At 52.7% G+C, this 69,585-nt stretch overlaps 1 protein-coding gene across 1 annotated transcript; it reads left to right on the top strand.

Annotated features, from left to right (window-relative positions):
- Nucleotides 1-10,574: 10,574 nt before the first annotated feature.
- MN1 (MN1 proto-oncogene, transcriptional regulator) lies at nucleotides 10,575-57,708 on the top strand. The gene is made up of 2 exons (XM_027124415.1): nucleotides 10,575-15,545; nucleotides 54,678-57,708. Exons 1-2 carry the CDS (start codon nucleotides 11,792-11,794, stop codon nucleotides 54,857-54,859), a joined length of 3,936 nt encoding a protein of 1,311 aa, XP_026980216.1. The 5' UTR covers nucleotides 10,575-11,791; the 3' UTR covers nucleotides 54,860-57,708.
- The last annotated feature ends 11,877 nt before the right edge of the window (nucleotides 57,709-69,585 follow it).

Raw genomic sequence — 69,585 nt, forward strand, 5'->3', positions numbered from 1 at the left:
TCAAGCGTGCAGTTCAGTGGCATTAAGTACATTCACGATGTTGTGCAGCTATCACCACTGTCCATTTCTAGAACTTTTTCATTATTCCAAACAGAAACTCTGTCCCCATTAAACAATAACTCTCCATTGCCCCCTTCCTCCAGCCCCTGGTAATCTCTGTTCTGCTTTCTGTCTACAAGTTTGCTGATTCTAATTACCTCATGTAAGCAGAATCACACAATATTTGTCCTTTTGTGTCTGGCTTATTTCACTTAGCATAATGTTTTCAAGGTATTTCCATGTTGTAGCATGTACCAGAATTTCACTTCTTTTTTTTTTTTTTTTTTTTTTTTTTGCGGTACGCGGGCCTCTCACCGCTGTGGCCTCTCCCATTGCGGAGCACAGGCTCCGGTTGCGCAGGCTCAGCGGCCATGGCTCACGGGCCCAGCCGCTCCACGGCATGTGGGATCTTCCCGGACCGGGGCACGAACCCATGTCCCCTGCATCAGCATGCGGACTCTTAACCACTGCGCCACCAGGGAAGCCCCCAGAATTTCACTTCTTTCTATGGTTAATATTCCATTGTATGTATATACCACACTCCCTAATGATTTTTAATCTACGGACTGTTCACAGCCTGCACTTTGACAAGCACGGAGTGGACCCTTGCAGGGTGAATAGGAGTTTATTGGGCCTGGAAGGGAAAGTAACAGTGAGACCAGAGAAAAAGGCCACAGCGGGGATGGGGCTGAACAGGGAAAACTGGAATGTAAGGGCCCTTCTTGGCTGGCAAATCTGTTGGGTTTGACCTAATAAGTCTTAGATATGCTGCTCTGGACCTAACCTTGTCACTTTCTCTGTCTGGCCCAGAGAAAGTGTCTCATTTCATTCATTCATTCATTCAGCAAATGCCTCTGGAGTACCTATATGGTACCAGCAAACAGCAGGGACCCAGAAACAGGCAGAGTCCCTGCCCACCGGGTGCCGGCTACTGAGTGGAGTGGACAGAGATTCATTAAAGGATCCCAAGCGGTAATGCTACTTACTGGATGTCACACTCCCTGCTCCTCAGGCTGGGAGAGCATCCCGAAGTCGGCTGATTGGCAGAAGTGGCTGGGAAGATTTCCCGAAGGATGTGGCAGCTAAGCAGAGGGATGGCTGTGCCTTCTTACCTGGGCAAAGGGGGTGTGGGCAGGAAGGAGCTCTCCAGCCTTGGGCACAGTACCTGCAAAGTCCTGTGAAGGGGGAAAGAAAGAAGGACAGAGTAAGAGCCAGTGTGACTCCACTGGGGAGACTGGGGTGGGCACAGTGAGGTCTCCAGGGCTGGGCAGACTGTGGCAAGGAATTTGATCTTTATTCCCAAACGATGGGATCCATTGGCTGTTTTAACGATGTAGGTGGAGCCGGAGGAGGGACAGGTGTGACTGGATTTGATCAGATTTAGATCCTGGCTCTTGTCCAGGTGGGGGAGGGATAGGATTAGTGTGCCCATGCACGTGCATGTGTGTGTGTGTTTGTGTGTGTATGTGCAGGTCCACACACCCCCGGTGAGCGTCCACGTTGGACAAGCACCTCCAGGCCCTCGTCCCTCCACCTGAGACTCCTCCGAAGGAGGGGCGGCCGTGACCAATGGTGGGAGGAGGTCTGGTGCCCGGTAACAGTCTCTCCCTCACGGACCCACATTTGGAGAATCACTGCTCCTCCTGCCCCTGTACTCTCCCGGCTCCCTGTGATTTAAGAGGCATTTTCCTTTGGGGTGATATAGATTCCATAATGCCGCATTCATCTCCCGGGCCTGGTGAAGCCAGCCTGTCTGAGTTATAGCAGATTGCTTTCTGCGCGTTCGAGGGGGGTGGAGGGCAGAGTTTTGCTCTTTTGCTCGCTGGGCCTGGAACATTTGAGCAAACATTCCTGGCTGCTTTGGAAGTTACCAAACCCAGATGAGCTCATCCGAGCCAGAGATCGGGGTGGGGGGGCAGCTGGCGCCTGGAACCCACCCGGAGCTTACCAGGTGGCCCGGTGGCAAAGTCAGAGGCTGCTGGGCCTCAGCTGGGGAGGCGGCAGCCAGGGGAGGGTGGGCCTCGCACAGCTGCGGCCTAGTCTGGAGAACCCAGGGTGGAGTCACCGGAGCGCCGCCCCTCCTCGGAGCTTGCAGCGTGTTGGCATTGCGAGGCCTCTGGATGCAAGCTGGGAGCCTTGGGACCGCACAGCCAGGGTCTGAGAGGGAGCAAAAGTGTGACACTGGCACCTCATCAATCCATCTCAGGGCCGCCCTGTGGGAGCCGGCCCGCCCGGCAGGGGCCTCGCTCTGTGCAGTAGCACTGCTGTTTATTGAGTGTTAACTGTGTGCTAAGTGCTCTCTCTGCTGGATCCCCTCTCCCTGACAACCCTAGGAGCTATCGTTCTCCCCATTGGACAAATGGGGAAACTGAGGCTCTGAGAGGGAAAGCCACTATAAGCCACTATAAGCGGCCGAGCTTGAGGTTGACCCCATTCACTCCTAGGCGGTACTGTCCTCCTGGTTACACGCAAAACAACGTTCAGAAGAAGATCTGTTCGTACTGTCACGGACCAAACAGTGAGAATTTGTGAACTTTTCTAAGGATCTGACTCAAATAAGCACATTACTTACTCTCTCTGGACTCTATTTCCTCGTCAGAGTGGGAAGGGCATTCAAAGCCCGCTGGTCCCGGGTCCGCTTCACAGCCTCAGTGCCAGGTTGGGGGTTGGGTGGGGGGGAGTCTGAGGCTTCCCTGGGGAGTTCTGTTTGATTCCTGCTGGGGCCCTTTGGGTGACAGGTGTGGGCTTTGTTTTCGGAGGAACTCTCCCCACGCTCCTTCCCAAAGCGGTGTGCATTCCTCTACATTCCCTTCTGCAAAATGGGCACACACAAAGGACCCTGTTGTAAGGTTGCTGTGGGAATTAGAAATAACCTTATGGCAAGGACTCAGCATGGAACGCAGCACACCGTCAAGACTGGAGACCACTTCCCTCTTACTGTGAGTCATTGGAGGAGGGGGTGCATTTCCTACACGGGAGTTCACACTTCCAGGAAGCCCTATAGAGGACACCTCCGTGTCCTTATAACCCCTCCACTTACCTCCTAGGGGGAATGCGAGACTGTGACACTTAATCTATCCTCACAAGTGCCCTTTGACAACTGCTTTTCCAGATGAGGAAACTGAGGCACAGGGAAGGGAATGACCTGTTTCAGGTCACAGATCTCAGATCTGTGTGATGCTGTGAGCCACACCAGCCTGCCCCTCGGTGACGGAAAGCAAAGAGGGATGGGACAGTGCTGAGCAAATAGGGACCTACCGGGCCACCCTGGCAGCTGCGGCTGCTGCTGCTGCTGCTACACAGAGCGGGTCCCTTCTGGGAGACAAGTCCTTGGCCCTGGGCACTGCGGGACCAAGTCTGGGTGACCTTCCCCTTGCCTTGGGGGTGATTCTCCCAGCCCCCGTCCCAGCCCCATGAAGACACCGCGTGCAGCAGCCTTCCCCAGCAGGGGAGGGGTGGGGATGGGGGAGCAACAGAGACGTGACTTGAAAAGCTTTGGCTAATGACTGGCTGGTCCAAAGTTTTCCCATCGTGTATGCTTGTTTGGTTCCGTTTATGAAGCTGGTTTGCCAGCTAGATTCTCGGTGGTAATGAGCCCACACTGCTGATTGCTGCAGGGAGAGAAAACGTAGGGGTGGGGGGATCAAGCTAAATAGGTTTGTTGGATAATTATGAACCCTCCCGAACTTCCCATTTTCTGACTAATTGTGTGGTGCGTGATGCTTTATGTATGATGCCTGTTTTTTTTTTTTTTTTTTTTGCTGAATGGGAACTTTTTCAGGGGGAGGCTGGACTGGGCTCTGGAGTCGCCAGGGGCCTCAGTTCCAGCTCGTGGGGCTGGTTTGAGTTATTTTGGGACCAGGGCCTGGGTTCAGTGCACTCCGCTTAGAGAATGGAAAATAGGAGCTCATAGCTGGATGCCATCTGGGGAAGAGAAATCTTCATAGATGGGGAGGTCCGCTGAATCGCCTCAGGATCCTATGGGCTGGGCTTGAGACTGGGCCCTGCCATGGACAAGCCTCGTGGCCTCCAGAAAGTTCCCAAGGATAACGGAGATTCTGTCCTCCTGGAAGTGCTTTCAAGATTAAACGAGGTCTGGGAGAGCTTCTGTGCTCAGATAAGGGGCAGCTCTTATCAAGGTTGCTATTCATACTTCCAGGCAGTGGCCCTGTTTCTGATCCTCCAGGTCACAGCTAGGCATGTTGCCCTGCAGTTTGGATGTCCATGCTGGCTCTGAGCTAGATCCTGGAAAGGGAGTGTGTCTGAGGGAAGGCTAGGTTGTCAGGGAGGGTTTGATGCTGGAAGCAGGCCCCTGTGTGTCTGGTTCCCCGGGAAGTCGAAATGCCTTATGGTGGCCAGAGCTCTCGTCCTGTGCAGGTGACCCTACTCGGCCAGGTGAGCTGGGAAACAGCCACTTCTTGTCCAGCTATTGTTCAAGGGGAAGGTCAGTGGCTCCCTTGTATTGAAACTCTGTGTCAGGCCCCGGGGGCCTCTGGGAAGCAGGGAGGTACAGGAAGAAGCAGAGGAGGGGTATCCCTCCCCAGGCTGGGCACTCCTGGGGCAGAGGAGGGGGCGTTTCTTAGGCCCTTCCCATGCCCCTCCCTAGCCCCAAACTCTGGGACTCAGACCTGGGCCCAAGTTGTTTAGACTGTGGACTGGTTTGCAGGCTGATGGTGGGGTCACACTGGGGCTGGTGTGAGTCCCACTCTGCCTTTCACTTGCTGGATGACCTGGGCCAAATCCCTTCACCTCTCTGTGCTTCAGCTTCCTCCTTTGTAAAATGGGAAAACTAACAAACCCCACCTCACACGGTAGCTATATAATATAATAATAGAATATATAATATACTGTGAGAATATCTATTGTATATGGTACATGTTATAGAGTGTAGGCTGGGTGTTTTCCCACACTTTTAGCCTTCTGGACACCCTGGGACACAGGTATTACTATAGATCCAGAAAATGGAGCTCCAGTCCAGGGCTTGCCCAGGGTCATGTGGTCAGAACTGTGTGTGTGGCGGAACTGGGCTTTGAACCTAGAATGTCTCTCTTGGAAATGCCCCTTGGCCTCCCCCGCTGAGGGTGGGAAGTCCTACTCAGCAGGAAGCAGCATCTGTCATCCCTGAGGCAGGAGGGGACCCTTGTCTGTGCAAGCAGCCCTGGGGTGGGAGAGCCAGCAGGTATTGCCTTGATCTGTGCTGGCTGCTTGGGGACAAACTTGGGACTTTCCCTCTCCCAGGCCTTGTTTTCTGGGAAACCAGTGAAGATGGCTTCTGGGGTTACCTTGAAGGCAAAGAAAAGGGAGATCCTGAGGTCCTTTTGAAACTCGCCTCTGATTATGTCACTTGGCTTTGCTTAAAACCCTTTCATGGCTGGCTCCCCAGAACCATGTCCAAAATGTCCCATCTGCCTTTGTGGTCCTCCTGATCTTGGTTCCTGTTGACCTCTTGGGCTTCAGACCCTGCCCCTCCCTTGTCCTACTCTAAACGAAGTGCTGCCTAAAACTTCCCACACTCCTTCTAATCTGATTCCCCTGCTTGGGAAGTCTTTTGACCCTGGTTGGGTTGTTAAACTCCTATTCTACCTTCAAAACCCACCTCTGGGAACACTTCTCAATTATCCATCTCTCCTAAGACAGTTATTTTATCCCTTATAGTGTGTAATGTAGTCTCTTTTGCATAGAATACGAGGTTTCCTTTGATCTGGCTGGGACTGGATCTTCTACTTTTTCCCCAAGTTCCTAGGCTGAACCCTGACATTCAGTAGGCATTCAATATGTATTTATTCAATGGAGAAGAGACCCCAAAAGATATCAGGCATCATGCATAGAGAGAGGGAGGGGATACTGTTGCCTAGCAACTGGCAGCCTGTGGCTACATGAAGGTCTCATGCCTTCTAACCTCTAGCCAGCTACCATATCCTCTATCCTGGCCATAGCTGGACCTTCCCCAAAGGCTTCAGCCCTGGCTGCTCCCTGAACAGATGCTGAGCCTGCACCCGCTTACGCCAGCACAGTCGGGGGTGAGAGAGTTTGAGGTGACCACCTAAGAGAGTCATTCTTTCTCTCAAAGACTGGCTGGTGAGGCAAGGCTGATTTGTTAAATAAACCCAGTTTCTCTGGCATCCTTGTTCTGCTTTTCACCTCCCTGGATCCAAACACAGAAGAAATAATAATGATACTAATGGTAATAAGAGGCTACCATCTAATGAATGCCCGCCATCTGCCATGCTCTGTGCCACTTTTAAAACCTTGTCTCCTTATGAGCCAATCCTTATGCTCCATATGAACTGGCTATGAGTCCCCTTCCCAGCAGGGGAAACTGAGGCTCAGAAGAGGAAAGTATTTTGTCCAAGGTCACACAGATGAGAAGTGGTGAAGCCAAGATCTGAATCTGGGTGTGCAATGCCAAAGCTCACATGCTTTCCACCGCTGACTCAGGAGAGAGAGGTGTCAGTGGAAGCAGGTTCCCCTCCAGGCCTCCTGGGGACTTTGCCTGCAAGAGAGACTAGGTCTGCTGTGATTCCTGTGAGCTTCCAAGCTCTAAAGGGGATGGGGGTTAGTGGGGAGCGGGCTGAGAACAAAAGTGTTTGTGTGTGTGTGTGCGTGCTCTTGCACACACGTGCATGTGCACTAATTTCTCACACTGGTGTGGTAGAGAGACACCCAGAGAATAGTGCTAATCATCATCACAATAATATTAATGATGATCATAATGGCAGTAGTGATAAAAGTAGCCAACATTTCTTGGCACTTACCACGTTCCCCGTACTGTGCTAATCGCTTTACCTGAACTAGTACATTCAGGTAGAACAGGTGGTGGTTAAGAGCCAGGGGTCAGGGTCTGGCAGATTGGTTTGGAATCCCAGCTCTGCCACTCTTTGACTTTGGGAAAGCCATTTGCCCAGTCTGAGGTTCTATGTCCTCATCTGTAAAACAGGTTCAGAGTCCCAACCTTGAAGGGTTGCTACAAGGATGAAATGGGACCCTGGATGTAAAGCAGGGAGGCTTCAATAGCCAGCAGCCAGTGTGCTGATCTGTCCACTATGGAGGTATGTGTGAGTGTGTCTGTGAGTGCGTGTGCCTGCATTGGTTTTGGGGGCCTGATGGGCAAGGGTGAAGGCTGTGTGCCTACTGAGGAAAGGGTGTTGAGTGTGGGTTGTTTTGTGCTTTTTTGTGGAGTGGGGGGCTCACTAGTTGCAGTCCCCTTTGGGACTGGGGCTCCTGGGGCCATTCGGGGCAGCTCCCCACTTGTCACCAGCTGGGAGCATCCCTCTTCAGCTCTGGGGCCCCAGTCCAGCTGTGTCTCCTCCTTTCCTTGCCCGGGAGACCCCTTCTGACTGGTGCCAGCACACTCAGCGCCCCTCGAGGGAAAGGCCGAAGGAAGGGGAAGAGGAGGGAAAGGCCCCGGGGTTGGAACCCCTGCTGCTCCTGTTGCTCCAGGCTCTGCACCAGCGGGAGGGAACTTTGAATGTGTCTGAGCACTAGGGGGCAATGTGTCTGTTTCAAAGAAGCTGCGGGCCGGTGCAGGCAGAATGCACACACAGGCACACGCAGGGGCGCCCACACCGTGGAGGCGCACACGCCAGCACGTCCACTGGCACAGATGGGCACAGGCAGGGGCACGGCCTCTCACACTCGCAGAGAAAACAGACACACGTGAGCAGAGATGCAGGCACGCAAGGTGTGAGGCAGCCACACACACAGAGGTACAAACACAGAGGCATCCACAGAGAGGAGCATGGGTCTGGGGGGCAGACAGGGACGCTCACGGAGACACCCAGAGACACAGGAACGTGGGCACACACAGGCATGGACACAAACATGCGCAGGTGCCCTGCACCGGCACACACGGGCCAAGACACAAATGCAGGCACAAGCCACACACCCGCACAACATTCTTTAGTGTTAAGGAAAGGTGACCCAGACACACATTCTGAACAGAAACACAGCCGGGCCCAAACACACTCTGCTTTCAGACACTCACACACCTTGTAGACTTAACTCTTGGAAACAGTCCCAGAAAAATACTCCCACACCACCCCTCCCTGGAACGCACAGAATTATTCCACAGGAAACCTGCCCAGGTGTTCAGGGGACCCTCTCCCAGCCCCGTGTGAAGTCATGCCTCAGCCAACAGCACACCCCAACCGGGGTCTCCCCAGACCTGCAGGTCTGCGGGTCATTTTTCCCACCGCCCTGGCCCACCCAGGGCTCCAGACAGGCCCCAACTGTCCCTGTTCTCTCCAGACACACAGAGACATAAAGCCCTTAAACGGTGCCTCCTGAGGCACCCAGAACCCAGAACCCACCACTCTGGACCAGGTATGTGACCAGATGTCATGGGTTTTGCATAGGTCTTTGCCCATGCAGGGTCCTCCTTCTGGCAGCCATTCCTTCTACTGGTCTCCTTCCTGCCCAGGAGGCTCTGGGTCTCCCCAGCTCTGGCCTGGGGCCCCAGGGTGGGGGTGGGGAGGTCACTGGAGGCTTACCCACGCCCTTTATTTCTTTGTGCCGAAATCAGCCAAGCCTCAGTCTTTTCTTCGGCTCTCACTTCCCTGTCACTTTGCTAAGTAATAATTTCCATGTCCAATTCCATTTCTTTTCTAGTTCTGAAACCTCTAAGCTATCAGCAAGAGGATAGTTCACATGAAAACTAATTACACAAAATCAATATTTAATCACAGACCAACAACCTGATCCTGCAGAAAAATCCTTTTAAAACTCCACCTCCCTGTACAAATACTTCTTCCCGGATGCTTATTTATGGACCTAATTTTTGGTGGGGGTAATTTTCATTTTTAATTTCAAAAAGGAAAAAAATATCTGTAGACATCCACAACAGGGAGGTCCCACGAAGGGCCTTGGATCTGAGCTTGCTTCTGCTCTCTGAGTTTTAAAGTTGCAGGTTTTTATTGTTTGCTTTTATTTTTATTCTTATCGAAGGGGGGGTGTTATTTTCTCCCGGAGTCCCTGAAGACCCTGCTTCTTCCTCCCCTCCGTCTAAATTGAGCCCATTTTCCTGGCATTTTCGGTTCTGGAACACCTAGCGTCTGCCTTCCCAGCAGTAACTCTGGGGAGCGATGAATCCGCACGCTCGTCCTGGTAACTTTTTAACTCCCCGCCCCGCGACGGTGAAGTGCAATCTGAGGTTTTAAAATAAAAAGGGCTCAGGGGTTGGTTTTATTATAACGTTTATTTCATTTCAGATTTCATGCGCAATTTAGCAAACGCTAGACAGTCTTGGGCGATAAACACTTTCTTTTGTTGGGGGGAAAAGGCATCTTTATACACCATGCTTAATTTTATTTAGATTTAATAGCGATATCAGGGGCACTTCAAAGAAATTTCCCTTTTCTCCCCTTCTCCTAAGAATGCTGGTCTGCTAGCAAAATCGCCTCGTGCTATTTTATGGCAAGGAAAATTAAAAGCCTGCTCCCCCTTCCTCCCGTACAGACGCTTTAGGGAGGAAAATACACACATGCAGGCACAGAGAATAAATACTTCCTCTACCCTCCATCACCTCTAACTCCCAACTTCTAATTGCAAGATAGATTGCAGACTCAGTGGGGATCAGGAAGATCTAAACATTTTAACTAAGATTATTGGGATAAATATTTCATAAAGAGCAGGGCAGATATTAAATTACTCCTATTGATTTTAGTATCACAACCCAATTCAGTTCTTTGGGCTCTTCAGTTTAATTGATCTCTTAAGGAGGCCAACCTCGCGCCCCAAGAGGGCCTGGGCCTTGACCGGGGTGCCTGAACTAGGGTGCTCCGGCCGGCCAGTGTGGCCCTCTGCGCGCTGGTCTTCTCGGGGCTCCTAACTGCCTGGCCGCTCTGGCGCTGGGCTGCTCCGATATGCCCCCCATAAAGTGGCCCAGTGGTTATGGTTCCTCCGGGCGGAAGCCGGCCATTGAGAACCGGGAACCCTAGACAGTGGGGATAGGAAACAATTGTGCGCGCCCTAGTGAGGGAGGCGATCCCTAACTTCGGGGTTCCCCGTCTGCTTTCACCTCCAGGGAAATCCGAGGTCCGGCTAACTTGGGTGCGACAAGTAATCAGACAGCGGTGGAGAGCCGAGGGTTCGCTCCAGCTGAAGCGCAGTCGACACTCAGCGACTTTCCGCGGTGAGTCCAGGATCTTTGCCTGGCGACCCCATTGTCTGAGCGCCCCGCACCGCTTACCGCCCACCTCCCCGCCCCTTACTCACACCGCAGGTCTCACTTCAGTTGGGGGTGGGGAGTTGGGAACTGTGGTGAATGGGAAGGGGGGTGAACAAAGCCAAGCTCCCGCCATTCTCTGCCTGCGCCCTCTCCAGACCGATGCGCGAGGAGGCCAGGGTGCGCCCGCAGCGCACTGGCACCGGACCCCGAGGCTGACCGGCGCTGGGGACCCCCGAGCTGGCGAAGTGCGGGTTCGTGGTGGGGGCCTCAGCAGTCAGCACCCAGGACCACCTTAAAAGCGGGCCCCGCCCCGGACCCGGAGCTCGGGCTGCGCTGATTGGTGCAAATGTAATGGCTGAAATTGATTGCTGAAATGCAAAACTTGTTGCTGCTTCTCCGGGCTCTGGGCGAGAGGCAGACAGAGAGAGGGGAGCCGAGACCCTCGGAACGCCCCACGCAGAGCCCCCCCGCCAGCCAGGAGAGGGGTGCGCGGACCCCCCAGAGCTGCCCCCGCCTCCCTCCCATTCCGGGCTCCGAGAGCGCAGCCGGAAAGCCTTAGCCTGCTAGCCCAGCGTGGCCCCCAACCAGCGTACGCCCCCCTCCCTGGGTCCGAGGGCGACTTGCGAAGCACCTTGGCGGGGAGGCAGGGAACCCTAGCCTTGGAGCGACCCAACCCCTCGTTTTGCTGCCCGCCCGCGCCTGGAACGGGGCGCGGAGATCCCTGCGAACTCAGAGACCTAACAGCGGAGGACAGAAGCGTCAGGCGGCGGACGTGGCCGCGAAGCGGCGCGCCGGGGTGCAGCGCACCCGCCGCGGAACAGGGGAGCCGCGCCTTCCACCAACCCTCGGTTTCAACCCCGGGCACCCGCCTCCTCCTCAGCCCCGCTGAGCTCTCGGCTCTGGGACCGGCACCGGTGATGCAGAGCGGAGCCTCCAGTCCTCCGACTCCCTGAAGAAGCAGTAGCCGCTTGCTCGGGCCGACGGGGACTGTGCGAGCGGATCCTGCTTGGCTGAGGCTCGGGCTGCGGAGCGCGGGGACTCCGGGGGGAGGGGGGAGGGACCGCTCGGTCTTTGCCCCGGCGCCAGCCACGGCTTTGAAGGGTCTCTCTGCTTGGCCCCTTAGCAACTCCGCCACGGACTCCGGGAGGCTTCAGGCAGCGTCCAGGGGCTCCCCACCCAAACCGATCGGACTTAAGAAGGTGATTGCTCTGCTTTCCCTCCCTCCTTCCCGACTCCTTCCCCCCACTTAACTTTTTGTCTTCAGTCACCCGCAGCTCCGTCCCCTCCCCGCAAACCCACCCGCGGCCGTGCTAACGTCCCAGGGCATGGGCCCCCCAACACGGCTCCTGGAGGCCCCGCGGCGCCGCAAGATGTGAGAGGCCCGCGTCGGGCAGAGCGAGAGCTTCGGGAGAGGAGCTGATAACCCCCAGCCTTCACAAGCCGGGCGAGGTGGCGGTGCGCGCTGCGTCCCTGCGCTGCTGAGCGTCCCGGAGCGCCCAACCCAGGGCCGGAACGAGTAGCTGGCCGGAGGCGCGCCGCGGAGATCAGGCTGTCATGCCCTATTGATCTCCCCGCCCCCCGCCAAGTATGTTTGGGCTGGACCAATTCGAGCCCCAGATCAACAGCAGGAACGCTGGCCAGGGCGAGAGGAACTTTAACGAGGCCGGACTAAGCATGAACGCCCACTTTAAGGCCCCGGCTTTCCACGCGGGGGGACCCCCTGGCCCCGTGGACCCTGCCATGAGCGGGCTGGGCGAATCCCCGATCTTGGGCATGAACATGGAGCCTTATGGCTTTCACGCGCGCGGCCACTCGGAGTTGCACGCGGGGGGGCTGCAGGCGCAGCCGGTGCACGGATTCTTTGGAGGCCAACAGCCGCACCACGGCCACCCGGGAGGCCACCACCCCCACCAGCATCACCCCCACTTCGGGGGCAACTTCGGCGGGTCGGATCCTGGGGCCTCGTGCCTGCACGGGGGTCGTCTGCTCGGCTACGGCGGCGCGGCCGGCGGCCTGGGCAGCCAGCCGCCCTTCGCCGAGGGTTATGATCACCTGGCGGAGAGCCAGGGGCCGGAGAGCTTCGGCCCGCAGCGACCTGGGAACCTCCCGGACTTCCACAGTTCGGGCGCCTCAGGCCACGCCGTGCCTGCCCCATGCTTGCCGCTGGACCAGAGCCCTAACCGAGCCGCCTCCTTCCATGGCCTGCCCGCCTCCAGTGGCTCCGATTCCCACAGTCTGGAGCCCCGGAGGGTGGCGAACCAAGGAGCCGTCGACTCGCTGGAATACAATTACCCGGGCGAGCCGCCCTCGGGACATTTCGACATGTTTTCCCCCTCTGATTCTGAGGGGCAGCTGCCTCATTATGCAGCGGGTCGTCAGGTTCCCGGGGGCTCTTTCCCGGGTGCCTCGGCCATGCCTAGAGCTGCAGGCATGGTGGGCTTGTCCAAAATGCACGCCCAGCAGCAGCAACAGCAGCAGCAGCAGCACGGAGTGTTCTTCGAGAGGTTCGGCGGGACCCGCAAGATGCCCGTGGGTCTGGAGCCTGCAGTAGGCTCCAGGCACCCGTTAATGCAGCCTCCCCAGCAGGCCCCGCCGCCGCCTCCGCAGCAGCCCCCGCAGCAGCCGCCGCCGCCGCCTCCGCAGCAGCAACAGCCGCCGCCGCCGCCGCCGCCGCCGCCGCCTGGGCTTCTGGTCCGGCAAAATTCGTGTCCGCCTGCGCTCCCGCGTCCCCAGCAGGGCGAGGCGGGCACGCCCAGCGGCGGCCTGCAGGACGGGGGCCCCATGCTGCCCAGCCAACACGCGCAGTTCGAGTACCCCATCCACCGGCTGGAGAACCGGAGCATGCACCCTTATTCTGAGCCTGTATTCAACATGCAGCACCCTCCTCCGCAGCAGACGCCCAACCAGCGGCTGCAGCATTTCGACGCACCCCCCTACATGAATGTGGCCAAGAGGCCGCGCTTTGACTTCCCGGGCAGCGCGGGAGTGGATCGCTGCGCTTCGTGGAACGGCAGCATGCACAACGGCGCTCTGGACAACCACCTCTCGCCCTCAGCCTATTCCGGCCTACCCGGCGAGTTCACGCCGCCTGTGCCCGACAGCTTCCCCTCGGGGCCACCCCTGCAGCATCCGGCCCCGGACCACCAGTCCCTGCAGCAGCAGCAGCAGCAGCAACAGCAGCAGCAGCAGCAGCAGCAGCAACAGCAGCAGCAACGCCAAAACGCGGCCCTCATGATCAAGCAGATGGCGTCGCGGAATCAGCAGCAGCGGCTGCGCCAGCCCAACCTGGCCCAGCTAGGCCACCCCGGGGACGTGGGCCAGGGCGGCCTGGTGCACAGCGGCCCAGTGGGCGGCTTGGCCCAGCCGAACTTTGAGCGCGAAAGCGGCGGCGCGGGCGCCGGGCGCCTGGGCACGTTCGAGCAGCAGGCTCAGCACTTGGCGCAGGAGAGTGCATGGTTCCCAGGTCCGCACCCGCCGCCGGGTGACTTGCTGCCCCGCAGGATGGGAGGTTCAGGCCTGCCCGCTGACTGCGGCCCGCACGACCCCGGACTGGCGCCGCCCCCTCCGCCCGGTGGCTCGGGGGTGCTGTTCCGGGGCTCTCTGCAGGAGCCGCTGAGGATGCCCGGAGAGGGCCACGTGCCCGCGCTGCCCTCCCCTGGCCTGCAGTTCGGGGGCAGCCTGGCCAGCCTGGGGCAGCTGCAGTCGCCCGGGGCTGGGGTGGGGCTGCCCAGCGCTCCCTCCGAGCGCCGGCCCCAGCCGCCCGATTTCACAGCGCCAGCGCTCGGGGGCCAGCCTGGCTTCCCGTTCGGCGCAGCGAACCGGCAGGCCACGCCGCACAGCGGCCCAGGCGTGAACTCGCCCCCGAGCGCGGGCGGGGGCGGCGGCAGCACGGGCGGCGGCGGCGGCGGGGGCGCATACCCGCAGCAGCCTGATTTCCAGCCCAGCCAGCGCACCTCGGCCAGTAAGCTGGGCGCGCTCTCGCTGGGCTCCTTCAACAAGCCCAGCTCCAAGGACAACCTGTTCGGCCAGAGTTGCCTGGCTGCACTCTCCACAGCCTGCCAGAACATGATCGCCAGCCTTGGAGCCCCCAACCTCAACGTTACCTTCAACAAGAAGAACCCGCCCGAGGGCAAGAGGAAACTGAGCCAGAACGAGACCGACGGCGCGGCCATGGCCAGCAACCCGGGCTCGGATTACTTCCCAGGAGGGACTGCTCCTGGGGCCGCAGGGCCCGGAGGCCAGTCGGGGACCAGTAGCAGCGGCTCCAAAGCCTCTGGGCCGCCCAATCCGCCCGCCCAGGGAGATGGCACCAGCCTCTCCCCCAACTACACCCTGGAATCAACGTCGGGGAACGACGGCAAGCCGGTTCCCGGGGGCGGCGGCCGGGGACGGGGTCGCAGAAAAAGGGACAGTGGTCACGTGAGCCCCGGGACCTTCTTCGACAAGTACTCGGCAGCGCCGGACAGCGGGGGCGCGCCTGGAGTGAGCCCAGGGCAACAGCAGGCGCCAGGCGCAGCCGTCGGGGGAAGCTCCACAGGCGAGGCGCGCGGGGCGCCTACGCCTCATGAGAAGGCGCTCACGTCGCCTTCGTGGGGGAAGGGGGCCGAGTTGCTCCTGGGGGACCAGCCGGACCTCATGGCGTCCCTGGACGGTGGGGCAAAGTCGGACGGTAGTTCCCCGCACGCGGGCGAGTTCGCCTCGGACGAGGTGAGCACGAGCTACGCCAACGAGGACGAGGTGTCATCCAGCTCCGACAACCCCCCAGCCCTGGCCAAAGCGAGTAGGAGCCCTCTGGTGACAGGCTCGCCCAAACTCCCTCCCCGCGGGTTGGGCGCCGGGGAACATGGACCGAAGGCGCCCCCAGCCCCGCTTGGCCTGGGCATCTTGTCTACCTCTACCTCCACCCCCGACAGCTACGGCGGCGGGGGCACGGGCCATCCCGGCACGCCGGGCCTGGAGCAGGTCCGGACCCCAACGAGCAGCAGCGGCGCACCGCCGCCTGACGAGATCCACCCCCTGGAGATCCTCCAGGCACAGATCCAGCTGCAGAGGCAGCAGTTCAGCATCTCTGAGGACCAGCCCCTGGGGCTCAAAGGTGGCAAGAAGGGTGAGTGTGCTGTGGGGGCTTCTGGTGCTCAGAATGGTGACAGCGAGCTGGGCAGCTGCTGCTCCGAGGCCGTCAAGAGTGCCATGAGCACCATCGATCTGGACTCGCTGATGGCAGAGCACAGCGCCACCTGGTACCTGCCGGCCGACAAGGCTTTGGTGGACGGCGCAGACGAGGACAAGACGCTGGCACCCTGGGAGAAGGCCAAACCCCAGAACCCCAACAGCAAAGAAGGTATATGCACTCATTCCCTGTTCCCTTCTCACCTGGTGGATACCCGCCCCACCCCCATTGCAGGCCTTAGCTTCTGCCTTGAAGGCTCCATGAAAGGGTGGTGTCCCTTGGGGTCAGGAGGGCGCAGGGCCTTCCTAATGCCCAGTTCAGAGCTGGGTGCCCTTCCTTTGGTTACACCTAGGGCTCTGTGGGCAGACCCCTTCCCTCCCCCCAGGTGCTGCCAGGTAGATTCTGGTTCCAGAGGGTGGTAACAACTTAGGCGGAAGCCCTTTGGCGATTATTGTAGAGCCCCACCCCCTCAAGTTTTAGCTGAGTTACTGGGTGCCCAGAGCACTAGGCCCCTTCCCTTTCACACTCAGACCCCCTCCTCACCTTCAACATTGAGGCTCGTTCGACTTTTCAGGAGTTGTTTGCCACCCCCCCCCCCTTCCTGGCAGGACACCTGGGAAGCTGTGTTAATGCCTCCCCACCTTTTCCTAGTCAGCCAACCTTCAGCTTGAGTTCCCTTCCGTGTGCCAGCATCTCTGGGGAAAAAAAGTGACCAGTTCTGGTGTCTGCAGCATCATTCAGAGGCAACGCCTAATTTGACCTTTGTTCCTAATGAATAACTGTTTTGTCTCTTCTTAACTATTAGAGTTTCATTGAAAAACTGGAGACCTGTCGGGATGGTAGGAGGCAGGCAGTCTTCAGAGTGCACCTCCTTGACATTTGATGGGGGGGCCTGGGCTGGAGTGGGGTCCACTTTGGCAGAGACCAGACCAATCGGCCAGGGCTTCGTTTGTGTATGGGGATATGGATATATATTCTTAAGACACAAAGGACCCGCGTTTGTCAATATCTCGCCTGGCTTTGGTGACAGATGTCCGGTCCCGGTTCTCCTTTGCATTCTAAGCACTCTTTCCCCACCAGGCCTGGAGGCCTTTAAGGTGGGTGGGGTGGGGGTCAGTAAATGGACCACCATTGCCGATAAAATAATAATAGTGTTTTTTTTTTAACCCAAACACGACTGGGCTGCGGTAGCTATCCATTTTATTTTTTAATGGGGACTTTTTACGTAACATCATTTCCTACCTCACCCCCCACCCCCACCCCCACAATGCCTACCTTTTTCTTTTAAATACTCACTGGATTTCCTTGGTTTCACCAGGCTGAATGTTACCATGGAGTCAGTAGCTGGCGATTTAACCGTGTCTTAAAAAAATACATCCCCCATCCTCGCCTTCTCTTAAGGTTCTTTTCCTCTGCCTTAGTTTTCCTAGTCCACATCCTGCATCTTGCCATCTCTTGACCCAGGGTTTAAGGTGATGGTAGGTTTTAGGAGAAGGGGATGGGGGCGGGAGGAGGGGGAGGGGAAGTGCGGCAGGAGTTGGGTGGCTCAGAGCTCCGGGCTTTCACGCCCGCCTGTCCCGGGTAGCTTTCCCGCTTGCGTTTTCTAATCCCTGAATGCGGCCTTGCTGCTTTTCTCTTTGTTCGCCTACTGCCCAGCCCGGGACGCCGCTCTCTCATTTGAAGCCCGGTGTTTAGCATGCACAGCAGACGCTGCGGCCAGCATCAGCATTCTCCAGGCTTCTCCAGGCAAGGCCATAAATTGGTTAGTTTGGGACCCTCCGCTGCCTCTCCCTTTTTCCCCCCTCCCTCCTTTTTAAAATGGAGTTGGACACAGCATCCTGTTTGCTCTGCCCCGCTTCTCTTTTATTTTCTTGTACACAACATCTCGGGCCTGCCGATCAATAACTGGTTAGCACAAATCCCAGCCCCTGTCACTTCTACCTGGCTTGGTCTGGCTGCCCCTCCCCCTCCCCCTTCTCCCCCTCCCCCCCCGCCCCCCGCCCCCACAGTAATTAAGACCACATTGGCCAAAACGGGGCGAGAAGAGTTAAAAAGAAAAAAAAAACCCCACGATTTAGAGAATTAATAAAGAAAAACCAGTAACGCTTTGCTTGCAAGTCGTTTGAAGGGCCTTAGGTGCAGAGGAATTGGGTGGTTTTAACGAGATTTTTTTTAAGGTGTTGCACTGTTCCCTTCCCAGTCTGACTAATGTCCTTTGCAGAAAAAAAATGCAGACTGTGAATGAAGAAATGTCATTAAAGAAATGTTTTGTTTTGTTTGTTTCATTATCACAGTCAGACGAAGGAAAATATTTTTTTGGAAACAGATGCTAGTCACTTTGGGGTTGATTTCCCCTGTATACTAAACTCAGCCCTCCCCTGCATACGGGAGACGGAAACTTCCTCCAGGGACCCGCTTCAGGGCTGGCCGCCTTAGAAGCCTCGGCAGGGACACCCACTTGACCTCCTTTGTTTTCCACTCTGTGATGTGGGAAGGACAGTTTCCTAGATAAAGCCCCGAATTGAGGTCACTCGCAGCTTCTACAGCCTTGGGGCTGCTAGTTAAGGCTTTATAAGGTATCTGCATATGATTCCTGCTCCCTTACTGGTAGTAAATAAGGATGATTAAATTTTTCATTATGATAACACCCTGCAGGTCCATCTGCATATGTTGTATAAATAGGTACACAGAGCCTTCAACGGGCCCCCGAGTGCCCTGGCTGAAAATCAGAGTGAAGTGCACCACTTTGAAATAGAGTTGAGAAAAAAAAGAATTGAAAGGAAAGCGTCCTGCTTTTCCGTAAACACATGCCCAGGGTCCCATCAGCCATGAAGCAGCTTTGGATATACCTTTTCCAGGTTCCAGCCCCAGCGAGCACTTTCTTTGACCGCCTGCCCCCCGCCTTTCAGGCAAAGCCCAATTTTGTAATGATATTTTATTTTGTCACGCCATAAAACACGCCAGTACTAATGCGATTAAATATTAACACTGTTTCTGAAATTCTTCGCTCTGATGACAAAATACTAGTCGGTCTTTAACAAAATGATCGTGCTCAGGTTGGAGAGAACGAGTAAGTCTTTAGAACTGCACAAGCTGTGTAGCCACTGGGACGTGCCCAGATTGTCTTATGGGGTTTAGATGTCCTTTGGAGGGGAGGGAACTCTACTGGCAAGTAACACTTCTCACAAAGTCTAGGCCAGAATCACATGTGATGATGATTTTTTTTTTTAACCAGGAAAGTAATCCTCTCCAAATTATGCTTCCTCTGACTTCCTAACCCGCCAAACAACTCATATCATAAAACTCTACGTCTCATCATGAGATTCTGTTTGCACAAAGTTGGGGTGGGGGAAGGGTGAGGTTGTGCAAAGGGAAAAACAACAACAACAACAAAAAAAACCAGCCTGAGTTTGGGCCTATTCAGACATCTATTAAATCAGTGAGGACCACATAAATTTGAAATTAGTTTGCAAAATCATCCACCTATCTTTGTAATAGCTGTGTGGCTATGGAGGAATTTCAAAACAGGGAAGGAGAAATAATGATAGTTTGTAGATAAAGGATATTAAGCCTAAAAAAGTATGTCCCCCGCCCCCCCCCAGCCCCTTACAACTTTCAAAATTTGAATTAACTGTATTCCCGTAATAAGTTTACCATTGCCAAACTTCTAGTCCGTTGGTTGTTCTCTATCTTGAAATCCGGAGATGTCTAGAAACGCTCTTTCACACACCGTGAAACGGGAGAGGTCTCTGTATACACTTCTGCATGCAATTCTGCCCTTTTTGGAGGTAAGATATTTTTACAGTGATGCGGGAGAAATTTTTGGAATTTCATGCTTCTCTCAGTGTTCCAGTCGGAACACAGTAAGCAGTGCTAAGAAATACTAGTCAGGCAGGATTTGAACATTGAATTTCCTTAGACATGGGGCAGGCTTGGGGTAAGAGCCGGAGGGCTCCTAGTGCTCTTGTTCTGAGTCCTTTCCCTCACTCCTTACACCGTGGAGAGAATTTTTAAGGCTCCCTCCAAGTGGTTTTGGGAAGTCATGGAGCCTCGCACTCCTGTTTCCCCCAAAAATCACCCAGCACGGGTTGCATGCCTTCATGTGACTTTTGCAGCATCCGGAAGATGTAACCCAAAACTTCGCAGGTGTTAATCAGGGGTAATGTAAACAGATAGCCCCCTTTGTGCAGCTGACGGTCTGGGTCTGCCTGCTCCCTGGCTAGTCTGGGACATACTACTACTCTTCTTTGGTGCTTGTTCAATATTTCATGGTTGTAATAAACCAGTCTTCTTTGCCCGCATCCTGACATAAAATCCCCACCTAGCACGCATCTGCAATTATACATTTCTACTAAATATTAATAAAGGACAAGGATTTCTAAGGGCCTGAAGCTTATTGGTGTTGAACTTATGGTTCCTGCCACTGGATTTTTCTGGCTGTTTTGATTTTAAATAGTCTCTGCCTTCTAATATGTAATATATACTTATATATTCTCCTATATATATATATCTATACAATATTTATAGATTGAAGGCATTTTCTCAGGATTGCTTTCTTTAGCTTTCTTAATTTAAATCTAAATTCAATTAGATTTCTTGTGAGGCCCCTTCAGACCGGAAGTAAGAGACTGTTGCAATGTACTTCTATTTTATTGAGATTTCTAGGAAAGGAGTGAGGGTTGGTTAATCTAATTTCTCTTTCTAGAAATGAAATTCTGTGATTCCTTATATGATTTTGTTTGCCTGACAGAGGTATTTAAATTTCCAAAGAAAATCTTAATAGGTCCTGAAAATATGGCTGCCCTTGCCAGGAAGTTCCTTGCTACTCTCTGCTGATATAAAATATACATCTTTAATAAACAGTCCAGGAGGACCAGGTGAAATTAGAGGAGGGAGATTCTTCCCACTCTGGAAGGGCAAACTTGAGTGCATCCTTGGGATTTCACAGGATCTCCTGAACCCACTCCATGCTGGAAGCTTTCGCAAAATCACCTTTCTGTCCACTTGAGTGACAATAACCTTGGGTCGTGTTCTTTGCCCAGGGAGTGATATGCTTTGCCGAAAGCATTTAGGAGGTAAATATTTTGAGTTAGGAATACTGTATTTGCCTCGGTTTGGTTCATTTTAGAGATTAAAAGTCGATAGCTTTATGCAATAGGATCAAATGTGCGGGGAGTGTGTAAGGGCAAGTAGGCCTCCCAAGCACACTGCAATATAAAAACCCCAAACCTCTTGTGCCAGAGGGGACCTGGATCTATTGGGGGGGGGTCCCCTGTAACTAGTGGGTGCACCTTGTATTCTTCCCTCGATGCCCTTCTGCTTGTTCCACCCAAGTCTTCCGTCTGGAAGGGCAGGAATAACCCAGCTTCATCGTTTTGACTCAAGTCAGATTTTGACTTGCCCAGCGATGTGTTTGTTTTAGGATGATGTCTATTTTTAGGCGTGTCTTGGGTGGACAGATTTGAGTGTGGGTTTTGATTGCTAGTGGCGGACATGTTGATACATACATGAGTGCATGATTGAGAAGAGAGACATTTGGGGAACAATTTTCAAGTTTCCTTGCCTTCTGGTACACCCTGGGGCCCAGCAAAGTGGTCTGGGGGCTGGCTTGAAAGGGTGTGGCTGAGGTGCCACGTCCGGTCTGGGTCTATGTGCAGCCCACAGGAGGAGAGCAGGGCCCATGCCATTCAGCATGGGAAGGAGCCCCCCACCCCCAAACCCCTCACCCCACCCCAGCGTACGCACATATACATATGTATGGCCAAGTGTATTTCCATCAAATCATCCAGCTACTCCTTTAGTTTACCGTTAATCTGCTTTCCAAAAGCAGAGTTGGGGGGCGTGCGGTGGCAGGGAGAGAAACTAGACCTTCAGTCTCTTTGGCCTTAGCTGACAGGTTCTGATTCTGTAAAGGACTGAATGAGCGCAAGTCCTAAAAATAGAGGAGGATTTTGAAGATCCTAATTATGAAATCTCGGCCTCCCGGGCCTCCTGGGCTGGGGGTGACTTTGATCTGGAGTATTTCGGTAGCAGACGTACGTCGCCCCTTGCTGAGTTTTGCGCGTGGAGGTGTCTCTCTGTCTGAGTTCAGCTAACACCACTCTCCAGCCGCGAGAGGAATCTTTGAATCGGTGCCCACCCACCCCTCCCCCACGCCCCCTCCCAGTTGTGGGAAGCGGGCGCTGCTTCTCATTTATGGAAATTCCTCTCCTTTATTGTAATCTTTTGGTACCAACGACTTGGCGGAGAGGACGGTGGACTTTTGAATTAGTCACAGCTTTGCCTTCAGGGACCCTCTGTGTCCTGGTGCACAACAGCTCAGCCAATGGTCTCCTCAACTCATGAATGGGACCGGAAGGAAGAGATGGTTCTGGAACCCTCGCACATCACGTTTTGCTGGACGGGTCGCCCAGTGCCGAGGCGGCCCTGATCATTTTCTGCCGTCTTCCAGTGACAGGGCAACACACATCCGCACGCAGCCTCACGGGGCCATCAGTGACTTTAGGGTGTGGGTAAGAAGCTACCCCACGGATGTGCACTTCAGGGGCCCAGAACCCCCAACTTATTTTGTGACCGGGATGGAAAAGCAGGGTTAAGTTTGATATACTTGAACGAGGAGGGGCGTTTGAGAGCCATCATTCTCACGGGGGGTAATTATTGCGGGACTCCGAGGCCTGCTTTGTTTGCTGGCTTGCATTTTAATCAGTGGCCTCTGAGGTTTGGGAAGCAAGTGGAGGGTCTGCTCCCAACATGATGTTTGCCCAGAAAGGACATGGGGTGCGGAGTGGCGGAGAGGCTTCCCAGCATCATGAAATCCAAGGGGCTCTTTGTGGGCCCTGATAGCTTCAAGTTTTGGCCCCACAAGGTCACTTCGAACTGGCATCCCTGATACCTACTGCTGGGGGGTCCATCGTAGCCCCAGCATTCCAAATTCTCCTTTTCCTTCTTGGCTGAGAAAGCTGGTAGGTTTTCATCACCTCCGTATCCTCGCCAAGCAGGATCGGAGGGAGAACTTTATAGTGGTCGTGTGCTGATCCTTTCACAATTTATGCATCATCGTAAGGACCCAAATGCCCTTTAAACATAGCGGCAATTGAATTTAACAGTTTGGAGGGCTTAGCGCATTCATGATAACAAACTGGCTCTCTGAATGTCCCAGATGGAACATCTTATGTGGGATAGACTTTTCCCCCAAGAGGGGGAACCTCCAATAAACATCCCAACACAAACTCACATGGTAGGGGGAAAGCAGGTTTTTACGTTCTGATCATTAAAGCTCAGGGGTCCAGCGAACTCAGCTCGCCCCACTTCCTCTGTAGCTGGTAGGATGGATTGTGTGACCCAAAGGCTCTGTCTTCTTCCTGTCTTTGACGTCTCTGTGGAAGATCTTGGATTCTTCATGGAACGATTGGCCCTGGGATTCCGATTCTTAGGAGAGAGCTCTGATTTTCTGGGTCTCAGTATGACTTACCTCTGCTAGTGTTCAGTTTAAGTGAATCAGGTGTGTTGGAAAATGATTTAGGAAAACAAGGAGACCCTTCTGTGAAGGCATCTTTGGGGCCCACTGACGCGGATGGTCTTTGGAAAGTTGGAGGGAACCGGCTCTTGTTTTTATCCTGCACGTGTCAAAACACCGCTCCAGGGAGACTCAGAAATAGACGACATTGTCATGCCTTCAGAGGAGATGCGGACTAACCTGGGTGCTGAGACCCTTCTGGGCCTTACCCCACCCTGCTCCCTCTTCCAGCAGACCATCTTGTGAGAACTAAGTGGCCCGGAGATGCAATCTGAGGACTTAAAATAAGTTTTCCCTTCTAACTGCTGATGATGATTTAAAGAGTGTTTGGGCACGAAGGTTTCATTTGCTCTCAGAGCTTGGGTCAACACTTTCACTGGAATGGGGTGGGCTTGGGCCTTTCTGACCCAGCTGGCTTTGCCTGGTATGACTGGAGGACTCTGTCTGTCCCCAGTTTGAGAGATCCATTGGTGGTGCCCCTGGTCATATTTGGGAGCTCCTGCAATGAGAGGAGACACACACACACGCACACACGCACACACACTTGTACACAACACACACACACACACACACACACACACCCTGCCCCCTGTTCATCCAATCATCCAGGGCAGGGTGAGATGCGGAAAAGATATGACCCTTTAAAGTTACCATGAAGCAGTGTTTTTCAGATGCCCTTGGATCTGGGAACACAAATATTGTCGAGTGATTGGCAACGACCACCAGGAATAAAATACTTCTGAGGGACCATCTTATGATCAGAGAAGGGCTGGGGAAGTCGGCAGAAAACATAGCCTGCTTTGAAATCCCCAGAGCTCAGCCTTCCAGAGAAGGCCAGGCTTGGTGGAGTGTTCACTGGAAGTAAGCGGGTTCTACCCTGACCGCATGGGCTGTTGGAAAAGTCCTTGAAATTCAAGGGCCTGAGTCCTGATGTGGACACTCTGTCCTTTCCTCTGAGCCGGAAGGCAGAGAGAGAAACAGCCCCAGTTAGGAAGACTGGATGGAGATGGGGGTGCAGTTTATTTTCTCCGGGGGCGGGGGCAGGTGATCAAGGGATGGATGGAGAGGGGAGAAGTGTGTCCCTATGAGTCGAAATATTTACCGACACAGGGTTTAGGAGTGGAAAATAATTTGTAAGTGTGGAAGTCATTTATAGTAACACCTCCCGGGCGAGGCTGGGAGTGAGGGAATTGCTTGGGGGCTGGTGTTGGCCATCATAAAGGACAGAAAGTTCTTGGCTCAGCTCTCCCTGCTGGGCCTGGGCCTTCCACGTGACCGCAGATGTATGGGGGAAAGAGATGTGGGGAACCCAGCCTGGGGCGGATGACCACGTCATGGGTTTCTTAGCAGTCAGAGCCCCTTTCTGTGTAGTTAGTGGCCAAGCTAGCCATGCGGTGCCGGGGCGTGGGGCGCGGGGATGAAGACCCAGATGGGCCCTGGGTGGATCGAGCCTCGTAATGTGGCTGTGGCTAACTTTTCCTGCAGAGAAGCTGGTCCCACGAGGCCTGCTGCAGAAGCATAGAGTTTCACAGATGCACCCAGATCTTTCCATAAAAGAGGGACGATGGGGGTGGGAAAAAGGAGTGACCTTTTCCCTGATGACCCCGTAAAGTGACCACTGATGCTTCTCTCCCAGCACTGAGCCTCTTTAGGGATAACCTTGCCTATTACAGACCTTGCAGGCAGGTCCCACTGTCTTAAAACGCAAGCAGTGCCCTCCCACACAATACATACATTTTTTTCCATTTTCTGAATAGTAGGCAAAAAGGGAAGGCAAGTAGATGACAAATTCAGCAAGAGGAAGATTTCCCTGACTCGAGATAAGCCGAGTGTGGAAAGGAGCTGGATGAATTAGAGGTTCACTTTCCTCCCCTTCAGGGGACCCACGGTCCAGCCATCAACAGGCCTAATTGGCTCAAAGCAAATTGACCATTTTCATCTCCTGCGATGTAACTTTTGGTGGATGTTTAGTATTTGAGGGAAGGGAGGCTGTGGACCAAAATTTGGCTTTTTTAAACAGGAGCAATTTCACGATCCTTATGCCGTGACTATTTCTAAATTGTCTGGGCATAAAGCTCTGGATGCCTTTTGCCGGTTTCTGCTTGTGCACGCAGGCATGCGCACCCCTACTCGAGTATACACATGAGTGCACACACACACACATGAACACACACAGGCCTGAGAAGTCTTAATAAGAAACGAAAAAATAAATTAATTTTTTCCCCAAGAAGCAGCTCATGCAAAGTTTTGGCCCTGTTCAATTTTAAGTAGAAGCTTATTGATCTCCGTGTGGTCAATTTTTGCCGAATTTGTAATCCTGTTAGGCCTCCAGGAGAGGCGTGATTAATTTACTTGTACATTTTACCATTTGGGGTCAGTTTAGTTAATAAGCATTTATTTTGTGCTCAGTGTGTGTGAAGCATTTTGCCGGGATTAGAAGTGTGTGTGTGTATGTGTGTGTGTGTGACTGTGTGCACTAATGGGCCCCCTTGGCCGTCACGGAATAAAGGCCCCCAGTTGAGGTTCCCACCACTTCCTCAGGACAGGAAGGGAGGGCGAGGCCCCTCCAAGCATCACTTGTCTGGGAGGAGGGAGGAAAAGCCCAATCCAACAAACTCAGCCCCCCAGAGCCTTGGACACGACCAAAGAACATCCATCGGCTTCCTTCTGGTGTCTTGGTCCCCGGAAAGTTTTCAAGCATTAATTCTTAATTGACTGGGAGCTGAGCACAGACGTGGAGAAGAGTAAAGAATCTTAAACCTCTCTGGGGCACCTTCCATGCTGCTTCTTGACAAACGGTGGTGCTGGGTGTTTGTGTGTGCGTGCGTGCGTGCGTGCGTGTGTGTGTGTGTGTGTGTAACTTTTAAGGAAACGCGTGGTTTGACTTCCAAAGAAGGAAGAAAAAGTATGCGTAAGTCTCGAAAGCTGGGAAAAAGAAAACCAGAGCAAAACAGCCTGCAGCTTTGGCCTTTCCGAACACCGAGTCTCAGAAGGGGAGAGTGTGTCATTCTTGATGGCGGGCTGTTTAGCCAGGCATCGCTGGGTACACCCCCTCCCTTTCTTCCTGGGCTCCCTCCAGCCTTCCTGTCTCTCTATCTCTGGATGATGGGTTAAAATTCCACTTTTATTATTATTTTTTAAACGACAGATTTTGGCTTAACAGTTGTAGAGCAAATGGGTTTCCTGAGCCACCCTCCCCTCCCCAGTTGCTTAATTCCTTGAACGTCAGTTTCTACTGAGTCCTTGCCTTTGCAGAGCGAGGGCTGGACAGGAGTATTTTCGGCGCTGGGCCAGCCTGAAATGAACTTGAGGCGCTGGGAAAACAGACATTTGGAGAGATGAGGATAAAATTTCTTTTTTTATGTGGGCCCGTTAAAGTCTAATGGACATCGGTCTGGCCTTAAATTTGGAGAGGGTCTTTATCTAACCCTTAAAACCAGAATCGTTTCCGGTAATTACGACACCCCTGACTAGACCACTAAATCTTCCAGCAGCTTGTCTGGAAGGCGGTGGCAGAGGTGGGAGGAACAGAGGGGCACACCTGTTACCTGTATCAGCTATAATTATGACATTTCTGGGCTCCTGGTTTGAAAGGGAGAATTTATGGACTGAGCTTTGCCGGAAGAGAGCAGCCCAAGACGTTCTGGCTCATGGCAGCGAAATCACAGGGGGCCCCACGCTCCGTGTCCATCACAGCCCTTGCATTTCCTTAATGAATTAATTTAGCTCCCCGACATTTGGTATTAAGTAAGTAGTTATTTTGGAAATCCAAGAGAGAAAGAGCTCGAAGACTTTTTTTTAAAAAACAAAAAGCAACTTTTTGGAAAAAAGAAAAAGTATTGCATTTTGAAGTTGGAGACCACTGGGCATTCAGGCATGTTGGGGGAACCCGTTTGGTGGGACGTGGCAGGACGTGGCAAAACCGACCGGCCCCATCCCCGCCTGTGTTTTTGCTTCTCTACGGAGGGGATTTTTCCATTGTTAAAGCCGTCGGAGGCCGCAACACCCAAGCTCCCTGCAGTTTATTTGGAAGTATTGTTTAGATTATTCTCACTTTTCAAATTGAGAGAAACTTAGTTTAATGGGAAAATAGCAGTATTGCTATCTTGGTGTGTTTGCTTTAGTGTTTAAAAATAGTTTGTTTTCGTATCCTGAATTTCATCCTTTCCTTGTTTGCTTGTTTGATGGAAACCGGTGAGTGTGTGTGTGTGTGTGTGTGTTCGGGGTGGATACACACGCAGGCAGTCAAATGGTTGCAATCATGCAGCCAAAACTCGGTTGCAATTTTAAAGCTGGCTAAAGGGACCCAGAGCGCTTGCTTTTAACTTAAACCATCTTGTCCCTTCCTCTCCCATCAGCACACCACTCCCAACCCCCTCAGCAATATTTATTTCTTCCTTAAAAAAAGGAATGCTGGGCCTGTTTGCTGAGGTCCCTGTTGGAATAGATTTTCAGGGGTTATGTATTAAATGTGTTTGAGGGCGATTTCAGTCCTCAGCCTGGTCGTCCCACTACTAATGGTAGCAGGGCCTAGTATAGAGAGGCAAAGAATATTGTAAATGGCTTATGCAGAAAAACCATTTAGATAAAAATGCAATTTTCCTTTCTGCATAGAGTGCTAAGAATTAATAGCATATTCTTTCTAAATGGGTATTTTTATATTATATTTTCCTCCTAATGAAATTCTTTTCCCAAACAGGAACATGTTTCATTTTAAACTTTAGAGTAAAATTGATCTGTTTTTAAGCCTGCAAAAACTGGTGTCCCAGTTTTCAGTAGGCCCCTTGCCTCCCTACTCTGTGCGCAAGATTTTTGAAGTTAGATCCTGCAGAGGATGGAATGGTGATTCTGTCTCTTCCCTGTCCACGTTCAGGCTGAGAACAGGGAGAGGGGCTGGGTTCACCCACATTTTGGTTTTTTTCGTCCTTCTTCCTGGGGTGCGTTTGGGAGGGTTTGATGGTTTCCACAGATAAGAGAAACTGGTCTTGAAACTTGAACTGTCTGTGTTTGGTGCCCCTCAACCCCTCACCTTCCCTGGGTAGGAGGCTCACCTCTCTTGCCCCAGGGAATTCCCCATCATCCTCTTGGTGCGTCCCTTTCTCCCCTGCTTTTTCAATGCTTCAGAGGAAGCCTGGGTGCTCACTGCCTGCTCCCCTTTATGTGACAGCTGTGAAAGAGGATGCTTTTAGCCCCAGAGCACCCACCAAGGGGCGGTTCTGTGGGTCAGCTCTCTGCCAGGGCCTCTGTGGCCATTTTGGGAGGAGTGGAAGTTCAGAACTTCTTAGAAGGCCTACGTTGTCCATTCCAGCAGATCTTTGCGGCAGCATTGCTGTGGAAAGTCTTTAAGAGCTTATTTTGCCGGCTGCCATGGGCCACTGTCTGCTGACCCAATTTTTCCTGCCAGGGTGTGCGTATGTGGAGATACTGGGTAGATTTGTGTTGGCAACTGAGATGTCCAGACGTGACGGAGGGTGAAGCTGCAGTGTCATGGTAGATGGATATCCTGGAAAATATGCTTGTAATTTTCACTATTGAAATAGCACGAAGGTGAACGTTTAGGCAAAATTATAGAATGGGAAAAAAACTTTTCTCATTTTTGTGCCCCTTCTCCACAACGTTTTCCAACCGAGAGATCCAAGGCCCAGAGAGGGCAAGCAACTCAGCCAAGGTCACACAGCACAGCTGCACAGCAAGGATTGCACTATAGCTGAACTTCAGCCTTGACCTTGCCTTACTGCCTCTTGACCCCTCACCTGGGAGCTAGGATCTGATTTTGCTGAGCCTGTGCAAACCAGAGTCCAGGTCTTCTTAAACCAGAAGTTTCCAAACCTTTTGTAGGAAGCACCAATGGAGGACACACATTCCTGATGACAGCAGCACTGTTCCCCTTCCTCTTTCAGAGCTACAGGAGGTATAGGCTGTATAGGAGATGATTCTTGACCTTGGGGAAGCCACAGTAGCACCAGATCCTGCCAGATGGGTGGCCTAGATTTCAGGCCTGGCTCTTTGACTCTTCTGAGCTATGTGACTATCACCTCTTCAGTGCTTCCAGCTTGGTTTCCTCATAAAATTGAAAAAAGGAAAAAAAAAAATAGTGCATATCTCATGGAAGTATTATGAAGACTAAATGGGATGACTTTAGCTAAATAATAGGATGATTATAATGATGTGGTTAAGAGCACAGGCTCTGGCAGATTACTTGGGTTCAAACCCAAGCAACTCCACTTCCCAGCTGTGTGACCTTGGGTAGGCTACTGAACTTCTCTGTGCCTCCATTTCCTCATCAGGGAAAGAGGATAATAGTTCATACCTCATGGGTGGGGCGGGGGTGGGGGAGGATTCGGTGAGTTAATATATGCCTGAGTAGATGCTCAGAAGACTGCCCAACAATGAGGAAGCGCTGTGCCAGCACCAGCTTTTATTAACCTCCTGCTGTATGCCCGGTGTTTCATTTGTAGTGTCATAAGACCCTTCGAAGTGCAAGATGGTGTTGCTGCTAGCGTTTGTCCTGTCTTAAGGGCTAGGAAATGAATAGCAGAGAGGCCATGTGACCTGTCCTGGGCTATGGAGTCATGCCGGCTGGAGGGGAGCCACGCCAGTCTGTACATCAGGCCCTTAGCATGGGGCCCGGCGCCTGGGGCCATGCTCAGTACATGTCACATGGCCTAGGGCAGGGCTGGGCTGGAACCTGCTGCTTCTGCAGCAGCTGTCTGAGGCCTCACCGTCAGACCCTGTCCTTGTGGGGGGCAGTCAGACTGCGTGTGGACCTTGGTGAGCTGGCCCCAGCCTGGTGTGGGCAGCCATGGTGAGACCCGGGTCCCTGGTGGTGGGATGGCAATGCTCTGGTATTTTTCTTTCACTTGACAGCTCTCCTAGGCTCTGAAGGAACAGTTTTCTGATACACATGAGGAAGGGTCAGCCTTCTCATGGAAGGAATCTGTGAAATGAGCTGACCCACGGCCCCCGAGCACTTTGATAGGAGCCTGTGCCAGCCATAAACAGTCTGGGAGCTGGCAATAAAGAAGTTAGACCCCCATGTCTGGCACCTCGGGTGGGGCCTCAGGAACCTGGCAGGCTCGGGCTAAACAGGAAGAGAGCAAGCATGAGAGAAAGAGAGGGAGAGAGAGAGAGAGAGAGAGTGTGCCAGGGAGTGAGTAAGCGAGGTCCCTGCTCCAGGTGAGGGTGGGAGGGCTTAGCTGTCGCACAGGCCTGGGTTCCAATGCCAGCTCTGCTACTTGGGTGCTGTGTGACCTTGGGCAGGTGAATCACAGGTTACAGGACCCACAACACAGGTGTAATCCCTGTGCCGCTCTCAGAGGTTTGCTGAGCCCTGTGCCCTAGGGGCAGCAAGCAGCGGGGTAGGTTGGTGAGAGCGAGGGCTTTGGAATCAGCTGGAGGGGAGTCGTTCTTTGTTCCCACAGGGGACCCTCGGCCACGTCCCAGCACCTCTCCCAGCCTCAGTGTCTTCAGTGGCAAACTGGGGAGAGTAACACTGCTCCCTGAGGGCCCTGGCCGTGGTCCTTACCCTGGGGTGATGTAACCTCCCAGAGGATGCTTGCCAGTGTCTAGAGACATTTTTGGTTGCCACAGCTGCAGGGAAGGAGGGCACTACTGGCATTAGGGTAGAGTCCAGGGATTCTGCTAAACATCCTACAGCACACAGGGGCCGTCCTCACTCCACCTCCTCCCCGACAAAGAATTCTCCAGCCCCAAATGCCAAAAGTGCCAAGGTTGAGAATCCCTGAACTACAGTGAGGGATTGAGGTGAGGTTCAAAATAATACTGAAAGCATGGTAGTAAAGTCTGAATGCAAAATGCCCAGCATATTTATTCATTCAACAAACGCGTATCAAGCACTTACCATGCGGCAATGCTGTTCTAGGTGCCGAGATGCAGTGGGGAACCAGATAGGCAAAAGCTCCTGCCCTCACGGAGCTTGCATTCTAGGGGAGGGGACAGACCGACAGACAAACAGCAAACAAGAAGAATGTCACAGGGTGAGCAGGGCTGCAAACAGAGAATCAGAAGGGGATGGGCATGAGAGGTTCTAGACGGGGCCACCAGGGAGGCCTCTGTGAGGTGGTGATGGTTAAGCTGAGCCCTGAGTCATGAGGAGTCAGTCAGTGGTGTGCTGCTAGCCGTTCAACAACTGGCTCTCCAGGGAGGGGAAAGTTCGGCTTAGAGCATTTGCCGATTCCCGTGGTGTAAATACTCCCACCATGGCCCATGTCAAGCTGTAATGTCAGCTGTCAGCCGGCTTGCAGAATTCCTGAATAGTTAACAATAGGTTCCCACACCCTGGAGCCAGTCTGGTCCAGCTCTGCAGGAAGGGTGTTCCAGACAAGGGGAGAGCAGGAGCCCTGAGGCAGGACTGAGCTGGCAAGTTCCAGAAACAGGAAGGGGTTGTGTGGGGGGAGAGCCTGTCCAAGCAGGAGGGGCCGGACCACTCAGGGCTTGTCATCACACTCAAGTCAGGAGGGTGGGTTTGATGGGGGGGCAGGGGAGGGCCTTGGGCACAAGAGGGATGGGACCTCACGGCACATCGTAGATGTGTGATTAATGGTGACTAATGGTGGTTGCATCTGAGCCCAGAGTAGCTGAGAAATGTGTTTCCCTTCTCTTCCTTCCTGCCTGGCCCCTTCTGAGGAGGCAGAAACTCTCTTCCAATAGTTTGGCAGCACCCGGGCCGGGCCACAGGTTAGGGTAGGGCGTGTCCGCACCCTCCCCAAGGACAGGGGACTCAGGCCCCAGGGGAGCACTCAGCCTGCCACAGGTGGGGGTCTTGCGGGATGTCTGTCCTCCCCCTGATCTGGGCAGGGCATGGTTCACGTCCGAGCCCAGGGAGACTGTTTCCTTCTTTTCCTGGGCATTGTTCTCCAGGCCCGACAGAGGTCACCGGACAGGAAGGCACAGGACCAGCCGGACTGAGCCTCCGGGTGACCCTGGCCTGGCGTCCACCTTCTGGAGGGTTTTCTTTTGCTTTCCTCCCTGACTCTGAGTTGCAAAGGAATCCTAACAGGCTGCAGTCACTGAGTGCCAATCACACCAAGCCCCATTTTATAGTTGAGAAAACTGAGGCTCAGAGAGGGAAGGTGACCTTCCTGAGGTCACCCAACTGGGAAGTGGGGAGCAGAGGGCGGATTCACACCTGGGCCTGTCTGACTTGGGAGCCCGTGCTCAGAACCACTAAGGATGAGCTGAGAAGCTGATTTCTCACCGACAGAAGCTTGAAAACATCACTTTGCTCCACACACAAAACTAACACAATATTGCAAATCAACTATACTTCAATAAAAAAAATAAATAAAAAATAAAAACAGAGACTGGCCAAAAAAACCAAACACCAAAACCAAACCAAAGACCAGCTCCCAATCTTGCACACTGTCCTCCTGACAGCTGTCAGTCATGTCACTGATTATCCAAGTCTTCACCATCTGTTCCCCATGGGTGAAGGGGCAGCAGTCAGAGCCCCAGGCCTGGGGGCCAGGAGGTGGCTTGGTGTGACTGGGGCCAGGCTGTGCTACCTTGCTGAGCCTCAGTGTGCCTGTCAAGTGGGTCAATTCTGGAATCCCCAGCAGTCAGAGCCCCGTGAGCAGGGAGCATCTGCCTGTGTATCGGTCACGTTCTTTCTCTGCACCCTGCACCGTGCTGGAATCGGTGCTGTGAACAAAACAGACGCCACGCCTGTTGAGAGAGGGAATTACCCAGTAAATATGTAGAGAAAAAGGGCAGTTGCATTAATGATCCACAGGAAATTGGCCAGTGTAAGGAGAGAGGGCCTGGGGTGGGCCCATTAGCCAGGATAGCAGGGGGCTCCGATGTGTGAGTGGAAAATGAAGACGAAGCAGCATTTTCCCCCCAGGACCTGGCGTTGGCTCCATGGCCAGTAGATGCCCAGTGATTGGATGAATGAAGGAAGGGGCTTTGTCAGTGGTTGGGGTGCATTCTTATGTGGTCCCAGGGCTGGGAGTCAGTGCCCCCCGAATTCTCCTGAGACCTAGCAGGGATGGTGGGGGTTTCCTCCAGAGGAGCTGGTCCAGGGTCAAGGTCCCAGCCCCCATCTCTGCAGGGGTGAGGAGGAAAGGGAGGGAGCCATGGGCATCGGAATTCCTCAGCCCCACTTCACTTGCCCCCTCTCTCCATCCCCAACACTGGTCCTGGGGGAAAAATGCTGGAAGCCCCTCCCTTCCATGGGCTCTGCTTGCCCGAGACCCAGGGGCCCAGGATATAGCCCCTGTCCCAGCCAAGGCTTGTTAGAGACATCAGGGCCTGACTGACCCTGGTGGGCTGTGAGAGGAGGCTGGAATGTCCTCCGTTAGCCACCTGACCACTGGCCATTGGAACTGGCTTTTGCATCCCAGGCCTTGGGGAGGGGAACAGCGCAGGAAGTCAGTGCTGCCGCTGTAGCAGCCCGGCCTCTCCCTGCATCTATCCCTTCACCGCCTGCCCTGGGCCTCAGTCTCCTCATCTGTTTTTTGGGTTAAACAGGGTCTTGGTGAGGATCAGGGGAGACAGTGAGGTGCACTCAGCCCAGTGTCTGGCACATCACAGAGGTCACTAAACCCTGGTGTAAGTAAGATGCAAGAGGAATTGAGAACCTGCAAGGGGAAGAGGTGGCACACTGCAGAAAGTAGGGGAGCGGGGGCCCCTTGACAGCACCACTCCTTTCCTGTGAACCCTGGGAAATCTGCCTGCAGAGTTTTGGAAGGTGATCTTGGGTGCCATGGATGGTAGCGATGGTGGCCACTGCAGCTGGCAGAAATTCCCCAGACAGCAGGCTAGACGTTTTAGAATGCAAGTCAGTGAGAAACAGCTCTGAGATAAAAGTCGTGCATTTTCTGAAGCCCCTTAGGGTTTTCAATACCCTGGCCCCGCATACCCACTTCTTAGCATCTCTGTTTGTGTAAGGTTTGGAAAATCAGTCCCTTGCTAATGTTAGGAAACTTCGAAAAATCACAGTAGCAATGCTAATAACATGTAAAGCATATTAATCGCACTGTATGTGGATGGTGACGTGTACGAGACAAACCGTGAGTCGCCCTTCAAAACTGTGCCCGGCTGGGAGGAAGCACCCATGACTCTGACCTGCTACTTTGTCATTGGCCTGGGTCAACGGCTTGGGACAGAAGTGACCCGTACCCTGTAGGACTTTGCTTCTTGCTTGTGTTTCTCCCCAGATCCACGTGACAATGAGCAAGTCTGTTTGCTGGAGACTTTTTCCTAGATTTTGCTCTTGGAAAGAAATCTCTTCTGATTCTCTGCCTCAAGCATTAACTTATAGTTTAATCAAACAAAGCTGGGTGGGGTGGGGGGCCGTGAAAAGGGTACATATAAAGAGCAAAATCCTATCTGCCCAGAGTGGGGTACATCCATGTCCCCCTTGTGTTTTAAAGCCTGGTGCAAAAACTTTGCAGGCCATTCCCCGAGGGACAGAAAAACATCTCCAGCTGTGGTTCCCCAGGTGTTTGCCCCATCTCCCTCTCTGCCGTCTCCCCCCTCCTCCTTCTTTTTCCTTCTCTGCCTTTCATTCCTGGAACAATTGTCCGGGCCAGTTCCTTTGGGCTCCTCCACATTCCCTGCCAGAAACAAAAACCATTCTTAACCCCAGATGACCAAGGCCTGTAGTCATTTTGTCTGGTATGTGGCGTCCGCCTGGGGTTGGGGTTAGATGCATGCTTCCAATTTATATTCGGCTTGCCAGCTTCAAGGGGAGCAGGGGCTGGGGGAGAAAAGGCTTCAAGGAGCAGAGAGCCCAGAACTACCAGATTGCAAGAGAGGAGAGAGAAGGACCACAAGCTCAGGGTCTGAGGCCAGCCCCGGGGGCACAAGCCAGCGCATTCTGGGTCAGGCCAGTCCCCGGCCCTTCATACCCCCTGCCCCCCTCTACTTGTTAGCCACATTGTGGACTTCAGATTTTCCTCTGTATTCTATTTGGTTATTATTAATTTTTAATGAGGTCAGACTGAAAATCCATCTGCCTGGGCCTGCCTGCCTAGGTTTGAAGGCAATTAAACTGGAGACTAACCTCTTAATTAGGGTTTCCCTGTGTAAATCTCATTTGATAAATTCCTTATCATCCTTGGCTTTAACTGCAGCGTGGCCTGGAGAGGGGATTGAGCTCCCCCGGGACCTCTAAGTGAATCCCCCCCAGAGAGGCTGCCCCGCTCTGAAAACGGGGCTCTGCCAGCCAGAACCTCCCCCAGGAAGGGCTGGGAGAGAGGCCCCTTTCAGGGTTAATTAATCAGAAAATGTAGTGGTACCCGGTGATTCCAGAGAACTTGTCTGCCACCTTTTCATTCTTCTGTTCCCCCTTCTGCCTCCCTTCTAGGTCTTTCTTTAAAAAAATTTTTTTGGGGGTGAACTGAACTCAGTTAAAGGAAATCTGCAGCATCCCCCCTCCTTCCTTGCCTACCCAAACTGTTTGTCTGTGTGGATGGTTAAATTTTTTTTCCTTCCCTTTTTTAAATACAAGTGCGGCTGGGAGTGGAAATGTCAGGGGTCAGGCTTCATGCAGCAGGGAGCAGGGGGGCAGCCTCAGCTGCTGTCTTTGCCATTCGGGAGAAATCAGAGCTGAGCTTAACCCTTTGGAGCCCAGCCCCTGCCTGTGGGTTCTGGGAGCTTCCTCCTACTCTTTTTCACTAGAGTCAGGGGACTTTGTCACCGAGACTTCTTTTTTAGGGTTTTGGGCTGAAAACTGCTTCCATGGTGTTGGGGGAAAGGGGAGTCACAGTGTGACTCCCAAATTCACTGCTCTAACCCCGTCAGCGTCCCAGGTGGCATCCTACTTCACAGATGGGAAAACTGAGGCCCAGGAGGCGTGGTTGACACACTGAGTCTCCCAGCTGATAACAGGTGGGGCTGGGATTGGGGCCCAGCTCTTTTTGTTCTGAACCTTTGATTCCTATTTACTGGAGTTCCCCCCCCTAAACCTCTAGGGTCCAGTAAAAGGAGAAGGCTGACTCAGGGATGGCGTTTGGATTCCTTAATCACTCTGCAGCCATTGAAAGGGTGGGGGGGGCAGTTTGAGAGCCGAGCTTGTGCCAGTGCCTCCTGTGAGCCACCCATGGCATCCTCACCCCACCATGAAGCAGCTACTTCTGTTGACCCATTTTACAGACGAGAAGGGTGAGGTGCAGAGAGGAAAAGGACCTGCTTGTGGGTGTGGCCGGCAGGTGGTGTAGCCAGATCTGCCCCCACCCCAACACCCATCTTTCTGCCCATTGGGCCAGGCTGCGCCTAAGCATGGGGACACTGACAGTCCATGGAAACAGGAAAAACAGTACAGAGCTCGTGCCTCGAGACCACTTGGTCTCCATCACCCATGGAGTTGCCCAAGGGCAATGGCGAGACCATATGGTGTTGATCCCCGAGCCTCGGTTCTTCATCTGTGAAGTGAGGATGATGGCAGTGTTGACCTCGCGGGGTTCTGTAGGGGGGGCTATACCCATTCATACCCATTAAGCCTTATGATCAGTGATTTGTACCTGGTAAGCTCCAATACATGTTACTTGTTGTTATTATCATTATTTATTCCTAATCACGGAGGAAAAAAAATGTAGACACTGATGAAATCCCAAAGGGAAGAAGCCCCATGTTATGCTCAGCACCTCTTCGGATAGCCAGGAGCCAGTGAGAGTTGGGAGTGGGGGGCTCTGACCCAGCCCAGTTCTAGGGGTTGACCTTGGAACCCAGCTCTGTGGCTCTGGGCAAGTCACCTCACCTCTCTGTGCTCCCGTGGTGAGGAGGGAGTGCCAACTTCCTTGGTGGGCGGTGGGATGAATCTGGACCTTGAGTCTGTAGGAGGGTTGCTTCATCACTTTGCCTTTAATTGGGCAGCGGCTTTGTGATCCACCCTGCTGGCTGGGCCTCAGTTTCCCCGTCTGGAATGGGGAAGCTGCTATGAAGCTTCGAGGACGTGATATACCCAGACGTGTTTGGCAGCCGCCAAGAAAGCTGCTCAGATGTCAGGGATTATTAGAATAATAGGAAGTGGGATCGTTCTCTGCAGAGCGGCGGGAAACCTGAGCACAGGGGAGGCACAGCACCCGGCAGCGCCACATCTGTTCAGGGGTCCGTTTGCTTGGTATGTGCCCCTGAGAGGGTACCTTGAGGGTGGTGAATGGTAGTTATGTAGATAAAAGGATCAAGATGATGTTTTGGGGCCTGAGTTTGAATCTCGGTGCCCTCTTTTGTTGTGTGGCCTTGAGTGAGTCATTTTGCTACCCTGTGCCTCAGTTTTCTCATCTGTGAAGTGGGCATAGTAGAGCTCCTATTTCCTAGGGTGGTTGTGAGGCCTAAGTGAAGTGAGGAATTCAAGGTGTCAGCCTGGCCTCCCACATGATGCCCTGCACTTGGTCCCCAGGCACCGGTCAGCGTGACGACTCAGGCTGAGCCGAGCCTGGAAAGGTCTTTGGAGCCGCCTGAAGCGGAACTTGAATTCTCTCCTTGCCGGCCTGTGGCCTCCCTTCCTCCCTCCCTCTGAAGCCAAAGCCCAGCATCTGTTTCCCCAGGAGCTGTTTAATATTCCACCGCGGTAAAATGAACTCATTGGAGCCACCCGAAAACAGCTGAATGAACCCCCGGCGCCCGGCGCCCTTTCAGAGCAGCTCCAGACCCCCCTCGGGCCTTGGGGAGGCTGGCAACGATAGCAGCTGTGGGAGAGGGGGCCCCCTTTTCTTCTTGGTGCCCGGGGGAGCCTGTGCCCCCAAATGGGGGCTCCTGGAGGGCCAGGTTGGGGGCTGGAGCCTGGGGAGGGGCGGCCTGGGTTTCCCAGCCTGTTCGGGGCCTCATTTGTGCTTCTTGGCTCAGAGGTTCTGTGTGTGAGGCCTCCGTGGGGAGGCCGAGAAAGCTAGGCTTTCTTCAGATTCTTCTCCTGATCCTCCCCCAACCCAGCCTCAAACGGGGGCCCGTGGAGGCAGGAGGCCCCAGCCTGCATGCAGCGCTGCTGGGTGATGACGATGATGAACGTGCCAGCAGCATCCTTTGAGCATCTGCTGAGCGCCCCTTGTGTTAAGTGTGTCGTCTGCACTATCTTATTGACTCTCCAAAACCACTGGGGCAGTTTACTGTCCTTATTCCCATTTGACAGATGAGGAAACTGAGGCCCAAGCTGGCTTGTCCAAGATCATACCGCTAGGAAGTAGCCAGGCAGGGCTTCAACCAGGCTCTCTCCTTGATGGCGCATAGATGTCTGCTCCTATTACTTTGGGATCCAGTGGCCTCTTCTGTAAATGGAGGGCACGGGGGGTGTGTTCTAACACGCCCACCTACAGGAGTGTCCTGAGTTAAAGTGACATCATACGAGGAGCATTTCACACAAGCATACAGTTGGCACTCACTGAAGTGCTAGCCATTATCTTCACTCGATTACTTTGTGATGCCTGTTGCTTGTTCAGTCCCAATCTCAGCAGCCTCTCCCTTCCCCCCTCCCGTGGTTGCTCCTGGGGGGGCCTCAGTACTCACCCCAGCTCCCTCGGAAAGCAAATGATAACAAAGTGCTTCCAGGTGAAGCTGAATTAATTTCATGTAATTATCCTTGATAAAATTAAATATTACTTACAGTTCGTCTTGGATGCAATTTCTATACCAAGAGGTGGTGAAGCATTGGGGTGAGAACAGGCTGAGTTGGTGCCTGCTGGGCCAGGTGCTGGGCTTGTTGGTGGCTGGGTGTGAGCTGCCCCCGAAGGTGCTCGACACCAGGACTTAAACCCGCAGTGGTGATTTCTCCCCAAGGTAGAGAGTGCTGGGGAGGCCTGAGCAGGAGGACACAAGCAGCCCCTTTCCCCATATTTTATATCTGAGGAGCCTCAGCAAGCAGTACCGGGCTTGGTTTTTCCAGACGCATTTTTCCACGTGTCCTGTCCTGCAAACCTCTCTGGAAGATCCCAATAGTTGACCTCCAGAAACGGAATCCAAGGTTTAGTGTTTTCTCCCCAGGGTTCAAAGCCCAGCAACACCACTTCCCAGCTCTAGGACTTTGGCCAAAACACCTTCTTTCTCTGAACCTCAGTTTTTCTCATCTGTAAAATGGGGGCAATTTTGATCATTCCATGAATTACTGTGGGGGATTGTGGGATCCGTCTGCTGTGCTGGCCAGAGAAGACTTGGGGGAGTGTCTTGTAAGATGAGACCAGTGATTGTCTTGGGTTGGAGTGAGGACTATGGAACTGTGCACGATCAGTGCTGAGTGCTCTGAATGCCAGTTATCATATCAGATTATGATTGTCACTTAGTGATGATGTGACCTTGGGTGGGTCCCTGTGGGTCTTCCAGTCTCCCTTTACTCATCATCTGGAAAACGGGAATAATGATGTGTACATTATAGGTTGTCATGAGAATAATGGAAGGTACTGGTGAGAAGTGAGGCTTGGGGGCAGCCACAGAGCAGGTGATCAAGAACCTGGCATCGTCACTATTATTGCTAATATTACCATCACTCTTCTTAGTCTTTAGTCACTGCATTTCCTGGCCTCTGTTTTGAGGACTGTGAACTTGGACTATCCAGAGCTTTCATGGGGGAGATGTGACGGAGAGAACAGGAAGCAGGAGGTGTGAGTTGTTTTTTTTTTTTGCGCTACGCGGGCCTCTCACTGTTGTGGCCTCTCCCGTTGCGGAGCACAGGCTCCGGACGCGCAGGCTCAGCGGCCATGGCTCATGGGCCCAGCCGCTCCGTGCCATGTTCCCGGACCGGGGCACGAACCCGTGTCCCCTGCATCGGCAGGCGGACTCTCAACCACTGCGCCACCAGGGAAGCCCAGGAGGTGTGAGTTTTAATCCTAGCCTGACCTTGACCCATCGTCTGACCTCAGGGAAGTCACTTTATTTCACTGGGCCTCACTTTCTTCCCCTCTGTGATTGGACTAGGTCAGATTTACAGATTCAATGTCAAGTGCTAATCTGGATGGATTGGTTCTGGCTGCCTAGAGCATTGTGTTGAGAAAGACTCTGAGGCTGTATCTGGGTTCCATGGGAGGGAGTGCCAAGGCTGATGAGCAATGTCTGCCGTGAGCTCAAGAGGAAATAAGTTTCGGTGTGAGTCCCAGGTGGTCGATGATCCTGGAAAACATGACCCTTGTGGCTCCTTCCGGCCCAAAATTTACCTCAATCTATGGAAGCTTTCTATCTGAAAGACGATAGGGCTTTCCTTTTGTAAGAAAAACTAGTAGTCATGGCAGCCGCTGACGCAGATTGGGAGAGACTTTGTAGATTATAATTCTGGACCAGCGCTGTCCAATAGAACCTTCTGCAGTGATGGAGACGTCCTATATCTGCACTGTCCAGTACGGTAACCGCTAGCCACAGACAGCTGTCAAACACTTGAAATGTGGTTAGTTGTGAATGAGGAATTGATGTTTAAATTTTATTTAAATTTAAAACAATTCATGTGGCTAGTGGCTACCATATTGGACAGCCTACTTCTTGACTCCTAGAGCCCCTGAATTCGTAGCGGCCCCCAAGGTCATCAGCTTGTTATACCCCAAGCGTGCCATGAACTCTGGATAAGTCGCTGGGTGAAAGCCCGTTGCTTAGCAGCAGCCACCTGCCCCCAGGCAGCTGGAAACCACCTCTGCAAGAGCTTTGCTCAGGTGGGTGAGCTCTGCACAGGACGATAAATGCTTTTCCCTTCTGCTCCGCTCGCCTCCCCAGGGGGCCTGGTTCCCCAGGACTCAGACCCTGCAGTGGGCAAGGCCTGGTCTGGATCAGATCCCCCCGTCAGGTCATGACATGGAGGCCAGCATCTCCTCATCCTGTGGTACCCCAGGAAACAGGCAGGTGTTTCCAGACACAGAGTGGATGGGCCAAGAGGGAAGGCCAGGTGATGGCCTTTAGGAGAATGAGAGTCATTGTTTACTCTTTCCTTCCCTTCTCTCTTCCTCCCTCCCTCTCCCTCTCTTTCTGGCGTGGGGCAAAAGTAGAAAGTCTTTGGAAACTGACTTGGCTTCACTCTGCCTTGGTCACTCCCTAGCTGTGTGATGTTGGGCAAGTCACCCTGCCTCTCTGAACCTGTTTCTACATCCTTTAAAAGGAATAACATGTGTGCACACAACGAGCCAAACAAAACCCAAGGGCAAACACTGAAAAAAAAAAAAAAGGAATAACAGCTCCGCCCTCCAAAGTTTAACAAGAGGACCCAATGCAGTGATACGCAAGAAATGTGTAGAATGGTGTCTGGGGTGTGGTTCCTTTCCCTGGAGGGTAATTTAACTGATTCCCATGCCTGGTGTCAACTTAAAGCTCATCTCAGAGGTTATCCCAACAGGTTCAGGCTCAGGGTCTGTAGGCAGGAAGGGTGGCCGAGCGAGGGTGGTGGCCGGGACTCCCTGTGTCATCGTCCTCCAGCAGGAGGAAATTGCTGGCAATTGTCAGCCGACCCTTCGCGTTTTCCTCTCCATTAAAGGCACCTGCTTCTTGTGCCGTCCTCGCACACCAGTTGGGTCTAAAATAAAAGGGGAGAATTCTAACCTCCGGACTGTGAAGGAAATCTGTTGGCTGGGTTGGGGATCTGGAGAGTAAGTGGGGGCAGTTCCTCCATTTCGGGATAGTCTGGAGGGGGTGGCCCTCCTCGGTAGATTTTGGGGAGGGGCAGTGGGCAAACCTCCTAATGAGGTCTTGCTTCATTGGCACCCAGGAAGCCTTGAAAAGTTCCTATTTAGGTCTGTCTGGAGGCCCAGGTGATGTGGTTTGAATCTTCCTTATTTTAATGATTCTTTAGGGTTTGTTCCTGCCCCCAGGAATTGGTACAGTCAGCACATATCGGTCGAGAGCTTTCTATGTGCCAGGTGCCAGGGCCACAGTGGTGAATAGGAGAGACAAGGCTCCTGATTTCATGGAACTCACCTTCTAGAGGCAGTAGCGCAGAACAGGACAATTATGAGAAGTTGGGGTTAGCACCAGATGTTACAGCCTGGTGGGCATTGGAGCCCACTGAGAGGCTTGGCGAGACCTACCTGAGTAAGGAGAAAGTGGAATTGTTAGTTAGGTGAAGGGAGAAGTGACAGTAGTGGTCCAGGAAGAGGAGAGAGCTGGCAAGAGTAGCGTTGCCACCACTTGGTGACAGCGTACTGCAAACTCCACTGTGAAACCTTCTGAATGAGGAGGCAACTGAGTGCTGGCTTCGGCAGGCAGGCCAGAATCCTCTGATTTGGTCACGCTTCTTCCCCCAACTTAACCTTCTCTGGCCTCAGTTTCCCCAGTGTATAGCACCAGCCAGCCCAGTCTTCCTAGAATCCAGTTCTGCTTTCCTCAGATCACAGGGACAAAGGTCTGTGACCTCTGCCGTGGGAGGAGAGGCACTGAGTCTTAATCCTGCTTCTCCATACCTGAGACATAGGCCAAATCTAGAAAATCCTCCCAAGAGGTGGGGTACAGGTGTTGCAAAATGTGTCTGGGCCTGGGAAAATGTGACAGAAGGCGAGACTGGGGTCGGCTTAGTCACCTAACCCTCACCCTTGTGCCTGCCTCTTCCCACACTCCCTGTCTGGAAGGAATGCAGTGGCCCCCGCCTTCCCAGGTTGACCTCAGAGACACACTGTGTGCGTTGCACGCCCAGCAGGAACACACAGGGCCGAGCCTGTCCCCTCCGCCATTCCGAGGTAGAGGTTAGCTAGCATTTCCCATCAGTCTATAGTATAATTTAGGGTAGGGAGCACCTAGTTGGGTGGCTTTTTTTTTTTTAATTAATTAATTAATCTCTGGCTGCGTTGGGTCTTCATTGCTGTGCGTGGGCTTTCTCTAGTTGCAGTGAGCGGGGGCTACTCTGTGTTGTGGAGCGTGTGCCTCTCATTGCGGTGGCTTCTCTTGTTGTGGAGCACGAGCTCTAGGCGCACGAGCTTCAGTAGTTGTGACACGGGGGCTCAGTAGTTGTGGCTCTAGAGCACAGGCTCAGTGGTTGTGGCGCACGGGCTTCGTTGCTCTGCGGCATGTGGGATCTTCCCAGACCAGGGCTCGAACCTGTGTCCCCTGAATTGGCAGGCAGATTCTTAACCACTGCGCCACCAGGGAAGTCCCTTGGGTGGCTTCTTTAGGTCATAGAGTTACAGGCCTGGCAGCCGGGACTCCTGACACTTACAGTGGCAGCCCAGAGAGGGCAAGCGACGCACCTGAAGTCACACAGCTAGCTGCAGGTAGGGCTGGTGCTTGTCTTCCTGGAGTAGGGGAGGAAAGCCCAGTGTGGAGGGAAGGCAGGTTGGGGTTTGTTTTTGGCAGACACACCTCTAACCCAGAAAGCCCAAGTCCGGACCTATTGGAACCCCTGGGTGGGTGTGCCAGGCCGGGCGCCCCAGGAACTTTGGTCCCTGTTGTTTGGATGGGAGTGACCAACCAGCTTCTTCCAAGCCCAGACCAGCTTCTACTGCTCCACCCGTCTCCCTTCCCAGGCCAAGCAGATGCCACGGGGTGGTTAAAAGAATACAGACTCTGGACTCACACAGACCTGGGTTTAGATTCCAGCTCTCCACTTTCTAGCTGTGTGACCTTGGTCCTCATGGGGCTGTTGAGATGATAGATGAGATCAGCCAGTGAGAAGGTCCTGGCCCAGCCCTGGGGTGGATGCTCTGCCTGCCTGGCCTCTCACCGTCCACTTTGCGCATCGCTCTGTCCTTCCCTGAGTCGAGGCTGAGCTGAGAGGGTGTACTCAGGGGCTGAGTGCTGGGTGGCTGCCCATCTCCTCCCGCCTGATGTGGGCGACTCACATTTCCGCAGAGAGCTGACCTTTCTCCTCTTTCATTGCATTTATGGATGTGCTTTTGAATGATTAAAAAAAAATTTTCTTTTTTTTTACAACAACCCCTCTCCTCTACAAACAGCATTTTACTGTTTTATTAATTTTTAAGCAGGAAGGCAGGACGGTTTCCACTATAGCCAGAGAAGGAAGACCAGGGCCACATGAATGGGGAGGACATTTCTGATTCCCGAAGGGTCACCATGCAAGTCCTCACAGATCAGAGTTGTTTACATACAAACACCTTTCTCAGGAGCATGTATTGAGCACCTACTGGGTGCCTGGCTGCTCCTTCCTACTTGTGTGAACTTGGACAAGTGATATCACCTCTCTAAGCCTCAGGTTCAGGGGTTGGCAAACTTTCTCTGTAAAGGGCCTGATAGTAAATATTTAAGGTTTGTAGGTTATACAACCTCTGTCACAATGACTCAGCTCTGCCACTGTAGCATAAAAGCAGCCATAGACAAAATGTAAACATTTGAGCATAGCTGTGTTCCAATAAAACTTTATTTATAAAGACAGACGGGGGGCTGGACATACCCTGTGGGCTGGACATACCCTGTGGGCTGTAGTGTGCTGACCCTGGCTGGCTCTTCATGAAATGGGGCTAAGAGAATAGAAGCTGCCCTCCAGAGTTATGGTGAGGAAGGAGTGAGTGTAAAAGAACAAACACGTGATAGGTGCTAATTAGTTCTTGTCTGTTGGTTAATTCTATCAAATGCCAATCTCCCAGCAGCACTGCCCAGTTGGTCTTATTTCACAGGTAGGGAAACTGAGAAGCAGAGGGATCAAGTGACTTGCCCTCAACCCTTCTACTCATTAATAGATGACCTGGGATGCAATCTTGCCCCCTTTGTGCCCCAATTTCCCCACTTGTATCCTCAGAGAGGATTCACTGATGTAAAAAGCACAGGGCATGATGATCTCATCCGTTGTGCGGAGGGGACGTGGAGGCACAGAGAGGTGGAGTCTTTTGGGCCACCAGCTGAGACGTGGCAGGGCTGGGATTAGGACCCAACCTGGATTTCTTGGAGACGTGGGTTACAGGCGTCTGACTCAGAAGCTGCCAGGGAGGAATGGCAGGTCCTGCTGGACCAGAGCTCTGTCAGAGTACCATTCTCATGGGGCTGCGATCAAATCCTCCCACTTGCTTAGAGTTGGGGAGCAAGGGACCTTGTCCCCAATAAGGGGGTGTGTTTGTACGTCGGGTGTCCTATGCCAGGGCCGGAATGGATGAGGTGCAAGCCTCTTGTTAATTCTGACAGATTCCTGATGCCCCTCCCCTGCTTGAAAACCTTTTTGTCTCCTCTTTGCAGGAACAAAGCCCAACGCTCCCAGTCCTCCATGACTGACTCCATTTGAGCTTTGCTGCCTCCTCTTCCTCTGGGTCCCCCAGGCCCTAAATCGGGGTCCCTGGGCAGGCCTCTGGCTCTTCTGAAACAGTCACAGCAGAGCTTGGAGCGCCCCCTCTCGCTTCTCTTGGTGCAGAGCTTTATCCTCATCCTTAAGTCCCCCTAGTGTGTCCTCTCCTCTACAAAGTTTTCCCGGATCCCCACCCGTCCCCTGGGTCCACTTTGCTCCGACAGGGATTGTCTCTGTTCTGCAGTTCCGTGTTTATCAGAACATCTGTCCACCAGGCTGGGGGCTCTCTGAGCCCAGCGCCCAGCACACAGCTGGGAGCACATGTTTGCTTGTGACGCTTTAGCTATTATCACCGTCTCGAGGATTCCCTCTTACAGGCTGCCCCAGGCCCGAGTTCGGGGAAATGATTATGGTAACTGGATATCGAGCATCCCCTGGGCACCAGGCATTTCATCCGCTTCTCCGCAAAGCAGCAATGACCAAAATCACTTTTTAGGTGAAGGAATGGAGACCCGGGGAGTCAAAAGCAGCTGATCGTGGGTCAAATAGCCCGGCAGCGACAGGGTTTGCATTTGAGCCTAAGCTTCTGTCCCCCACGCAGAGCCCTTCCTCGAGACGCAGTGGCGCTATGGGAAGTTACCTGGGCCTACGGGCCACTTGCCTCCCTGCCGACCTGCCATGGAAAGAGCACAAAGCTTCCACAGCCCAGTGGATGAGTGACCAGGGCAGATGCCCCCAAGAACCTCCACCCAAAGCATCAGTGCTTCGAAAACATAGTTTTTAAAATTCAGACTTGTCACTGAATCTGTTTTTTTTTTCCCAATGGGCTAAAAGGAATGCGGTTCTAATCCTATAGAAATACATGTGTATATTAGTCTTGTTTTATAAAGATAATGGTTGAATGGCTCACCGCACAGCTGGCAGAGTGGGGAGCTCGGTGAGGCGTTGGCCCTTCTGTAAAGTTGCCCCCAGTGTACGGGTGGGATACTGGGGCTCAGAGAGGGACAGTGTCCTGCCCAGGGCCACACAGCACTGGGCCCAATGTCATGGGGGTGAACTGTGGGTGAGAAGGCAAGAAAACAGTGGGAAGGGCTCTGCTGGAGACAGGGCTGGAGAGAATCTCCAATATAATAATCATACTAGAAATACTAATAGCAGCTACTATTTCTTGGGCAGCCTTTGTGCCTGGCAGTGTGTTAAGCGCTTTGCTTGCATTATCCCTGGACTCTTCCCAACAGCCCTATGAGAATAATACCGTCTGCAGCCCTATTTCATGGGTGAGAAAACTGAGGCTGGGAGGAGTTAACATCCCCAAAGCCAGTCCTGAAGCCTGGTGCTCTGGACGCGCGGTGCAGAGCTCCCCCTGCACAAGCACCCTTGATGCACCCCTGTGGACGCTGTCAGAAGGAAGGTGCAGGCTGAGGGGTCGGCTCACGGCCCCCCAGCCTGTCACGTCTCGGCAGCAGGCAGGCGGGGAGTGGCCTGGGGGGTGCACAGGGCTGCATCTGTCACAGGTCATTGGCCACGTGGCCGCAGGCGCCAGGAGAAGGAGCCTGCTGGAGGCGCTCAGGCCAGGGAGAGGGGCCTGGGCTCTGGTCCTCAAACACCACCCCAGTGCCTCCTCCTTTGGGGCTGGGGAGGATCCCTGGAATTCAGCCCCCCGCCCCAGTCCCGGTCCGGCCCCCAGCTCTCAGCAGCCTGGTCCCGGTGATGCCCTTGCTGCTTCGCCTCAGCGGAGCCCTCAGCCAGTTCTCAATCTAAGTGACAGCTGCCCTCAGCCAAGTCAACTCCAATTAATTTCCGAAGGCTTTCGGGGGCCCGGCTGAGCCTCTCCCCAGGCTGAGCTACCCCAGCGGCTGCAGCGAGGCCCCTTCCTCACCCTCAGGGGGCCTCCCGATGGTTGTGGGGGCCCTACCAGTCCCTCAGGAGCCCCCATGTGTGCCGTGTGCTGCCCCCATCTGATGGGGCCAATGTGGAAACGCTCGGGCAGCGTCTATGGAGAAAGCACTGAACAGGGCCTCGGGGTTTGTCCTTGGCTGCTGTGTCACCCGGGGTCCTTCTCATCCCATCTGTGTGCTTTAGGGCCCTTTCCCCAAAAGCAGGAGTGTTGATCCAGAGAGAGAGGGTGGGAGGGAGGGCGGGGGAGGGGGAGGAAGAGAGAAAAAGATAAAGAGGGAGGGAGAGAACAAGAGAAAGAGAGGCTGAGCGAGAAGGCGAGGGGGGTGGGAACGAGAGAGCTGGAGAGAGGAGGAGGGACTGGGTGTACCTGCCATTTGGCTGCGACATTTTACTTTTTCCTGTGACTTTGGCATCAGACAGACCTGGGAGTTACCCTGGCTCTGCCACAGGCCGGCTGTGTGACTGTGAGCCAGTGACATCCCCTCTCTGAACCTCGGTTTCCTCCCCTGTAAAATGCCCTCTCTGCCTGGGTGTTGTGTTGGTCCAATGAGATCGGCCAAGGCCCGGCCCCCTAGGGAGCCTGAGGTCAGTGTATCTTACGGTCCCTTGTTTTGGGAGGGCACCTGCCTTAGCCTCCTGCCTTCTTTGAATGTAAAATCCGGTCACCCCAAAGGGATAGAAGGATTCAGGGGGCCTGTACATTTACTCACCATCATTCATTTCTGAGAGGACCCGATAGGCCTGGAGAGGGGGAGTGACTTACCCAAGGTCACACGGCAAGCAGGTGGAGAGCTGGGATGAGAATGTGCGTCTTCATCCACATATTTCACAAATCCTTATCAGGTGCCTACCGCATGCCAGGGCCGGAGAGACCTCGGAGAGCCCCATGGGCGTGTCTGCTCTCAGGGTCTCCATCCAGGCCAGGCTTGTGTGATCTCTACTGGTGGGAATGTTATCCGCTTCTACAGGTGGGGAAACTGAGGCTCAGCAAGCTGAGCTTGCCCAAGGTCATGGAGCTGGTGAAGCGCAGAGTTGAGACTCAGAGGGAGGAGGGAGGATTTGAGTCCAGGTTTCTGAACATGCCAAAGCTGCCGGGTATGGGGAAGGAGAGGGGTGGGAATTTGGGTGTGCCGTCTTCCTGCACGGTTGGTGGTGTTATAGACCATCTTTGTGCCATCTGACATCTGGCTTAGAGTCGCTGTTCCTGCCTCTGCGGCTAGAGCCAGTGAGTCCCCCAGACCCCGTCTAGCTCTCTGAAGGAGGGGACACGACCCAGGGACTGAACATGGACGGGCAGCCAAGGCGGGGTCCTCCTTGGGGTTGTGAGGCTCTTCAGAAGAGTTCCAGTTGGGGTGTGGGGACCAGTTCCACTGGGGTTGGGTCCCCCACATCCCCAGGGGCGGGTTCTAGGAGATGGGCCTTTGTGTTGCCTTAAAAAAGCCTTGGACTTTGTTAACCACCGACAAGAGTCTCTACTCCTGCTCTGATTGCTTGTGGCCTTTACCTGATAGAACCTGACGGAACTCGGTGAGGACCCAGGTGCTGACCTTATCCTATTTCGTAGGGAAAGAAGCTGAGTCTCAAGGAGGAAAAGTGACTTGCCCAAATTCGCCCTGCTGGGAAAAGTGCCAGGGACCAAGTTACAGGCTTCGGTCATCTGACTCCAAAGTCTCCCCATGATGTCTTCCATCTTTGGTGGCCTGTTGCTAAGGGGTTCGGAACTCAGGATTCCCCCTCTGCCCGGGGAGATGTGTCAGCACTTCCCTGTAGCCAGTGAGGCCGTCGCTGGTGGCATCATTACTATTATGGTGGCTGGTGGTGGGGTGCCATTTGCAAGCGGGGGGTGTTGGAGAAACATCACCATGAGGCTGACAGCCAGGTAGATAGATGGTAGGAGTCAGCAGAGGTGAGGAGTGTGTTCTAGGCGGAAGAAACATCAGGAGGTGGGAAGGATCTCGATATACTTTGAGAGACGGTATAGCTGAGAGGTGAGGCTGGAGGCCCAAGATGGAAGCAGGCCACGTCATGGGAAGCTGGAGACTTTATCTTGGGGGCACTGGGGAGCCATGGAAGTTTTAAGCAGGAGAGGGGCCTGCTCTGGTTGGTGCTTCAGAGTTTCTCACCCGGCTCACAGTGGAAGATGGGCGTGTGGGTCAGCGTAGAAGCAGAGAGAGCAGCAAGGTTGTTGCTGCAGGCGGGAGTGGGGGCCTGGACCAGGGTAGGGGCAACGGGGCGGGAGAGCAGTGGATGAATTTTGGAGGCAGGCTCTCCCCTCCCTGGTGCTCGACTCTAGGCTTGGGGAAGCGTGATGCCCAGAGCCAGCCTGGGTGTGATGGCCCGGCCTTTCCTGGAGATGGAGGCTAGGAGCTAGGAGCTTCTGGGGGGACATGGATGTGTCTGGGGGCCCTAAGGGACTCCCGGGCTGCAGGACAGAGGTGCCGAGAACAGGTGGCTCAGCCCTGTGGTTTCCAGGCCGGCCGGCCTGCCTCTGCTTCCAGGCCCAGTGGCCCAGCCCCCAGCTGAGTGGCAGCTGTCACAGACACCAGCGTCTTCCCCCCCACACCCCCTGCCAGGTCCAAATAAAGGAAAAACCAAAATACATTTCCCTTTGTCGGAATCTGGCGAGGGTGAGCCTGTGAGAGTCATTCGCTATTGTGTTCTGGGGCCCACACTGCTCCTTACATAAGCTTCAGGTTAAAAATACTCACGGAATTCTAATTCCTCTCTGCCTGGGATCGCACCCCGGGGGGCCTCCCAGCCTTGGAGGGCAGGGGGTGGGGCAGGCCCCTGGCACCCAAGGAAATGAAGAAACTGCCCCACGCACAAGGCGGGTGTGTGGCAGTATTAGCTCTGTCTGCCTCCAAAGCCCTGGGCTGTTGAAGTATAGTAACTATAAGAATCCTGAGAGCGGCTAACCTCTTCTGAAGGCTCATCGTGTGCTGAAGTTTTCACCCATGTGATCTCACTTCATCGTCCTCCAAGCCCATGAAGTAGGTTCCCATTTTACAGCCCAGGTTAACACCTTGCTTAGGTTATACCCTGGATTAGCACCCAGGGAGCCCCTGACCTGGGTGCAACTTGGAGCCCATATTTGACCCCCATAATCTGGCCTTCCCTCTGGGGGGCAGAGGGACAGGAGGTGGCCCGGCAGAAGTCCCCTTTCTGAGGGTTTGGGGACAGAGTGGTGGCTGTGCGTACCACCAAGGCAGCACTTCAGCTGCTGGAGTGGGGGGCGGCAGCTACCCCAACCCCCTCCCCCCCTGGAGCTGAGGATGCCTGAGCATGTGGCCCACCCAAACTGGAACCCATTCCCGGGCATACTGAGTGCAGGGCGAGGCAGTGACAAGGCCTGTTTTGCTGACTTTAAAAAAAACTCAGCCCCCTCCATGGGCGGCACCTCCAGAAATGAAATTAACAATGAGATGTCCCCAGGTAAAGACATGCACATCTTTTCCCTTCTCCCTTTACCTCAGCCGTGGCCAGCCAAAGGGTCAATCAGCCGTCCCAGTTAGCACTCCAGCCAGCCGTCCCAGCCCCGCTGGTCCCTGCAGGCTGGTGGACAACCACACAGGGCAGTCCTCTTGGTGCTGGTGGGAGTGCACTGTGTGCTAAGCACTTTACATGGATCATTTCACTTAATCCTCGTAACTGCCTCCATGACGGCCAGTCCTATTATTTCCCCCATTTCCTAGGACTGAGGTTCTGAGAGCTGAAGTGATGCACGGGAGTCCGTGCTCCCCAGACGGTAGGCATGATCATTGTGGAACCCGTAGGAGGGGTGGAATTCCATCCGTTATCCACGCGGTCACTTTTTGGGCACTGGCTCAAGGTTCTTTCCTTTCCTTTGTGGAATTTACTATCCCCTTTGTGGATAGGGAAGCACTGAAGACAAAATCTGATGTGGTCTCATGTTGGTGGCAGGGTGAGCCCAAAGCAGCCGGTACCTGGATAGCATGATACCAAGTCTGCAGCGTTCAGCAAGGGGGTTCTGGGAAGGGGCTGGATGGGTCAGCCAGGGCTTGTGCACGTGGAGAAAGGGCGGGGAGAGACTCTGTGGGGAGTGAGAGCGAGGTATCCCAGCTCCAGGCCCTGCCCCTGTGCGTGGGGACTCAGGTGGTCTGTTCTGGCCAGTAGGGGGATGACCTTAAAAACAGTCCCATGGTCCTTCCTTGCTGGGCAGGCACGCCAGGAAGCCTCTCATCTCAGCTCCTGTGCTGCCCGGGGTGAGGCACCTCATGGTTATACATTTTGAGTCAATGTCACCCCTGCCTCAGGAACTGACCACCCACAGGCAGGGCGTCATCGGCTCTTTCTCTTGTATGGTCTCCCCCAGCTGCCTTGAGCCAGGCCCATGGGAATCGCCATCCCCAAGTTACAGATGAGGAAATGGGGGCCAGCTGCCGAGGTTGGGGGACCCGGGATTCCACCTCGGCCTGACCTGCGAGGAATCCTGGGCTAACAGGAGAGGGCCGGTCCCAAAGCTGGTGACCTGGCCTCGGGTGACCCTTGGGCAGCTCCCTGTCCCTTGGGGTCTCAGTCTTCCCATCTGTCAAATAGGGCTGAGCAGCCCTTCACAGTCAATGCACAGGCCCCAGCTGAGCTGAACAGGCGAAATCTGCCCCTCCCCCACACAGCCACAGTCTGATAGGGGAGGCTGACAGCCAACAGTGGAAAACAGGACAACACCCTTCAGGTTCTGTGGTGTCTGCCAGTGCCGGGCGCTGAGTACCTCCAGGGTCTCCCCAGCCCTGGGAGCTGGGCGAGGGGGCGGTTTTATCTCTGGGTCCTGGTGTGGGGGCCGGCATGCCTGCTGCCCTGAGCAGTGGGGATGGAGGGCCTCTCGTGGGCCAGGCCGGGGCAGGCCCTGACTTGAGGCGGCTCCCGTGGGACTGATTTATCGGCAGCCACTCGGCAGCCCAGGGGAGCCGCAGTCCTAGGGTGTGTTGGGTTCCCCCAGCTGGAATGAATCCTGCGGGAGGATGAGTTTGGTCATGCTTGGGTTGTCAAGAACTGAAGAGTCATATTCTCTCCTAAAAACATTCCCCATGGATACCAGACTCGCTTGTTTGTTCCAGGCAGAGGCTGGGGAATCCTGTGCCCATGCTCTGTGATGTGGGGCAAGGCCCTCACCCTCTCTGAGCCCCAGGTGCCCGCTCTAAAGTGGGGAGAAGGGTCACCCAGCTGCCGGGCTTGCTGGGGGATGGAATTAGATAATACACGGAAGTGTCCAACTGTGTGCCTGCGATGCCCTCATTAAATCCACCCCAAGTATGAAGAGCAGCTGTCTGTGGTTTTGGCGCGCGGCATGCGTTTGAGTCGTCTGTAACTTGGGAATAAAACATCTTTAGGAAATGTGGCCATTTGGAGCAGTCTGGAGCCGCTGCTGAGCAAACCCAGCTCCCATGAGTGTCTTAGTCCTCCAGTGTCTACCTTCCTGGTGCTTCAGCCACAGAGCAAGGGAGCCGGGTGTCAGGAGCTCACGTGTGGGTCTTGTCTTTGTTTAGCTCTTGCAAACTTTGGCAAGGGGCCTCGGTTTCCTACCTGTAAAATGGGCACAAGCGTTGTTGCGTTGGCTCCTTGAAATAATGTGTGTAAAGTGAAATAAGGAACTCCTTTCAGAATCTCTCTCTCTCTCTCTGACAGATGCTACTCCTTCCCCCAATCTAGATCTCGCAATGTTCAGAACAAAATTCCTTTTGCAGGTGTTAAGCAGCAGGGTGTCACTGGGAGCAAGGCAAGCGTGGGCTCAGGAGCAGAGGTGTGAGGGCTGTACATCAGCATGGCTGGAGTCCAGGGCCCACTGTGGGTGAGGGGACCCTGAGTCTGGTATCTCTAGCTAGCTGGGGTCACAGCATCCCAGCTCCACCACCTCTAACCAACTTGGGAACCTCAGGCTCAGAACCTCAGCTTCCCCATCCATGAAATGGGTACAAAGACTCCAGCTTTATGGGCAGGAACATGCCCAGCTGGCCAGTCTCAAGGAAGGGACGAGGCTTGGAGGCTTCTAGATGGTTGCAAGGACCCCTCACCTCCTGACTCCCCTCCCCTACCTCAGACATGAATGACAGTCCCAGCAGCCCTGTCTGGGGTTGTCTCTGTATGCCAGGACATCTGTTACAAGACCCCAAGGGATTCAGCATCACCCCCACTTTGCCAGTGAATAGAACTGAGGCTCAGAGAGGGAGATTGTTGGATCCCATCCACCCAGTGGTGGGGCTTGGATTCAAGCCGCAGTCTGTGACTCTAAGATGACTGTGCTACGATACTGTCTCCCAGCTTCACCGTCAGATGCAGGAGGAGGAGGAAGACTGTGCCTTGTTTCCTGCTGGAATCTGCAGGCTTACACCACGCCTGGCACACAGTAGGGACTCAGCTTATTAATTGAATGAAGGAAGGAAGAGGCAAAGGAGAGAATCTTCCCTCCCAGCCCCAGCTCCTCCCAAGAATGCAGGTCCCAAAGCTGGGTGTCTCTGGGGCTCCAGGGTGGGGACCCCGAACCCAGTTAGTCACACCTGGCCTTGGTTGCCTGGGCCCATCCCTCTGAGAGGATTTTCTCTGCAGGCCATGGCTCAGCTCTTGGGGGAAGCCTCAAGGCGGATCCCAGAGGGCGGGATGGGCGGGGTGACTCCTGCTTGGCACCAGGTCCTGGCTGGGCCTGCACAGTGTGCTGAGGAGGGCGGGCCAGTCATGGAGTTCAGTATCTGGGTGTGCTCCCTCGGCCGGAGCTGAGCCCCCACCGCCAATTCCAGCTTTTCTCATTTCTGCTGAGTCAGAAGTTCACCATCAGCCCATCTTCAAACCCAGCTCTGTCCCATCCTGGCTGTGTGACCTTGGGCAGGTCACCTTGCCTCTCTGAGAGTCAGGCCCCGAAAAAGGAATAATGAGAATAATCATGATTCAGTAGGCCTCAGAACAGAACTATTGGTCACTGGGCAGCAGTAAATTAGAAGTCCTCTGAAATGACTGCTCCATTCCTTCCCTGCCTCAGGACTCCCGATTCCTTGTTCTCTTCTAATATAATTCGTGCTAAGGTGTGAATGGTTGTCAAATTTCTTTTCTGTCAAGTGAGTCTAATCCAAACATTACTATGGTCTGTGCTGTTTCTGGTGCTGTGTGACTGAATGAGAAGGAAATTTAGGGGATTTTCATTGAGGGTGTAGGAGAGGAATAGACTCCCTCACCCTTATCACCTAAAGTCCTTTCATGCAGCAGCTGGGGAGGGGCAAAGGGCACTGGTGTGGTTGGGGAGTCCACACTCTTAGTCTCTGTGGCTCTGAGCAGTTTGGCACTGTGTAAGGAAGTTACCAGCACGTAGCAGGCCCTTAGCAAATGTCTGTCTGGAGGATGACAAGAGAATGGGCTGTATTCGAGACCTGGACAATCCTCCCCTCCTCCGTTTCACTGCATCTGATGAACTCCTACACATCCTTCAGTGCCCAGTTTGGATGTGTCACTTCCAGGAAGCCTTCCCAACTAACTTCAGGTCCAGTTAATCTTTTGGGAACTCTAGTCCATCAGAGATGGGCAAACCCTGAGTTTATCCGGCCTAACTCTCCTATTTCCCAAGGGGGAGGGGAAAAACAAACCCAACAGGAGGTCTTCCCTTAGCTAAGGTCTCACAGCCCAAGTCAGAGGTGACAGCAGGAGGATTCGAACCAAACATCTTTAGATCTCCTTAGACCATCTTTAGGCATGAAAAGAGGGCCTGGACATGGCCTCTCTTCTGCTTCTGCCACTTTACCCCCATTAGGGCCTCCTGCAGAGTCAAGCACACAGCTAACGTCCTCTCTTCCTCCTTTCTCTGCAGCCCACGACCTCCCTCCGAACAAGGCCTCGGCAACCCAGCCCGGCAGCCACTTGCAGTGCCTGTCTGTCCACTGCACAGACGACGTGGGCGATGCCAAGGCCCGAGCCTCCGTGCCCACCTGGCGGTCCCTGCACTCCGACATTTCCAACAGATTCGGGACATTCGTGGCCGCCCTAACTTGAATTGACAAGAAATACCCCCTCCCCAACCAGGCCCTTCCCTCCCCCTTTTCTCCCCTCTCCCCCCTCCACCTGACCCCACCCCTACCCGCCCTGTTAATTTGAAAGGGCCACTATTGCTGAGTGGATGATTTTTTTTCTAGGTTGGTACCTGCTTAGTGGCATATGGACCGGAAAGGGTTAATTTAAAGGGAAAAAAAAAAAAAACCTCAAAAAATTTTTTTAAAAAAGAAATTTGTCTGCCACGGTATGTTACCAGTGTTAACCCTTCTGCAGTTAGCAAACTTTTGCTGAAGCCTTTTTCCTGCTAGATAATTCCCATTTTTCTGTAATCTTGGCATACGTTTTTTAGATGACCTCTTTCCTTGTTTTATTTTCGTGCTGCTGTATGTCCAAGTATTGTTATTTCATAATAAGACAAGAGTTGCTTTCCTTTTTTATTCTCTTTTAGTCTTGTTCCTCCCCACCTCCCTCCCCACTGCCTGTTTTTTTTTTTTTTTTTTTTCCTTTTTGCTTTGTTCACTGCTTATTAAAATGGAAATCCTGGAGACTAGTAGTTCTGGAATATTGCCGGGTGAGAGTCAAATTGTCATCACAATATTATATATTGACACCCAACTGTCATCAGTCAGGCTGGAGCCAAACAATTAATGCCCCCCTTAGGTATTCCGCCTGGGATTTTGTTTTGTCTGTTCCCTAAGAAAATAGAGAGATATATTTTCGTTCCCACAAACACACCCTCAGCCTTCAGCTCCGTTCTCTCTTCTGCTGGAAGCTGCCTTTCACTGCCATGGAGGTGATGACGTATCCAGTCCGCTCTGTGGGAAGGAGCCGGAATGTTCAACAGTGGTGTTTTCTCTCCTTTTCTGGGCCTCTGTACAAACGCCCAGGCTCTGAATTTTCACGCTGTGCCGAGCAGCCCTCGTCCGCGTGGGGATGGTGCCTGTCCAGCTTGCAGAGCCCCTAGAGGCTGCAGGCTCCCGGCTCTGCTACGGCCAGGTCAGCTGGGTCTTGGGTGCTGGAGTTGAGGATCAATTCTTAGCCCTGACCTTTCCTGACATCTGTTCCCAGCCAGGCATTGGGGGAAGAAGGAACAGGACTGGGTTATCTCCCCCACTTCTCCCGTTCCATCTCCAACCTGGGCGGCCCCCCATCCCTGGGAAGGACCAGGCTTTCGCCGGCACTTTTCGAGGGGCTTGTTGAGTGAAGGAGCCCCCAGGCTCTGCCTACCAAGCCCCCCTCCTCCAAGCCTGTGTGTATTTTCTGCAGGAGTTTGCAGACTCCTGAGGGCTAGAGGAGGGAGAAAGGAACCGGAACTAGTGACTTTGATTCTTGGGCCTTTTTTTAAACCCAGGAATCCTCCCTCCCCCTTTTTATTTAATCTCAGCCTGTTGCAAAACCAGGGCCACGTCCTGTGCATCTCATGAAGGAATAACTTCTTTGAGCGGAGGTGTGGGAGCAGCTGGGTGAGCAGGGCAGCAGAAAGCAGGGCTCCTGGATCCATCTGAGGCCTGTCACCTGGTCCTCCCAGGGCGGTGGTCAGTGGAGGCCCAGTGTTGGGGGGGGCACCTTTGGGTGCTGTTGATGACTCCCAAGGGCTTGTGTGACTCATGGGGGTGGTGGGAGGCACCCAGATTCCAGGGTGGGCCAGACAAGAAGTGACTGATATCACTTCACCCAAATCAGTAACTCTTGTAGTCGATTTCAGTTTCTGTGAACAAGCATCTTGCTAAATGTGGCATTTTGAGCCTTGCGCCCCCTCCATCCTCCCCCCGCCCCACGTCCCCAGAGTTTGCAGACCCGGCTTTTTTTAGCAAGTGACCTGAAGGCTTTGGGCTCACCGTACAACACTCACGTTGTTTATTTCAAAGAACTTTTCAGCAAAGGGAGAAGAGCGTACAGAAAATCTGTCTCTTTCCATTCCCCGCTCCTGTCTTTCCTTGGGCTGGCTTTTTTGGCTCGGGTCTGAGTCTGGACGGTCCGAGGTTCTTACACCGGCAGTCTGACCAGGGTTGACCCTGGCCCCCACAGAGGGCAGGCAGAAACAGGTGGTGTGAACTGATCAGTGAGAAGAAAGTGGGAGCTGACTCAGCCCCGGGTTCTGCCACCAAAGGAGAGGAAAGGTGAGGAAAAGCACCCCCCCACCCCGCCGCCACGGGCTGCAGGAGAGCCAGCCATAGTCTGAGCGAAACTCCACGATCCCTCTGATTCCACAACGTACAGCTGTTGGAGAGCTTCATCCTTTTATTTCTTAAACAGGCATGATTTCTCCTTAATTGCTTAAGGCCGGGGAGCCAAGTGTCTTGACTTCTGTCTTTGACTTGCCCTGTGTTGAGTCCATCAGCACATGGCCATCATCTCATGGTCCTAGCAACCTCGGAAACCCCTGAAGTTTTAAACTTTCTCGCTCCCCACGACCCCAGAATTGAACAGCTTTAAAAATAGCCTTAAGAAAAAGGATGTTATTTCATTAAATTTGGTTTAATGGAAAGAATAAAAGCAGATTAAAAACACACCCAACCCACGAGACTCCACAAACACTGGTAATCGGTACTGCATAGCAAACTCTTCGGGAAAGAATATGAAAACGTTATTGCACATGTAAAATATGAAAACTTAACTCTGCTGTGTGTTAGGCAATCCTGTAATCTTTTTGACTCTTAAAAGAAATTCATTTCTGAAATGCTTGGTTGGAAGACTGTGACAATAGCTCATGAAATTGAGTGTTATTTTTTTCTTTCTTTTTTAAAAAAAATATGTAAAGTGCAGTCTTCTGTATTCATGCATATTGTATATACCTGTATATGTTTTCCTGAGCAGCTAAATAACAATAAATATGACGTTAATGGTGACTGTGGTACATTTGTGGGCGGGGCTTGTTTCATTTTTTCTCCACCCCCTCCCCTTCTTCCACGGGTCTCTTCAAATTCCATGGGGGTCTGGATGATGTAGTGTGTGTGTGTGTGTGTGTGTGTGTGTGTGCGCGCACGCGCGCACGTGTGTGTTGATGCTGTTCTAAATTGGGTCATCTCAGAATTTCTCTAGTTTGCACTATTGATCTTCGGGCTGCATAATTCTTTGCAGTGGGGGAGGGGACGCTGCCTTGTGCACTGTAGGATGTTTAGCAGCATCCCTGGTCTCTACCCACTAGATGCCAGTAACATCTCTTCTCCTCCCCCCTCCCTGGGACAACCCCAAATGTCTCCAAACATTGCCCGATGTCCTGTGCAGGACATGACCCCTGGGGCTGAGAACCACTGGTGCAGGAGGGAGGGGAGGGGCAAGGGGGGGAAGCCATCCAGATGGCTGTGCTGTGTGATGGTTATTCTTTTGGGTCCCAGCGTTCAGATCCCAGTAAGCCTTGTTACCTCTTGCAAGTTTCGTAGGCTCTCAGCTCCTGCCTTTCCTCATCTGTGAAATGAGTAACTCATGGAGTCGTTATAGGAGACGGTTTGTGTGGACGCAGCCCGTGGGAGGGCTCTATATGCATAAACTGTTAACGGCATGCCATGATCAGCTCACGGCGCAGCTGACAGTGTTTTGGAGGTGGGCTGTTCTGTGTTGGATGCTGCTTCCTCGGCTTACAGCCGTGGGCTGTGGGCAAGTGGTTTAACCCACCTCCATTTTCTTGTCTACAATGGAGCAAATCACATATAGCTTGAAGGTTACTATTAGCACTAGCTCACAGGCCCTATAAAAGCTCTGGCTGTCCTTTGGGCAGCAACTTCACTCTGGCAACTGTAGACTCAGACTTAGGTCATTGCAGAGCCTTAGTCTACAGGGGGGGAACTGTGGTAGGGAGGAGATAAACAAGACGAGTAAATTGACAGGTAACTGTGAGGGGGATATGCCCAATAACCCATGGTGGTACAAGGGATGAATGTCACTCTGAGAGATCCATGAACCCCATGTAAGAGGCATAGGTAAGGCTTCCTCCAGCAGGTCATGCCCAGGTAGGATTTTGAAGGATGAATAGGAGTTCACCTTATTCATCCGAACATACAATGGACCCTAATTTGGCAGAAATTTTGTTGAATTTCTTCCCTTCAGTTTCTAAAGTTTTCTTTTTCTAAAATATTATTTATTTATTTTGGCTTCACTGGACCTTAATTGTGGCACATGGGTTCTTAGCTGCACCATGTGAACTCTTAGATGCAGCATGTGGGATCTAGTTCCCTGACCAGGAATTGAACCCGGGCCCCCTGCATTGGGAGTGCAGAGCCTTAGGCACTGGACCACCAGGGAAGTCCCTAAAGTTTTCTTTATACAGTTGACCCATGAACAATGTGAGTTTGATGTGTGCGGGTCCACTTATATGCAGATTTTTTTCAATAGTAAACACTACAGAGCTACACGATCAGAACTGGATGCAGAGCCGCAGATATGGAGGAAACACACATAAAGAAAACCGACTGTAAATTATATGCGGATTTTCGGCTGAGGACAGGTCAGCACCCCAAAACCCCTCATTGTTCAAGGGTCAACAGCTTATTTGTTAGAATATAAAGGTTTAAGGACAAGGCCTCTATATTCACTGTAATTTGGAGGAGCTTAAAAATCTCTTCAAACTTTAAAGGTCTCCGCTCAAAGTGACAGTGGTATGTGACGGTGTTCAGTACCTAAGGAAAGGAAGAAAAGTGACAGAATGGTGACCACTGGGGGTGGGCATTTGGGAACCTTCAGGCTGGTGTGAAATGAATGGATGAATGAGTGAAGGGATTCATGTCTCAGAGGGTTCGTGAACCAAAAGGACCACGGACTGGTGTATTGTTGGCGGGGGGAATCATGTGACACGGATGGGGCTGCAACACTGGGGTGTGTGTTGGCTCTGGGGAGGGCAGGGTGGGACTCCAGCTTCAGGCTGGTGTGTCTTGCAGGTTGGAGGAATGGTTGTCTCCTCCACCAAGCCGTGACAATTCCAGAGGGCTGAGGGGCTGTCTCACGGGGGATGATGAAGGAGCAGTCAGGTGGAAGGTGGCCCTCAGCCCTTCCAGAGCTGGGAGGTGGTGCAGAAAAGATACCCCATCCCACTTTCTTTTTAAAAAGATTGGAAAAGGATCCCAAGACCAGAGTAAAACATGGTTTCCCTAACTGACGAGGGAATTAGCAGGAAGGACCCCACTTGGGGCACCACAACTGCACTGTAAAGGAGATAGAAGGTGTGAGAGATGCCAAGCTTTTGTCACCAGACTGGGCTGACCTGACCCGGAAGTGATTGGGAGCGAATACCCAATTCTGCATTTATAACAAAGTATCATAGGATGGGGATAAGACCCTAATATGGCAATTATAATATAGTCTGATGAGGTATCCCAGGAACCTTGGAAAAAAATTTTTGTTGAGATAAAAATTTGTATAACACAAAACTCACCATTTTAATGATTTTAACCTGTATAATTCAGTAGCTTTTAGTATATTCACAATGTCATGCAACCATCATTGCTGTCCAATTCTAGAACATTCTTATCGCCCCAAAGAGAAGCCTCATACCCATTTGCAGTCAATCCCAATGACCCTAGGTAGCCCCTGGCAACCACTAATGTACTTTCTGTCTCTGTGGCTTTGCCTATTCTGGACATTTCATATAAGTGGAATCATATAATATGTGGCCTTTTTGTCAGACTGCTTTTACTTAGCACAATATTTTCAAGGTTCACGGCTTTCTGTGGCTAAATAACATTCCATTGTATGACTATACCGCATTTTGTTTATCCATTCACCAGTTGAAGGTAATTAGGGCTGTCTTTACTTTTTGGCTATTGTAGGAAGCGCTGCCATGGACATTCACATACACGTTTTTGTGTGGATGTACTTTTTCAATTCTCTTGGGTATCTCCCTAGGAGCAGAACTACCTGGTCATAGAAACTCTGTGTTTACCTGTCACACTGTTGGCTGCAGCAGCTACAGCATTTTACAGCTTGGAAGGAGGTTTCGGTTTGTTTTCTTAACCAGGGTTCCCCACTCGCCCTTTTTCACAGTTAAAAAAATTGAGGGATAATTTATGTACAAAGAAATGCACAGATCCTCAGTGTGTAATCTGATGTGTTCTCACGTGTCTACACCTGTGTAACCCAAAGCTCTATCAATATTATACACTATGACACACTTCCCAGAAAGTTCCCTCCTGCTCCTTTCCAGTCACTAACCCACCCCTAAAGTAACAACGGATCGGATTTCTATCACCATTGCTTTGTTTTGCCTGTTCTTTAATCTTGAATGTCTTGTAAACAGAATCAAACAGCCTGCACTCTTAGGGGTCTGATTTCTTTCACTCTGTATAATGCTTTTGAGGTTGCATGAGTCAGTAGTTTATTCCTTTTTATTGCTGTGTAGTAGTTAATTGTATGGATATAACACTGTTTATTCATTCACCTGTTGATATGCATGTCAGTGGTTTCAGTTTGGGGTTACTAGGAATAAAACTACTATGAAGACTTGTGTACAACTTTTTGGCTGAGTCATATAGGAGGTGCATGTTTTCCTTCTTAAGAAACTGTCAAACCATTTTTCAAAGTGGTTGTGCCACTTTGCATTCCCATTGGCAGCATCTGAGAGCTCCAGCTCCTTGTAACATCCTTGCCAACACTCGCTACTATCTATCTTTTTAACTTAGCCAGTCTAGTGTGTGTGTGTGTGTGTGTGTGTGTGTGTGTGTAGTGATATCTCATTGTGGTTGTAATTTTTATTTCCCTAATGATGTTTCATGTACTTTCATGTGTTTATTTGCTCTCTGTATATCTTTTTTGGTGAAATGTCTGTTCAAATCCTTTGTCCAATTATTTATTCGGTTGCTTGCCTTTTTGTTATTGAATTCTAAAAGTTCTTTATATATTCTGGATACAAACCCCTTCTCTGTGTGTTGCAAATATTTTCTCCCAGTCTGTGGTTTTTCTCCTAGTGTCTTCTGAAGTGCCAATGTTTTAAAATTTCGCAAGTTCCACAAAGTCCATTTTATCAAGTTTCTTTTATGGTGAGAGCCATTTGTGTCTTCCCTGGGGTCCTGCTTTCTTCTAGTAGCTTTATGGTTTTACATTTCGCTTTCACGTTGAGCTTTCTATGATACATTTTAAAAAATTTATGTATTTATTCGGCTGCGCCGGGTCTTAGTTGCGGCATGCAGGATCTTTGCTGCTGGGTGCGGGATATTTTTAGTCGCGGCATACCGGCTTCTCAGGTGCTGCATGCGAACTCCTAGTTGCGGCATGTGGGATCTAGTTCCCCGACCAGAGATTGAACCCAAGCCCCCTGCGTTGGCAGCGAGGAGCCCCAGCCACTGGACCACTAGGGAAGTCATTTTGATTGAGGTTTGCATATGGCATGAGGCAAAGGTAAGAGTTCTGTATTTCCGGAATATCCAATTGTCCCAGCATCATTGGTTGAAGAGATTTTCCATTCCTCCATTAGACTGTTTCGGCACCCTTGCTGGAAATCATGTGACTGTATATGTGGGGGGTTATTTCTGGACCCTCTGTTCTATTGATTTAGTTGCCCCTCTTTTGCCACATGGATAAATGTTAAGCTGGGGGTCACGTGGGAGTTTTGGTATGCTTTCTCTGAAGAATGGACAAGAGAGGGAGTCTAGAAGAAAGGGATCAGTGTGTCCTACCATAATTCTAAAATAAACACTTTGAAAACATGACAATGTCACTGTTGCCCCTGGCCTGAGAACTTGTTTTTTTTTTTTTTTTTTTGAAAATGAGGTCAACTCATCTGAGAAAGATGTTGGAGACTGAAAGATGTTGAGACTCCTTGCACCAATGGAAAGGCTTGGAGAGAGTTGAGAAAGGAGTGACTTCATCATTGTGAGGCTGGGGATTGCTCAAGGCTGCATTTGGGCACCTCATGTGCCATCCTGCCCCAGGCTTCCCAGAAACATTGCTCAGTCTCTCCATTTTTTTTTTTTCTTTTTTTTGCGGTACCCGGGCCTCTCACTGTTGTGGCCTCTCCTGTTGCGGAGCACAGGCTCCGGACACACAGGCCCAGCGGCCATGGCTCACGGGCCCAGCTGCTCCGTGGCATGTGGGATCTTCCCGGACCGGGGCACGAACCCGTGTCCCCTGCATCGGCAGGCGGACTCTCAACCGCTGTGCCACCAGGGAAGCCCAGTCTCTCTATTTTATACGCAAAGAAACGGAGGCTCAGAATGTCCAGTTCAAGGTCATGCAGCAGGTCAGCAACAGAGCCAGAACCAAATACCCTGCCTCCCTGCCTCCTGCCACTAACTGTCCCTTGTCCGAAGACCTGGGCCCAAGCTAACTGGAGGGCAGGGCAGCTCCACACAGGAGGAAGTTTGTTTTGTTCACCTCAGTATCTGCAGCAATGAGCACAGGGCCTGGCACACAGTGGAACCGCACTAGATATGGGTCGAATGAAAGGCGCTGTTGGTGGTTCCCTCTTTTTTGCTGGAAGACCTCCTCGCCTTTGGCTGCTGTTGGGTTAATAGGTGGAGAATGGGGCTTGTGTCTGGGGGTGGGAGCTGATTGTGCAGACTCTTGACTCTGGCTGATGTACGCTCCTGGGGCCACTCACGGCTGTGCTCACAAAACCCACAACAGGTGATAAATGAATCCTGTTATGAGACGGAAGATAGAGGAAGGAGAAGGAGATAGAGGGTGACAAGGGATTGCTTAGGAATGCCTCCCTGAAGAAGGTCAGGGGAAGAGACAAAGAAAGTCAGGGAGCGAGCCAAGCAGATATCAGGACAGAGGGAACAGCACGTGCAAAGGCCCTGTGGTGGGAGTATCTCTGGCACGTTGGAGGAAGAGTGAGGTGGCCAGGATGATAATGTTCTGATGGACTGAGAGTTTGTAGACAGGCAGAACAGCAAGGGGCTTTCAGAAACTAGTCCCCGTCCTCTGAATCTCTTCCTCTGGTACATTAAAAGACAAGAACTGAAATAAACATCCTCTTTTTCTCACCATTCTCTCCTGGGATTCCAGAGTTTTGCTTCTGACCCCACTTGCTACCTTATTACCTGGGCCTAACCTGTGTCCCAGGGTCTCTGAGTCTATGGCTCCACTCAAACGTCACTGGTTATCAGCCGTTCAACCCACTTTATTTTGCCGATGGAAGTGATACAAAGATCTGTGTGTGCAGAGGTTGCCAGGCCCCAGGGGACAGCACCAGGGTCTGGGGATGCAGGGAAGGGGAGGTTCCAGGGAATGGCTGTGATGCTCCTTGACTTGAGCTGGGAGCTCAACTTTAGGTATTGATGGTTTGGGGTTTCAGTACAATTTCTGACTTGCATGGATGGGGAGGGAATTGCGAATACTGCTGCTGTTGCTGCTGATACTGACTGCCGTTCACTGAGCACACGCCTGGGGACTCCCCAAGCATCAACCATAAGCCCAGGCTTCTTGTCCCCATTTTCTGGGATTCTAACCCAGGCCTGCCTGACTCCCCATCCACAATTCTGCCTGCTGCTCTGCAACCACCAGAAGGCCCCGGTCCAGCAGGGTGCACGAGGTGTGCTTTGAACAGATGGTGCGAGGAAGCCTGTGCTGAATTCCCCCCTAACCAGCCAAGGTTCCCCTCTCCAGGCCTTAGTTTCCCCATCTGAAAAATAGGCTTAAGCAAGTACCTGCCTCAGAACCTCCCAAAGCAAGGCTTCCCTGAGAGCAAAAGAGAAAGGGGGAAAGGTGAAAATGGTGAACTCCAGTGGGAGTTGGGGGAACACCCTCGTCCGTTATCAGAACCTGACCAGCCAAGGGTTATTGATCGCCCGCGGTATTCCAAGTGCTGCCTAGGTGCTCGCCCAGCACATTCAATGCTCAGGTAGACCTGAGAGGCGGTCTTGGAATCCTTCCTAGTTTACAAATGGGGAAAGTGAAGTTTAGGGACCTGCAGTCTGCAGGCTGAGATCACCCAGGAGGTGAGTGGCTGGCTGGGTGCACATCTGGGAAGCTCAGAGCTCCGAGCTTGGGGCTGGCTGTGGGGGTGATGGGGCTCTTCTTCTATTTGTACTTTTTATAGGGATTTGAGCAAGCAGGAATAACCTTCCCCTTCCTGCAAGGTCCTATGACTACCTTGTTTTTCTAGGGAGGATTTTTCTAGGGGACCCAGGAGGAACTGGAACCCAGGTATGGCATTGTCCCCTTTGTTGTTCAGATAGGGGTGTTAGCCTCATTCTATGATGTGGGAGGTAACGGGGAGAAGGGAGGGGCTGGGTGGCAGACAGCCCATCAGCTCTAAATCTTGCTCCCTGGCTGACGGCTGCTCTCTGAGCCTCAGTTTCCTCATCTGCAAAATGGGGCTGATTTTAGCACCTACTGCATAGAAATGCAAGGATTAAATGCAGTAAGAGGGTTTTGCACAGGGCTGCTCTGAGCAAGCATCCGGTACCTGTCAGCTGCTCTTGGTGGTAGAATTAAACATTATGTGCCTTGGTTTCTCCCTTTGCAAAATGGAGGTAGTGATAATGAACAATAATAGGAAACACTCATGTGATGCTATGTGCAAGGGCTTGATCGAAGCATTTTACTTCCACTGATGAGTTATAATAACAGCTTAGGAGGCCAGCTCTATTATGAGCCCCATTTTCCAGAGAAGGAAGCCGAGACACAGAAAGGTGAAGCCACTTGGCCGAGGTCACCTGGGCCAAGCTCCCCATCCCGGGGCCTAGTCATGCTCAGCGTAGGGCCAGGATTGGCCGGCCCCTAATGGATGATAACAATGAAGCTCAGAGAGGTGTAGCCACTTACCTGAGGGCACACAGCCTGCCAGTGACAGAGCACAGGCCCAATTTGGGTCTTTCAGGTTTAAGGCGTCAGGTCGGTTTTGCTCTGCCTGCCCCGCTCTGTGCCCTGCATGCAGTAATCACTGGACCAGTGCTCTCTCTGTTCCCTGCCCAGGCCAGGTCCTGGTCAAATCTCCCAACCTTTTGACTGCTGTTGGCTCAGGAGGTGAGGAGAAGAGGCTTGGGCGGAGGAGCCTCCTGATTTTCATGCCTCCCCTTGCTCTGGCTCTGGCTGTGGCAGCCTCCCCTCCTGCCTTCCTGTGGGAGGTGGGAACTCCCTCCTCTTGGGGCTGGAGCCTGGCAGATCTGGCCAGTGGGATGGGGGCTGGAGTGGGGGTCTGGGGTGCCGCAGGGACTGCGGATCAGTGTCACCAAGCACTGTGGCTGCAGCCTTGGTCCCATCATTATAGCCCCTCCTGCCGTGTTGGGGGAGGCTGACCCCATGGAAATCTCACCCGTGGGAGCACATTCTTACTGGCTGTGCCTCCGGAGCCCCACCAGCCACCCCAAGCAGGCTTTGTCCCGGGGAGGAACCCTCAAGAGTTCTGAGCCCCTCGGAGGACAAGGGGCTCACTGAGGCTCCCAGGCCAGGCAGAGGGGGAGGGGAGGGGGAGGGCAGAGCCACTGACAAGGGCTGACAAGGCTGCTTGTGCCACGCAAACTCCGCAGGACCTTGAAGACCTTGCCTCTGGGAGCATCGATTCACCCATCTATGAGATGGGATGACTGGGAGGTGCTGAGAGTCCTCAGCGGCTGCTTGTTACCTGTAGCTGTTATATTCAGAATGTAAGGGGTTGAATATTGTTGATATAGATACTGAGCCTACCATCTTGTGTGGAACTCCTGGCACCAACTATGTTTCCAAATCTAGAATTTGGGAGAACTTAGAAAATCTGGGTAAAGTAGGACCTATATCACATGCTCAGTGACACGCCTGGGGGGCTGCAGTCAGATGTTAGAAACCATTGGAATAGTCTCATTAGTGGGATTAGTGGGACCTCCAGGCATGAGAATTCGACAAGAACTTTCTGTTTTTAGAGCCCTTTTGGATTTCAGGATTGCATATAACAGAATGTGATCTTTTATTACCATAATTCATTCACTCATTCATTTATTCATTCATTCTGCAAATATTTGAGCATCTGCTGTGTGCCAGACACCGCTTTAAGTCTGGAGGACCCAGGAGGGAACAGAGCAAACCCCTGCCCCATGGAGCTCACACTGGGGTCTGGGGGAGTGATGGCTATGCCTGCGTCTACAGGTACCTGCAGGTTTGTGGGGTCATCACACTTTGTTTACGGATGAGGAAGCCAGTGTTAGGCACACCGAACACTCACATTTTCTTAGAATCTTTTCCCTGTATCATGTTAAAGGTGGACATGGAGGTGGGATAGTGATGGGCCTCTGAAGTGGACCCCATGGTCATGGTCAGCTTGAAGATGAGGGAACAGGCCTGCCATGAAGTGACTTCATGGCAGGCAAGGCAGGGCCTGAGTGGTCTGCAGCCCCCAGAGTCCGGCCCCACTTGGGGCTGGAGGAGTGCTGCGTGGATGTTGGGGTGTTGGATGGGCTTGGGTTTGAGTCCTGTTGGACCTCCTGCTGGCTGTGTGACCTTAGGCAGGAGCGGCTGCCTCTGGGGCCTCAGTTTTCTCAGCTGTAAAATGGGCTAAATGATTCCTTTGAAGGGCTTCCAGAAAACTGAATTACTGAGCTGGATGCTTTAGGCCTGTAGCAGCTCAAACTCTGAAACAAAGTGGCTTTTGTCTCTGGGGTTTGGAACAGGGTTTCCCCCTTCAGTGAGCAGCTGTACCACTTGGAGCAAGGGCAGAGGGACATATAAGAGGCTACAGAGGCCCAGGTCCCGGTCCAGATGCTCTGACCTGATCCTCTGGTTGTGGGGTCTGAAATGCTGACTTATGGGCCATGTGGTGAACCTCAGGTTGAGAGCACCTCCCACCCCCAGCTCGGTCAGCTCGGTCCTGGTGACAGCTGACCCTTTGTAGTGGGGAGAAGAGTGGGTGGCCAGGCCAGCTTGGGATGGGGATAGAGGACCAAGGGCTGTGGACCATGAGCTCAGACACAGCTGGGCTGGCTTCTTGACCATTCAGGATAGGTTGGCTACATAATTTGGGGGGTGCAGTGCAGAATAAAAACGTGGGCCCCTTTTTCAAAAGGCAGGAAAAAACACACACAAAAAGGCACTAACATACAGAGCTTCTCCCTTTCTTCCGTGGTGACTCCCTCAACTTCCGGTGTTTTTTATTTGTTATTTAATGTGGGTCTAAGTTAAGAAAAATTAAACTTTTGAATTATTAGCATGAATTTCACCACTCATCTTTATATTGTGCAATGCCAGTTCAAAGAACAAATATAAGAGCATTTAGTTCATGTGTGGAATCATCGAAATTACACAATTTGTATTTGTACTTGGTACATGCATGTGTACTTTGTTTCAACCAGAACTGTGGAAATGCTGCTGACAACGAACTCAACTGTCTTTTTTTTTTCTTGGAACTCAACTGTTTTTATTTCACTTCTTGATACACACACATTCTACCAAGACTCTCCCTGTGGAGAGAGGCTTACTGAAATGAAGAGGAATTGTGGGTTACTCTCTCTTTCCTTTGCCATCATTTTCGGCATCAGTAAACACAAATTGGAAAGGATGCCATTGTGTTCCTTGGCTGTCTGTGTTTCTTAGTGCCTTCTGTATTTGAAGTAAGTTTGGTGGAAAGGGACGTTTCTCCGGGCTGGCAGCACCTGCACTTACTCAATCTCAGATGCAAACTGCTTACCTTGTACTTGACTTGTCTCTCACTGAATTCCCATTATGTAGGGGTGTCTGCCCAAGTTCTGTGCCCACAGAGCATCGTGAAAGCTACATGGGTACCGGGCAACAAGAAACAGCAGCGGACATGCGTTATATATATCTCATCTGCTTGCACACATATTCTCCTCTGTCCCATGGGACTTCACTTAACAAAACACGTTTGCAGATAAAACTATGAAGAATTTTAAGATGGCGACAGCAAAATATTAAACCAAGCGTGGGGCCCTGGTGAGCGTGGGGTGTGTAGACTGTACACGTCACATGCTTGTGAAGCTGGCCCTGTTCCAGGGACACTGCTTCCCTTGCAGATGGGGAAACTGAGGCCCTGAGAGGGGAAGGGACCCAGATGAGGTCATAGATAGCCAAACTAGGACCTCTCTGTACCTCAGCATCCTCATGGCTGGATTGGATTTGCCTCATGGGGACGGGTGCTGGTGAGGAACAGAAGTGGACTGAGTTTACAGAGGACAATAATCTTCCTGCCTGCTGCACTTCAAACCCTTGCTTATTTCTTCATTATGTTGGCTGACTATTTACTATGTGCTGATCCTAGCCCTGAGGAACTTCCCATCTGGGGACAGGGCCCTTCTTCCAAGCCTGGAGACACTGTGTAGTCCAGACCCTGTCCAGACCCTGAAACCAGAGGCCACAACTCTGATCACCCCTTGATAAGTGGCCAGAGGGTGGGACATTAATGCCAGCATCTGACTGAGGTGTCATTGGGGACAGGCTGTGAATTTGCTGAGCGTTTCAACAGCTAAAGAAAGGGCATTTCAGTAAGAGGGCATGGCCCGGGCAAAGGCTTAGGGGTTAGCAAGGGTTTCAGGGGAAAACTTTCAAAGCCTAGAACCTTGAGGAGGAGAGGTGTAGGCAAAGAAGGAGGTTTGAGCCAGAGACCCCAAAGGAGAGCCTCAGGGGTCACGTGACTCTAAATCCCATCCCCCACCCAGACAATTCTTGGGCCAGGCCTCCAGCCAAGATTTCTCCTTGGAACTTGGCTCTTTGTACAGAGCTGAAGGATCCCTGACAACCCTGGCTCATGGCCTAGATGTGCCAGATCTATCTTTTTTTCCCTTTCTTTCTTCCTTTCTTTCTTTCTTTCTTCCTTTCTTTCTTTTTCTTTCTTTCTTTCTTTCTTTCTTTCTTTCTTTCTTTCTTTCTTT

This window comes from Aethalodelphis obliquidens, unplaced genomic scaffold, assembly GCF_003676395.1.
Source record: "Aethalodelphis obliquidens isolate GAN/ISIS:26980383/991018 unplaced genomic scaffold, ASM367639v1 scaffold28, whole genome shotgun sequence".
NCBI classification, from domain to species: Eukaryota; Metazoa; Chordata; class Mammalia; order Artiodactyla; family Delphinidae; genus Aethalodelphis; species Aethalodelphis obliquidens.

Excerpts from the sequence above, each read along its gene's own strand:
- MN1 (XM_027124415.1), top strand. The coding sequence starts at position 11,792 with ATGTTTGGGCTGGACCAATTCGAGCCCCAGATCAACAGCAGGAACGCT. Across the intron at positions 15,546-54,677 it reads GAACCCCAACAGCAAAGAAG|CCCACGACCTCCCTCCGAAC; the intron begins GTATATGCACTC and ends CTTTCTCTGCAG.